General features: G+C 38.9%; 2 protein-coding genes and 1 long non-coding RNA gene across 12 annotated transcripts; 2 read left to right on the top strand and 1 right to left on the bottom strand.

The window, feature by feature from the left end:
- Positions 1–5,521: 5,521 nt before the first annotated feature.
- On the bottom strand, positions 5,522–6,013 carry LOC145793895 (uncharacterized). The gene has a single exon (XM_082876784.1). It carries the CDS (start codon positions 6,011–6,013, stop codon positions 5,522–5,524), a length of 492 nt encoding a protein of 163 aa, XP_082732910.1.
- Positions 6,014–28,538: 22,525 nt separating this feature from the next.
- Positions 28,539–32,405, top strand: LOC114310910 (E3 ubiquitin protein ligase DRIP2). Its single transcript, XM_082876783.1, has 6 exons — positions 28,539–28,632; positions 29,976–30,321; positions 30,458–30,909; positions 31,026–31,076; positions 31,815–31,890; positions 32,232–32,405. The coding sequence occupies exons 2-6, from the start codon at positions 30,067–30,069 to the stop codon at positions 32,403–32,405; spliced, it is 1,008 nt and encodes a 335-aa protein (XP_082732909.1). The 5' UTR covers positions 28,539–28,632; positions 29,976–30,066.
- Positions 32,406–50,045: 17,640 nt separating this feature from the next.
- LOC145793098 (uncharacterized) lies at positions 50,046–60,620 on the top strand. 10 transcript variants are annotated; one of them, XR_014333622.1, is made up of 6 exons: positions 50,046–50,245; positions 51,419–51,605; positions 53,912–53,973; positions 58,651–58,730; positions 58,826–58,870; positions 60,375–60,620. It is a non-coding gene; the product is annotated as an uncharacterized LOC145793098 (long non-coding RNA). The 10 variants fall into 10 exon arrangements; XR_014333618.1 differs by adding an exon at positions 58,952–59,061 and having other exon boundaries at positions 58,651–58,870; XR_014333621.1 differs by lacking the exon at positions 60,375–60,620 and adding an exon at positions 58,952–60,368.
- The last annotated feature ends 11,469 nt before the right edge of the window (positions 60,621–72,089 follow it).

Raw genomic sequence — 72,089 nt, 5'->3', positions numbered from 1 at the left:
CCCTATTTTAGGCCTTTTCTTGCATGATAATTTGGCCTTATTTGTGATTATTTCTGTGGCTTGATGTAAACTATAAAGTGTCTTTTTTTGAGCCCCTATTCAACTTTGTTGAAGGGCTCTTTGCCATTTGGGGCCAGCTGCTGTCCCTTTGTGTTTAAACACTCTTTTAGGGCTATTTTTGCATGATAGATTAGCCCTATTTGAATTCATTTTTGGGACTTGTTATAAACTGAAAATATGCATGTTTTGGGACTATCTTGCATCTGTCTTCATGCTTCATGATCAAATAATGCATGTTTTGTATAGCTATAGGCCAATGGGTGTGCCTAGTTTTGTGTTTCGGGGCCATTCCATGCATCGAGTGCCATGTTTCAATGATTCGGGATCATTTTGCATCACATTTCAGTGCTGAAACTTTCATGTCTATTTGCCATATTTCGTGCCTTGCCATGCCTTGTTAGAGTGGCATTTGTGCCTTAGGATCGGTCCTCGGTTTGCGTACATGTGTGCACGCATTTCGAGTGTCTCATTTTCATCTAATGGCTACTGATGTGAGTGTGGCTGAGGTCCACTCATGTTGGTGTAAGTCCATTGTGCATTGTGTATGCCACTTCATTTCATAGCATTGCGTATGCTAGGTTGTATGTTAGCGCATTGTGTATGCCATGTTACCTCGTGCATCGTGTATGCCATTTCAGAGCATTGTGCATGCTAGGTTGTATATTAGTTGCATTCATACATGTCATGCATATTGCATTGTGTTTGGGATAGGAGTTAGCCCGAGCACGGGAAACGAGGGACGTTTCGTACTCCGAGTGACGGAACGTGTCTCAATTCCCAGTCACCGACACTCCGGATAATCCATGATGGAGTTTAGGTCTTGTTGTGTTTATATGTGCATTTATTTCATATTAAGTCTTGCAAATCGACTCTTCGGCCATCATGCATCGAGATGCGTGATTGGTGGCACGAGGATCGAGGACTACACTCTCTGAAGAGTAGTCATGCATATATATGTGAAAATACTTTGCCATGCCCCTTTGTTGCTCTCTGTTGCAGCAAATCAGAAATTAACAGCCTTCCGGAGCTTGGCACGCATTCCAAGAACAATTGCAAACAGAGGCAAATCGAGGCATCACAAGGGATTTTCCGCACAAGGCAACCCGAGCATGCATCATTCATCATCCGGAGCAGATGTGAGGCAGTCCTTGGCTTGCATGCCAATTTATTGCTTTCCTAATTTAATTTGTTAATTAATTAGGGTTTTGTGCATATTTGGACTGTAATTATTTGGGATTGTATATTATTTATTCGGACCCTCCGAGCGAGGGCACAGCTGTAATAAGTGTGCGTGTGTGTGATGTATGTCTTCTAACCCCACGTCTTTCTCCCTTTTATTTACTTGCTTATGATGGTTAGATTAGGGCATGTTTCAATTAGCATACAGTATGATAGCATGTTTGCATTCATTCATCTGTTTTGCATGCACCGGGCTCGGCGCATCATACTAACTGCATTGTATTTCAATTTCGAGTTGAATACTTGTTAGTTGTAGCATTTCATATGCCATGTTTAGAATAGCCGAGCCTGCTATAGTTGCATTTTTGCATGTGTTGCATTAGGCATCTCTGTATAGTTAGGATTATGCATGAATTTCTAACCTAGCTTCTGTTTTGGCTTAGAGTACTCGGTAAGTTTTATGCTTTAGCATCCTTGCATGTGTGTGAGTGACTGCCATGATAGCATGCTTACCATGAGGCTAATTGCTTATGTGATATAACTGCCTGAGTGCCTGTGGGTGAAGGTTGGGTTATTTGGATTGGAACAATTCATCAAATGTGTGTTTTAAGCCCACTAGATAGTGGCAAAATCATGTTTTCTAAGCCCACCCGAGGGTGGCAAATCCACGTCTTAGCCTACTTGCGGGTAGCACCATCAAACCATTTTCAAAATAAACAAACATGAAATGTTTTGTTCAAATTCAAACGATCCAGTCTATACTTGTATGCTGTGCGCATCACATAGTAAATCTAGGCTAATAACCGGAATAAGAACGCATAATGTTTTCAAAAATAGGTATCATGGTTAGTAGAGGCCGATCTTTGATCAGGCGAGCAGGGGTGCTCACGAAGTGACCTTCCCCCAATCGTACCCAAGTTCCCGAGCTGAGGCAACTTTGGTGATGACGGACACGTGGCCTTAGGCAAACGAGTCAGGGTTTCCTAAATTTCCCCAAAATAAAATATTTAGGTGGCGACTCTGTATCTCGCAAAGCAGTCCATGTTTGGCACTTCTTTCAAAATCTGTTTTCTCAAAACGATTTGCCGGATTTGGACTCTTTGGTTCAGATTAAGAACCGTGACAATTTGAGAGTCCTGAACTGTAGTGAGCCCAAAATGAACAGAACGGGACTCATCCTCCCGGGGCGTTCGGGGACGTCTACAGTAAGCCGGGGTGGAGTTGTAAAATTTGATCTTCAATTCTTTACAAAATCCTCTGAATAGGCGCCCATCAAATTGGGTGCCATTGTCAGAGATCAGAATTTTAGCGACGCCAAACCGCATTACCACATTCTGCCAGACAAACCGTTTGACGTCTTTCTCCTTGATAGTTGCTAAGGGCTCAATTTCAACCCATTTGGTGAAGTAGTCCGTAGCCGCGATGAAGAACTTCCGGTTGCCTGGTGCCGTTGGGAGTGGTCCCACTATGTTCAGCCCCCACATCGCAAAAGGCCAAGGGCTTGTGAGGGGAAGAAGTTTTCTGGTCGGCTGGTGAATTTGGTGGGCGAACTTCTGGCACTTCTCACATTTGCGAACATATTTCTGAGTGTCCGCTTGTATGTACGGCCACCAATACCCTTGCGAGATAGCTCGGTAGGCCAAAGATCTGCCCCCGATGTGACTGCCGTATATGCCTTCATGAATTTCGTATAGGAAAGCTTCCACGCTGTTTGGGTGTACACACTTGAGATAAGGGCCGATGAAAGACTTATTGTATAAAGCGCCCGATGGAGAGAGCCAAAACCGCTCTGACTTCACCCGGACTTTATGCGCTTTCTTTTTATCGGCCGGAAGGGTCCGCTCCTTAAGGAAGAGGATAATAGGGTCCATCCAAGAAGGACCTAGCTCAGTGCAAAGTACCTCTGTCTGCTCGGTTTCCTCGATGCTAGGCTGAGGAAGAAACTCAATCAATAGAGGGCTGGGAGATGTTTTATCGACCATGGAAGCTAAACTGGCTAACTCATCCGCACGGCCGTTGTCTTCCCGGCCAATTTGTTGGATCCTGATTGCCTGGAATCGCTTGATGTGTTCTCTCACTAGAGCTTGGTACTTTGTCATTCTGTCATCGTTAACTTTGTAAACCCCAGACACTTGGTTGACAACGAGTTGGGAATCATTGTAAACCATTAACTCGGATGCGTGCACCTGAAGGGCGCTCTTGAGCCCGGCTAACAGTGCCTCGTACTCAGCCTCGTTGTTTGATGCAGGGAACCCGAGGGTGACGAAGTGTTCGATGGTTAGACCATCTGGTGAAATCAGAACTATGCCCAGCCCCCCACCGTGACGGTTCGAGGCTCTATCTACAAAGAGTTTCCACATTTCGCCGACAAAGAACTTCCAACACTCTGAGGGGTCCTGGGAGGCTTGAAGGTTGATGGGATCGCGGTCACTCGGTTGTTCGGCTTCAGGTTCAATGTTGATCGGTTCCACTTCCTCCCCCCTCGGCGATGCGGCACTGGACCCAACAGGTTGGTCTGTTATGCCCAAGTCCGTCGCCATATCGTCGGTCTGCAGTATCATGCCGGCTGGAGGTTCTACGGCGGGGCGCGCAGGTTCCGCGTTACCACATCGCCCTGCTGTGTAATTTCGGTTGAGCCTACATTTACCTCCTCTGCTGCTGTGGCAAGATCCACCGGGCATACCGGATGAATGCTAGGTGAGAATTCAGCAACGAAATCGGCCAAGGTTTGTGCTTTTATGGCAGTTCGTGGTTGGAACTTGATGTCAAATTGTCCCAATTCGACCGCCCACTTGAGGATTCGACCGGAGAAATCCGCCTGCTCGAACTAGGCTTTGAGGGGGAACTCGGTCAAAATGATGATTGTGTGAGCATGAAAATAGTGCGCCAATTTCCTTGAGGCCATCATCAACGCCAAGGCAAGTTTTTCCGGCGGCAAGTATCTCGACTCTGCCGGTAGCATGGTTTTGCTGACGTAAAAAATGGGGAAATGCTGGATGCCTTTTGACCGGACAAGCACCGCGCTAACTGCATACTGAGAGACGGCCAGATAAAGGTAGAGTTCTTCGCTGGGCTTTGGTGTCACCAATAATGGAGCAGAAGACAGATACGCCTTTAGCTCGGCCAAAGCCTTGTCGCATTCCTCGTCCCATGAAAACTTGGATTTTAAGGCTCGAAAGAAAGGGCGGCAGCGATCTGATGACCGACTTATGAATCTGTTAAGCGCGGCTGCCATACCGGCAAGATGCTGCACGTCATTCGCCGAGTTTGGCTGCTTTAACTCTTGTACGACTCTAATTTGTGTGGGGTTTGCCTCGATGCCTCGGTTTGTGACTAAGAAACCTAAGAATTTTTTGGATCCCACACCAAATGCACACTTAGACGTATTCAGTCGTAGCTTGTGCTGTTTGAGAATGGCAAACATCTCGGCTAGGTCAGACAAATGGTCTGCTTGATGTCAGCTTTTGACCACCATGTCATCGATATAAGCCTCTATCGTCCGGCCTAGCAGAGGAGCGAACATTTTGGTCACCATCCTTTGAAAAGTTGCCCTGGCGTTTTTCAAACCAAAAGGCATGACTCGGTAGCAGAAGAGTTCCCTTGGAGTAGTGAAGGAGGTGATTTCACGGTGGGGGCCATGTATGGCAATCTGATGATAACCGCGGTAGACATCCAAGAAACTGAGCCTGTTATGTCCGGCCGTTAGGTCCACCAGCTGGTCTATTTGGGACAGGGGAAAACTGTCTTTAGGGCAAGCTCGGTTGACGGTCATGTAGTCGACGCAAACTCGCCACTTCCCATTCTTCTTGGGCACTACGACCGTATTTGAAATCTACCGAGGGTAGTGTACTTCCTGAATAGCCTGTGCCTCAAGCAAGTTCCTTACCTCCTCCGCGACTATCTCGGCGTGGTGCAGCGCCGATTTTCTCGTTCTTTGAATGACCGGCTGTGCACCGGGAAAAACATTTAGGTGATGACAAATAAAGCTTGGATTGATGCCGGGCATATCGTAGGGCGACCATGCGAAGACTTTGATATTTGCCATCAAGAACTCTACTATCTCGGTCATTTCTTGGGCAGTAAGACTTGATTCGAGCAAAAAGAACTTGTTCGGACTTTTCGTGTCAATCCGCACTTCTACCAACTCTTCAACAGCTTTGTCCTCAGCCTTGGCGCCCACATCTTTAAGGACTTCCTGGTCCTCCGGTCCTTCGATCATTTGGACGAAACCTTTGGCAGCCCGGCTCCCGTTCAGTGCCACGAAGTATTGCTTTGACATGACTTAATTGCCCCAAATTTCCTCAATTTCCCTCATAGCTGAGGGAAATCTCATAACCTGGTTGTAGATCGACGCTACAGCTTGCATAGCGTGATGCCATCCCCTACTGAGGATCAGATTGTACGTAGATGACACCTGCAGTACCCAGAACTCCACCTGCTTGACCACGGTTCCGGCTTTAACCGGTAAAATTATCTTTCCCAAAGGCCATTCCGGTTGCGAGTTGAAACCTACCAGTGGCGAAGTCGCCGGGGCCAAGTCTGTATCACGGAGTTTGAGTTGCCTGAACGCATCGTAGTACATAATCTTAACCGAACTTCCCTGGTCAATTAAGATGCGCTTGACATCGAACTCTTTGACGTGAAGGGTGACAACTAGGGCGTCGTTGTGTGGCATTTGAATGCGCTTTAGGTCCCTAGTGGAGAAACTAATCACGTCTTTTTGCTCGGTCTTCCCCCTTTTGATCGTGGGCTGTACTGACGAAACTTCCCTCATGTGTTCCGTTTTTTTGATCATTCCGCGGAGCTCACATACGCGCCCCCGGCTCCACTATGCCGTGGATCACATTAACCACTCCTTGAGGGGGCGCTTTCAAGTCAGCCGGTCCATGCAGATCAGCCGGGGCGGGATGCGCGGCCTTAGCACCCCCATCGATATAAAGATCTAAGTGTCCGGCTGCGACTAACTCCTCAAAGTGTTGCTTCAGAGGCAAACAGTCCTCCGTCCGGTGTCCTCACTCGCGGTGATATGTGCAGCGGTACTACAGATTGAAGCCCTTTTGCGCGTCGCCTAACTTAGCAGGAAACCGGATGTAATCCTCGTTACGAATTTCACTAAGTATGCAATAGATTGGAATCTTAAAGACCGTGGTGATGCCCATCCGAGCTTTCAACCTTCTGTTGGCATCAGCTACGTCATCGCAGGGGTATTCATCTCGGTCATTCCAACGTCTCCTTCCTCGGTTTCGACGATTCGACCCTCGGTCAGATTCCTCGGCGCGGTCAGTTGGACGGTTAGTTTCCTGTCCGATTGCGTGCACCTTGCCAGCCGACCTCTTGTCTGTTACCACTGGAGTTGTCTTCGCGGCGGACGCCGCCGCATCATCCTCTACTCGAATGTGCTCATTGATGCGCTGCATTAGTTGGCCCCTGAATGTCGGCTGGTTCATGGGAAGCGAGTCCCGTAGCCTATGTCCGACCAAGAGACCGCTATTATATTGGGTGGTTGCCAGGTTGATCGGGCAATCTAAAATCTCGTTGAAGGTTTCCCAGTATCTAGAATTGTATGCCTTGAGTGTGTCGCTCGACTCCATTTTGACACTGAGAAGGTGGTCCACCTCCTTCGGTGTTTTGGTGTTGGTCTTGAAACGAGTCACAAATGTTTCCGCTAACTGTTGCTACCTTTCGATGCTTCCCTCCGGCAGCCTCTCAAACCATTTCAAGCCCAGCTCACCCAAACTTGACGGGAAGATAAGGCACATAAGAGCGTTATTGCGCCTATGTCCGGCTATGACCTACCGGAAGTGGCTTACATGCATGTATGGATCGGTCTTTCCGTCGTAGAGCGTAAACTTGGGCTGGTGGAAGCTCGTGGGGAGAGGAGTGGTTTCTATCTCAAGGGAGAAGGGGGTGGCGCTTAGCCGCGCCAAATCTGTGTCTAGATAGAGAGGCACGACTGGGCGGGGTGGTGGCATTATGACCTCTTCATTGGCGCGGCCCCTGTAAGATAGCCGTTGGAGCGCTGGCACCCTTTGAGTCTTCCGCCGGCGAGCTTGCTCCTTCAAGACTGCCCGCAAGTCCTCTGAGCGAGCGGAATAGGAATACCTCGACGTCGTCGCTGGACGTGAGGGTTGATAGGTACTATCTTGCGCGCTAGACTTCTCTACAGGCGCGTCGGATTCTCCAACCTTGTAGCTTTTGGTAATAGAAAAGGAGAGAGTGTGCCGCTAGCTCTGACTACCTGAACGGCGTGGTTAGGTGCGCTCACTGTGGTCTCCCACTCCAACAACACCCTTCCCTTTGACATGCCATTTGAGATCTTCCATCTCCGCCGCTATTCTTCGGATGACGGCGTCTTGGTCCCTTAACTTGTGCTCCAGACGCCTAGTGTGCGATTCTCGTCGCTGCCGATGCCGGTCTGGGCTCCGAGAGTTACCAAAACTTCTACCGCGCTTATCTCGTGCATCTTTTGAATGTCCTCCTGGCGAAGTCTCCAAGCCCGCCATGTTTGGAACGGCGGGGAGTCCGTCTCTCCGTTTGGCTGACTCCGGGGTAACACCGTCGATGGTGGACAACGGTATCTTGTCGTTGTTCGCCATGGAAGACGATCAGACGAGCTTTTAAGACAAGGTTTTGTCTATCAAACTTTCCACAGACGGCGCCAATTGTACGGGGAGCAAATATTCGGTGATGCTCGTACTCCTTTCATCTAAGCTCCTTGTTTGTCCGATCGACCTGCGAACACAAGGCGTTCAGCTACCCGGCGGTGTGTGGCCGGAAAACCCCTCCGACGGTCAAGTTAGCACACACTCAAGGATCTAGAGAGAGAGAGGAGAGAGTTTTGTGTTTAGGCTGTTCTCACCAGAAGATGTTCCATCCCCAGTATGGGGGGCGCAGTCATGATTATATACTTTCTGTGCTCAAATCTGCTCCCATTAGCCTCTTGACACATAGAGCTGCTCTCCCATCTGTCAGCACAAATCCAGCAATCACCACTTAACCAAACCGGCAAACTACATTAGTGGGAGCTCGGCAGCCCGGTGGCATCACCTTGGCCTCACACAACCGTGTTGCATAACGAGTCCGAGTACTCCACTCGTTGAGCTCCATAACGACCGTGCTCGGTTGCATTCCGGCATAACCGAGCTCAAGACAGGTCGAGTTGGTAAACCGAAGCCCTTCCTGCTGAGCTAAATGCGCGAACCGTGGAATCCCGAATGGCAGGGATTATCTCAGCTGAGTAGCTCAAGTAGCTCGGTCCCCACATGGACAAGCCCTAGTAGCTCGGTCCCAACATGGCCCTGGGCCTCAACCGAGCAGAATCATCTCCAGACAGGCCCAAGCTATCACGACCCAAACGTGCTCGACCCTCAATTTGCCCGGCCTTTACCATGGCCCATTCCAGCTCATAAATCTCTCTCTCTCTCTCATATATATATATATATATATATATTAAGTTATAATATTGTAAAATAAACACTTTTAATTAAACGACTAACCAAGAAAGAATCACATAACATCTAAACCCAAAAAGAAAAAATAATGAAAACAACCAAACGATAGATACATCTCAGTGTGTGAAGTGATTAATTATTTATAATATGATGTCAAAACAAAAAAGAATTTACTGATCAACAATTGAAAAAATAACTCAAACAGTAAATCCAAACTTTTGAGATTCCTCGAGAGTATTATTGTTGTGCTAATTTTTCCTCATGTGAGTTGTGATTATATAAAATAATATAAGAAATGAAGAATAATTATATATATATAATTATTATAAAATTTTAACGGTAAATCCATAATATAGAATAATATAGAATTGATATTGGATTGCATGGGAAAATAAGGAAAAAAAAAAAAGACAATAGGTGATGATATGAAAAATTTGTTGTGGCTATTTTAGCATCAAAAAAAATTTTAATACCTTTGAAAGAAATAAGAAGAAAAACGTGATGATATGCAAAATTTGTATTGAGTTTGTGAATTATTTTAATTTATCATGAAAAATATATAGAAAAGAAATATTTGTCAAATAGATTCCATATAAAATAGATAAAGTTAGTATAATTTAAATTAAGTTTAGATTTGTGTATACCTCTATATATAATTAAGAAAATACATACTGACATGACTCTCTTAGAAAAAAACAAACTCTTAAAGGTGCCAAGTATAGGAAAAATATTACTTTTAACAATACATATATGATTGGAAACTAGCCCAATCATGATTGATTCCAAGTTTTTAGAGTAATTCTATTTGCACTTAAATATTAACTCAGTATGCTCGTATAAAATTTTAATTCCTGTTACACACTAATATAAATTTATTAATAAAAACAATACGTATTAAATTTTAAAATAAAATATTATTATTTTTTGTCACCGCACACTCTAAATAATTTGAAATTTGAAAACACCATAGGATTTTTGAAAATAGTGCAATTTGAAAATTTTAATTTATTTATTATTTGGGTGTATCTTAAAAGGTATTTTGTAAAAAAACATAAGGTGCATTGAGAGAAAATTATAACCCTAAATAATTTAATAGAGAATATGGAGAAATTTAGTGTACTAATGATTTTTTAGATGTAAATAGAATAGAATCCCCTAATTTTTGAACTGAGAACCAAACTAATTAAACAGTAGAACCAACCCTACCCAATGTAGCTCGGGTTGGTTCAGATTAGAACCACGGTTTCACTATTTTAAAAATAAGCAAATCAAACAATAATAAATAATTAAAATACTTAAGTTTTTAATTTTTAAACATAATACAAACAAATAGCAAAATATTATTTAATACAAGTCAATAAAAATTAAATCCAACGCAAACTTAAATATAATCAATATAAATTAAATCTATCAATATAACTAATAAAAATTAAATCAATTACGAAATCCGACTCAAGCTTCTAGTAATTTTTTTGCATTAATCTAATAATTATTGTATATAAAAAACTATTAGGTGTAATCAAATTCCATTGTAATAGCAATAATAAGGTGAACCAATGTCAATATAAAAAATTTAAAAAATATAAATATATATAAATAACTTTGGTTCGCGGATTTGTTCAATTTATACAATGTCTAAATTAAAAACCAAGCCATTTTTATCAGTTTAATGATTTGAAGATCCAGAACCAAATTAATGCATTAAAAAATCAAATCAAATCAACCCAAATAGATTGATTTGGTTCGGTTATTCGGTTTATTGAGTAATTCGAACATCTCTAATTACAACTATGTCCTGGAAAGGGGCTGGACGGTTCTACCAAAAAAAAAAAAAAAAGAAAAGTTAATTACAATTAAGGCAAAACTTAACAAATTATTTTTTAATAAGTATATTTAATGAAAAAGAAATATTGTAAGTCTACATTATTGTCAGAATTCCTATTACTATATTATCGTCATTATGGGTTCGTTTGGGATGCGAGTTGATTTTTTGATTTTTTAATTATTTTAGCTTGGGGCTAAAAAGTCTCGTTTGTGATAGGTTTATTTGATTTTTTTCACTTTGTTTAGAAAAAAAAATAATTATGGTTTGGATGTGACATTTTATCTTATTAAACTAAAAAATTTATTTTATCTTTTTGTAATTATTTTAATTAAAAAATTCTATTTTAACTTAGTTCTAACGAATGTTACATACTATGGTTGTAAACTACATTCTCGACAATTCAATTAAAATATAACAAAGTGGCCCATCACAAGGGCAGTTAATGTTAGCGGGGAAAAAATTGTCATCATCAAAACGTGCTTAGAATTTGAATGATTACCATAATTTATCTGATATTAATGCCCTAGATATGGTTATATAAAATGTGCAATCCATAACTAATGCTTATAAATAATGTGCGACTATTAGACAGTATACAACCAAGTCAATTAACTAATGCTTACTAAGTACGCAGGTTTTACCACTGGGGTTGGAGAATGCATTTGCCTCCACCAGTCCGAGTCAAGTTCAATTTTTAGGGGGGCGTGAAAAAATTCTGGCTTTGCCAGGGCTCTTTTTGAGACCTCACGCGGTACTTCGGTTGAAACTTGTCCGTGACTGGGGCGGTTGATGAGCTCCGCTAGTGCCTCGGTGGTGGGTCCCCCACTTGGTGGGGATTAATTCCTGGTTGGCAACCGGCTACCCCGGGGTCAGGACCCGCAGGGACTGTGATGACACCACATAGCTCTTTTTTTTTCGATCAAAAAAATAAAATAAATAAAGAGTACGCAGGTTTTTATTTTATTATATATATATATATATATTTATTTATTTAAGGGTGCACGTGTGTATGTATTTCAGTTTTGCATATCACGTTACATGCATTTTATCAGGTAGTGCACGTCTTGAAGTATTATTACACCTATTGGATGGTTCTATACTAAAAAAAGTGTGATATATTATAATTAAGACCAAAATTAACAAATTATTTACCAATAAGTTCACTTAATAAATAAATAAAATTTAAAGTATATATATAAAAATAAATTCATTTTTAATTGATTTTTATTCAATAGTTAGCTAATAAATGAATTTTCTTTTTTGTGAATTGAAATTTTTTGAGATGAAAAAATAAAAGTTCCACTTATGGGACCCACATGTGATCTTGACCCAATTGCCACTTAGCATACTTTCATTGGATTTACTAGTTGAAATTTTTTTTCCCCACTCAAATTATACATGAAAAATCTTATTCTAGATGGAGATAGACAAGTGCTTCTCTCTCTAGGTAATTCTTAGTCGTGCTCCGACGATAGTTTGACAATCGTTCGACAAACTCCTTCACACTTTTAGAGTGTAGATCTACACTTCTAAGTCTAGATCTGAATATTTTATGGTAAGAATAGGAGTTTGTGATATTCTCTTTGATTCCTACATATAGATTTTTGACTTATCTCCAATGATTTCTCTGTTGTTATAGGTTTCTTAAGTTTCAGCCTTCTGGTACAGCGGCGGCAGAGGTGGAGTTTGAGCAACGGCAACGGCGGACAACGTCCTCAATGACGGCTGCCGTTGTGATTTTATGCTTGAGACAGACCTTCCATCTTTAGGTTGGATCTTAGACGACATTTGCAAATAGATCTTTCTAATTGATTTGTATTCAGTAGTTAGGTAATAAATGAATTTTTTTTTTGTGAATTGAAGTTTTTTAAGATGGAAAAATAAAAGTTTCGCTTATGGGACCTACATGTGATCTTGACCCAATTGCTACTTAGCCTAATTTCATTGGATTAACTAGTTGATATTTGTTTGTTCGACACAAATTGCACAAGAAAAGCCTTATTCCAGAGGGAGAGAGATACGTGCTTTTCTTTCTAGGTAATTTTCGATCGTGCTCAGGCGATAGTTTGACGACGTGTCATGACCCGAACCCGCCCCTATGGGTTAAGGACATAACCGGCCAGTAATCCTGAGATTACCTACGGCCTCAGACCGGAACAGACATAATTGTCAGAGTAACGGGGCCAAACGGAAGCAACGAATAAAACTTTGTCCATAGAGCCGTGCTTATATGCACATCAACAAACCATATGCAGTTACGTTAATAACCCACAAGTTAAAAGCACAGTTTTCACATTACAGACAGGATCATCCAAAACAAGTCAACCTATGACAACTATTTGCATAGATACATGAAGTCCCCGCCGGCAAGACAAAATGTAATTACATAGCAAAGGCGAGGATAGGTCTCAAGAGTGAGACGCAAGGCTGACTTCCTCAAAAACTCGAATTTCCTAGCAGACTTCACTGGGACTGGGTTTGGGCTTCCCTTGGCTCACCTACAGAAACATGAATGAGCGTGAGCAATAGCCCAGTGAATAATATCAAATATGACAGTTGCATAACAATATGTAGGACAGCATGCTCCAAACGGCCTTGGGCCCAGTTCGTACTTCTATTTAACGAATATATATATAACTATACAAAATTCAAATCAAGTAGTTCTAAACATTCTGGCCTTTGGTCCATTCGGGTTTCCATCCATGGCAAAACGGCCTTCGGCCCATTCACTTATGTCGAAACGGCCTTCGGCCCACTCTTTCATGTCAAAACGGCCTTCGGCCCACTCATTCATGTCAAAACGGCCTTCGGCCCACTTATTTATGTCAAAACGGCCTTCGGCCCACTTATTTATGTCAAAACGGCCTTCGGCCCACTTATTTATGTCAAAACGGCCTTCGGCCCACTCATTCATGTCAAAACGGCCTTCGGCCCACTTATTTATGTCAAAACGGCCTTCGGCCCACTTATTTATGTCAAAACGGCCTTCGGCCCACTCATTTATGTCAAAACGGCCTTCGGCCCACTTATTTATGTCAAAACGGCCTTCGGCCCACTTATTTATGTCAAAACGGCCTTCGGCCCACTCATTCATGTCAAAACGGCCTTCGGCCCACTTATTTATGTCAAACGACCTTCGGCTCCTTTGGCCTACTCGTTCTTGTTAAAACGACTTTTGGTCCATTTATTTACATCAAAACGACCTGCGGTCCATTCATTTATATTAAAACGACCTTCGGTCCATTCATTTACATCAAAACGACCTTTGGTCCACAATCCCAATTAACAACTCATGAAGTTTATAAGGGAATAAACAATTGGACATTGACAAGCTTTCAAATATTGATATTACTCACAGTGATCGGCTTGTGGATTTGCCCTGGAGCTTGACCCTACACGTTTCATGAATACAAAAGGGTCATTAACAGTTCAATCCGTTCTTTAATTCACATATTCCTCTTTAGGCTTTATCTTTATCTCATCAATTCATTTACGATGCTTAACACATGCCTAAGAGTGCTTGCAAGTGAAAGAGAACGGAAAACAGAACACAAAATGCAAAAACAGGATTTCAGAAAATAGGGTCCCCGCTCGAGCGTGGACTTCCCCGCTCGAGCGGACCATTAGGTCTGCAAAAGTACTGGTTGCCTTCAATTCCAGCTCGAGCGTGAACTCGGCCGCTCGAGCGTACTGCCTGTCTACATAGCTCCCCGCTCGAGCGTAAACTCCCCCGCTCGAGCGGGAACCATGTCTGCAGAAAATGCTGGAAGCTCGATTTCTCCGCTCGAGCGTCACTTCACCCGCTCGAGCGGACGTCGAAAATCTGGGAATCCCAGGTTGAGTTCTTGAGCTCCATTCCGACTTTTAACCAACAAATCATGCATGTTGTAGCTCAAATATCACATGTAAGTATACTAATAAGGTATAAACACCAAAACACATTATTATGGAGCTCAATTTCAAGGGTTAAACACTTGCATGTTTCAAATTGACACCAACTCAATTCTATCACACATATTCATGCATACAAAGCTCCCATCTTCAATTATTCAAACATGCATGCCCATTTTGACTTCATTTTCCTTTCAAATAATGCAATTAGTGCTCATTCCCATAAGACTCAACAAAGACATGCTTGCATGTGGGATTACACTACCAATCTTTCACAATTTCACAAATTACATGCTAGATTTTGTGATTCCATAGGAGTTCTTTACATGCATGCACATATCAAACCTCAATTTCAATAAAGCCAACTCAAATCATGCTCTTGATCACAAATTAATCATCAATTCCCGAAATCACAACTCAAATTCATGAGTTAGGGGTTGGTTACTCACCTAGGAGCTTTAATCTTCCAAATTCTAGTCAATTCTTGAGTTAAATCTTCAAATTCCCAAGCTAGAGCCAAAAATTGCTCAAGTCTCTTCCTTTCTCTCTCTATAGCCGGCCTCTCTCTCACTCTCAAGTGTCTAACTCAGATTTTGAGTTTTGAGAGAGCTAAAGGAGAGTGCAATGCAAATATACAACAAGCCCCACTAACAAATATTTTAATATAAAATAATGGGGTACTCAATTTATCAATTTAATCAGTTTAAATTGACCAGAATCAATTTTCAATTAAATTTCACCGTAGGCTCTAAAAATTATGCCAATCACAACGGCGTAATCAATTTCGGGTTCTGTGGCCGATAAGGCCTTCAATTTAATTTCCGAAGCAGGTAGTCAAACAGATATTCTTACGGTGAACAGATAGAAATTCAAAACCACATATTTTCACTTAATGGCACACAAAATCGTATCAAACACATAATCATATACGTATTAAGGCCCAATTAGCATAATGCAGAACAGGGGTATTACAGTCTCCCCCCCTTTAGGAAGTTTGGTCCTCCAAACTTAATTTACCTTTAATCAGGCATAATTCGGACACTTTTCATTCAATGGTTCCAATCCTTTTTGATAGCCACTTACTTAGCCCCAAAGTCAAACAAAATTCAGTTCCCAACCAGTCAGAGACTTATCTTTTCTTCCATACAAAGCTTGTATGGTACCATATTGAAACTAGAGCGTAAGCTTTTGTTGTAAGTAAAGTCTGCCAACAATGGACAGGTTTTTCTGACTTCTCAAAGATCTAAAGTACACATTCGGAGCATTTCTCTCAGAGTCTAAATAGTTCCTTCTGACTATACATCAATTTATGGAGGAAAAACAACGCCGAATCATAATTCAGCTCCGTAACAAATTCATAATTTGTCCAGATCATATACAGAAATCATAAGTCATGATTGAGTTTACGTGATACATTCATTAGCATTAACAGAACAGAACAGAACGGAACAGAACAGAACATATACACGTGAGGTTACGAATAACCAGTTCCATAAGGGAACCTCCGGGTCCGGGTAATATAACAGAACAGAAGCTGAGCCCCCATTGCCTCTTGAAGGCTTTTCAGAATTCAAACACATTTAGAATTTCTGTCTAAACAATAGATACTGGGACTCCATGTAAACGAGCGATCTTATCGATGTAAACAGTGGCTAGTCTACAAGCATCATACAAAATTTTATAGGGAGAAATGGGCAACTTCAATAATTTTACCTACAATAGCCCAAATGGGACTTATACCTTGGGTGCTCAAGGTAGCCCCACAACGAAATTCATAGCCACATATTCCCATTTCCATTCCAAAATGGAGAGAGGTTGAAGTAGTCCCGCCACTATCTGAAATTCAACTTCAACCTGTTGGCATCGAAAAATATCTAGACATTTTCACCAACTGCCCTCTTCAAGGTAGGTCACCAACATATTTATTTCAAATGTCAGCTAACTTGTCACAGAGGTTCGGTCTATTCCCTTGTCACAAAAGTTCAATTCCTTCTTCAATAATTCCACAATTCACAATCCGATTCGGCATTTTGTCCAATGACTCATCACAGTTATCCAAGGTCAATCAAAAGTCTTCGGAAATTCAAAGTGGATCTAGACACCGATTCCCTAACCAACAAGGTAGTATCGAGGCAATTACCCATACAACGCATATAGTCCGTATATCCCTATAGTACCAATTGTAAAATACAACAACACTGAGGCAATCGATTTCTAATAGAACACACATATTCTCAGTTCATTCAACAGTTTATAGTTTGCAATTCACAATTCAGTTCAGTATTCAATTCTCTGTTCCATCAAGTCTTCCTACTTTATTTGATAGTCGTTAAAAGCATAAGGCAATTCGTCTACGTAAATCCCCATGATGTCAAAGGCATTATCAAAGGAGTCAATCGCATGTCAAACACAATTCACACCTTCTCAAGGTTCCAATCACAGAATATAATGACACTGGGTAGTTATATACAAAGCATACTGAATTCACGCACTTCTCGGACAATCAGGTTTTCAAAGCTTCTTGGATGTCCATAACATCTGCATAATACCAAAGGATGACATTCCAGACAAACAAAGGAATAATCGTCCCGGAATCAAGCACACCCGTTCACGACCGTCGGTGGCCGACTCGAGATCGATTAGTCAAATCCACCCGTACGAAACCGTCGGTGGCAAAAGGTATCTCGATCAAAGGTGCTACATAGGCTTAACGTCCCCTAGCACGAAAGGACACTCTAAGGATGTCATCAAAGCAACACAACACCATTCACTATAACCTGATTTTCCTAGAATCTGGTGACACTGAAGCAATCTCTCCCCCTTACAAAACATGTTCTGATCAGTCAAAGACAAATGTTCAGTACTGCTCGAAATCAAATCAGTCTACCGTCATCAGTCCCCATAGCATCAAACCAACCAGGATGGGACAATACACAAGCATCGTTCCTTAAGACACCCAATCACGGGATTTGTACAATTCAGTTCATCTATGACACATATGTCCTCAATAGTTGAAGGTTGGTTCTCAATGGTGTTCATAGGTAAATCAATCTATTGATAACCCACAAAAGGTCTTTCAAATAAGTCAAGCACTCCAAACGGATTCAAGTTTTGGGTCCATCAGTTTTCCTGCCAATAATAATCTGGTCATTTATTTATAGACAATTCTTAACCCCCTTTTTCAAAATCAACTTAGATAGAGGTTCTTATCAATCAATCCAAGCAAAGGTCTTATCAGATTAAATCAAACAAAGGTCCCGTCAAATTATATCCAATGAGGGTTCTATCGGGTCAATTCAGACAAAGGTTCTATTGGATCACGTCAGATAGAAGTTTTCTCAAATAGGGTACATTTGATTCTGTAAAGCTCACTTCGTTTGTTTAGGCACATGGCTGATAGTTTCACAACTGCCCTAAATTTATCAGTTCTCAAGGTCGTATCAGAATCATTCATCACAACTGTTCATATCAAAGTGTTTCAAATTACGTACAATACGGTATTGTCCACATAAGTTCAGGTATAGTTACATAAGCATGCAAGTGTTCATATCAGGAGGCACGTATCATAATCAGTATAGCAGTTCCCAAATAAGCCTCATATGCAAGAACATAGTGCACAGTAATACATTATACAAAGTTCCTCGGGTACACATAGTATGGGATTGTTACGCAAAAGTTCCAAATTAGTCACATTACCCAGTCAACTTTCTACCAATCAAAATATATGGTCTCACAATTATAAAGTTCATCATTTAGGGCGCTCAGCTTGGTCACACGATTACAGAATCATAATTCCAGTGGTTTAGTCATTGAAGACGGTAACATAATAAATCACCCTGAGCATAGATGTAGATATATATGTGCATGTGCATAATCAATCAATATCCCAAAACGTATTTCACAAATTTCCCAACGGGCATATACCTTCAATGAATACAGTCTCGATTATGTGGGCCTAACCAATCTAGATACACATGCAGCAGATATGAAATATATGCCGATCCGAATCAAACAATATCCCAAGCGAAGATGTACAACGTACTAATTCAGAATCAATCAACACATAAGCATTCATTTGTACACAGTATAGATACCTGGGATAATGGTTACAACATTCTGAGTGCTTTCTGGGATGAGTGTGATTACTCCATCCTGAGTAGCAATTCCTACCACTGGTACGGATTTAGCCAAGGCAGAGGATTCATGCACATTTCGTTCAATCCGGGGACAGTTCCTTTCCGTATGGTCCATTTTACCATATCTATAACGAGCCCCAGAAGTCTGATAACAAACTCCTTGGTGTTTCTCACACTGGTGGTGGCAAAGGTTCTTGCCGTAGCGGCAACTGACGCTGTTGTCTCAAGATCTCTGCCAATTCTTGTACTACTCTTTCCGGACTATCAAGTCGGGCTGTGGAAGGACCTTCCAACACGTATGCCCTTAATTTAACCATCCTCTACACAATTCTCACTAAACCTTGCCAAATACTGGGATGCCCAATACAAAAATAAACACAGATACACAAAGTCATATTCGTAGATAGGCACGCCTTTATATTCTCATTTCACATATCGTACGCAATTAATCACATACGTAACAGATAATTGCATACTAATCAAATATCACATGCTGAACATTTACTAAGTAATTATATACTCAAATCATGTTCATATTCCACATAGACACCCATTGGCAGAATCGGATGCACATAAACAACTCTTCGTGATTCATATATTCATGTATGTGCATTATATTAAAACAAACTTGTTGTACACATAAGTGTAACAATTCATATCTCATATTCCAATCATGTGTGATACTTCCTTTAGCGTAACATAACATGTTGGTCAAGCATATTAACATACCTCATACATAGGCCACGGTATTGTTTCCCCCGGGCGAGGGCCTGTGCCACGGTATTATTTCCCCCGGGTTAGGGCCTCATGACCATAAGCCACAGTATTATGTCCCCTGGGCGAGGGCCTCTGCTAAGGATACCACAATTACGTTCCAGAAAAATTTGGACAATCATTCATACAAAACATAGCATTCTAGGGTACTTGTCATACATATCATCAACAATTATTTAAAGTTAAACATAACTTTACGGAGTTCTTACTCACCATCTGATTAAACTTGCATTATACTTTATACAAAAGATTCACAAGTATGCATATACAAAGGAGTACATATATTTAGATAATTGCAATGCAAGTAGTTCACAAACTTATATCACATAATTACTCAAATCGAAACACTTAAGCATATTCTCGATGCTTTCGAATTCATACTTATCTCATGAATGCATCCTAGATCTTTTCTAGACGCTTATTGCTCTTTTGGACAAGTGTGTGAGTTATTAACTCGTGCTCTGATACCACTCTGTCGTGACCCGAACCCGCCCCTATGGGTTAAGGACATAACCGGCCAGTAATCCTGAGATTACCTACGGCCTCAGACCGGAACAGACATAATTGTCAGAGTAACGGGGCCAAACGGAAGCAACGAATAAAACTTTGTCCATAGAGCCGTGCTTATATGCACATCAACAAACCATATGCAGTTACGTTAATAACCCACAAGTTAAAAGCACAGTTTTCACATTACAGACAGGATCATCCAAAACAAGTCAACCTATGACAACTATTTGCATAGATACATGAAGTCCCCGCCGGCAAGACAAAATGTAATTACATAGCAAAGGCGAGGATAGGTCTCAAGAGTGAGACGCAAGGCTGACTTCCTCAAAAACTCGAATTTCCTAGCAGACTTCACTGGGACTGGGTTTGGGCTTCCCTTGGCTCACCTACAGAAACATGAATGAGCGTGAGCAATAGCCCAGTGAATAATATCAAATATGACAGTTGCATAACAATATGTAGGACAGCATGCTCCAAACGGCCTTGGGCCCAGTTCGTACTTCTATTTAACGAATATATATATAACTATACAAAATTCAAATCAAGTAGTTCTAAACATTCTGGCCTTTGGCCCATTCGGGTTTCCATCCATGGCAAAACGGCCTTCGGCCCATTCACTTATGTCGAAACGGCCTTCGGCCCACTCTTTCATGTCAAAACGGCCTTCGGCCCACTCATTCATGTCAAAACGGCCTTCGGCCCACTTATTTATGTCAAAACGGCCTTCGGCCCACTTATTTATGTCAAAACGGCCTTCGGCCCACTTATTTATGTCAAAACGGCCTTCGGCCCACTCATTTATGTCAAAACGGCCTTCGGCCCACTCATTTATGTCAAAACGGCCTTCGGCCCACTTATTTATGTCAAAACGGCCTTCGGCCCACTCATTCATGTCAAAACGGCCTTCGGCCCACTTATTTATGTCAAACGACCTTCGGCTCCTTTGGCCTACTCGTTCTTGTTAAAACGACTTTTGGTCCATTTATTTACATCAAAACGACCTGCGGTCCATTCATTTATATTAAAACGACCTTCGGTCCATTCATTTACATCAAAACGACCTTTGGTCCACAATCCCAATTAACAACTCATGAAGTTTATAAGGGAATAAACAATTGGACATTGACAAGCTTTCAAATATTGATATTACTCACAGTGATCGGCTTGTGGATTTGCCCTGGAGCTTGACCCTACACGTTTCATGAATACAAAAGGGTCATTAACAGTTCAATCCGTTCTTTAATTCACATATTCCTCTTTAGGCTTTATCTTTATCTCATCAATTCATTTACGATGCTTAACACATGCCTAAGAGTGCTTGCAAGTGAAAGAGAACGGAAAACAGAACACAAAATGCAAAAACAGGATTTCAGAAAATAGGGTCCCCGCTCGAGCGTGGACTTCCCCGCTCGAGCGGACCATTAGGTCTGCAAAAGTACTGGTTGCCTTCAATTCCAGCTCGAGCGTGAACTCGGCCGCTCGAGCGTACTGCCTGTCTACATAGCTCCCCGCTCGAGCGTAAACTCCCCCGCTCGAGCGGGAACCATGTCTGCAGAAAATGCTGGAAGCTCGATTTCTCCGCTCGAGCGTCACTTCACCCGCTCGAGCGGACGTCGAAAATCTGGGAATCCCAGGTTGAGTTCTTGAGCTCCATTCCGACTTTTAACCAACAAATCATGCATGTTGTAGCTCAAATATCACATGTAAGTATACTAATAAGGTATAAACACCAAAACACATTATTATGGAGCTCAATTTCAAGGGTTAAACACTTGCATGTTTCAAATTGACACCAACTCAATTCTATCACACATATTCATGCATACAAAGCTCCCATCTTCAATTATTCAAACATGCATGCCCATTTTGACTTCATTTTCCTTTCAAATAATGCAATTAGTGCTCATTCCCATAAGACTCAACAAAGACATGCTTGCATGTGGGATTACACTACCAATCTTTCACAATTTCACAAATTACATGCTAGATTTTGTGATTCCATAGGAGTTCTTTACATGCATGCACATATCAAACCTCAATTTCAATAAAGCCAACTCAAATCATGCTCTTGATCACAAATTAATCATCAATTCCCGAAATCACAACTCAAATTCATGAGTTAGGGGTTGGTTACTCACCTAGGAGCTTTAATCTTCCAAATTCTAGTCAATTCTTGAGTTAAATCTTCAAATTCCCAAGCTAGAGCCAAAAATTGCTCAAGTCTCTTCCTTTCTCTCTCTATAGCCGGCCTCTCTCTCACTCTCAAGTGTCTAACTCAGATTTTGAGTTTTGAGAGAGCTAAAGGAGAGTGCAATGCAAATATACAACAAGCCCCACTAACAAATATTTTAATATAAAATAATGGGGTACTCAATTTATCAATTTAATCAGTTTAAATTGACCAGAATCAATTTTCAATTAAATTTCACCGTAGGCTCTAAAAATTATGCCAATCACAACGGCGTAATCAATTTCGGGTTCTGTGGCCGATAAGGCCTTCAATTTAATTTCCGAAGCAGGTAGTCAAACAGATATTCTTACGGTGAACAGATAGAAATTCAAAACCACATATTTTCACTTAATGGCACACAAAATCGTATCAAACACATAATCATATACGTATTAAGGCCCAATTAGCATAATGCAGAACAGGGGTATTACACGACGGTTCGACAATCGCCTTCACACTCGTAGAGTGTAGATCTACACTTCTAAAGTGTAGATCTGAATTTTTTATGATAGAAATAGAAGTTTCGTGATATTCCCTTCAATTCCTATATAGAGTTTTCGCTTATCTCCAATGGTTTCTTTGCTGTTGTGGGTTTCTTGAGTTTCAACCTTCTGGTATACGGTGATGGTGGACAATGTCCTCAGTGACAATTGTGGTAGTGGTTTTATGCTTGAGACAGACTTTCCATCCTTAGGTTAGATCCTAGATGACAGTGTGAATAGATCTTTTTAATTAATTTTTATTCAATAGTTAGCTAATAAATGAATTTTTTTTGTGAGTTAAAATTTTTTGAGATGGAAAAATAAAAGTTGCACTTATAGGACCCACATGTGATTTTGACCCACTTGCTACTTAGCCTAATTTCATTGGATTAATTAGTTAAGATTTTATTCCCCATAAATTGCACATGAAAAGCCTGATTCTAGAGGAAGAGCAGGTGCTTTTCTCTTTAGGTAATTTCCAATTGTTCTCCGGCGATAGTCTGACGACGGTTTGGCGACCTCCTTTACACTCTTAAAGTGTAGATCTATACTTCTAAAGTGTAAATTTGAATTCTTTATGGTAGGAATATGAGTTTTGTGATATTTCCTTCGATTCCTATATAGATTTCCGATGCAGCGGTGGCAGTGGTGGAGTTTGAGCAACGGTAATGAAAGACGACATCCTCAGTGACGGCTGTGATAGTGGTTTTATGCTTGAGATAGACCTTCCATCCTTAGATTGGATCCCAGACGACATTTGCGAATAGATCTGTGGTATTCCCAAACTGTAATTATTTTTTTAGACTTTTTGTAGTTTGCATTAGTTTTTTTTTTTTTTTTCTTGTACTCTGTTTTTTCTTTTAATATATTTTTTGTTTTTCTGATTAAAAAAAAAGAAAACCTTATTCCATGTTTGCCCTCCACCACAATAAGCCAAGGTGTGGACAGTTAGTCTTGGGCCTTAGCCTCACCGTTTACGATGAAAACCCCAAGGAAAATCACTCGTTAAGCATGAGAAATAACACGTGTTACCCAGAAAATTATTAGATGCCTTAGTGGCACCACGTGTCTGTATTGTGAAGTAATCGCCAATTGCCAAACCATCTTTACCAATTACAATATTTTTGTAACACCCACCTGACTATGCCTCAGGGCCACAAAATATTTTCTCCATGTCACCAAGGTGCACATGTTATCACCGAATATATTTGAATCCCACCTTTATTGCTAATATATATATATATATATATATATTTATATATATATTTAATTGTTCAAATATCAATTATTGAACCAAGTTTTTGCTTAATAATTGATATTCGAATATTTGATTTTTATTAAATAGTTAGATAATAAACAAAAAAGTTGTTTGAATGGAAAATGTCTGGGATGTACAAATAGAAGCTTGCTTATAGACTGACATGTGATCTGCACGCGATTGTCACTTGGCATAATCTCATTAGATTGACTTGCTGAGATTTTCATTTTTTTTTTTTTTGTTTATCACACATTGTAATTTGTACTTGAAGGACCTCATCCCTGTGTGCCATCCACTACAATATGCGAGGGTGCGTACAGTTATGCTTGGGCCTTAACCTCACTTTTTGAAATGAAAACTTTAACGCTGTGTTTGGTTGGGGGATTTGAGAGAAATTTAGAAAGAAAAAGGGAAAATGTGTGTGAAACTAGGTAAAATATATGTATGTTTTATTCATATTTCACTTATCTTTTTCATTTCCCTTTTCAAATTTCTTCTCAAATTCTCCAACCAAACACATCATAAAAAAACCCATTTGCAATCGAGAAATAAGATGCATCACTTAAAAAATTATGTCTAAAGGACATTATGGCCTTGTTTGGTTTGTTTCTTAGAAAAATTTTTGAAAAAAATTATCTACAAACAAATTCTCAAGAGTAATCAAACCAAACAAATTTTCGTATTTTTTATCTCTAAAACTACTCTTCAAACACAAACCAAACACACCATATGTGTCTTTGTTCCCAACCATCTCTAAATATAAAATTGTGAGTTTCACTATCTTCATCAATTATTACATTCTTGGAACACCACCTAACTATGCTTTAGAACAACTAAATATTTTTTCGATGTCATCTAGGTCCGCAAGTTAACACTGAATGCACTGGTATATTTTAATCCCACCCTTTTTCCTAATATATATGTATAATTGTTCAAATATCAGTTATTGAAGTGTTTTTTTGTTCAGTAATTAATATTCGAACATTAATTTTTATTAAATAGTTAGATAATAAACAAAAAAAATTGTCTAAATTAAAATTTCTTGTTACGTACAAATAAAAATTCAGCTTATGGACTCACACCGGATCTGCACCTAATTGCCACTAGGCATAATCTCATTGGATTGACTAGCCGAGATTCCTCATTTCTTTTTCGCAAAAATTGCACATGAAGGACCTAATCTCCTTGCGCCGTCCACTAAAATACGCCACAGTGCGCATAGCTATCATTGGGCCTTAACTTCGCGTTCACCACCCTGTAGGAAACCCGTTTGTGGTCGAGAAATAACACGTTTCACCTGAAAAATTATTAGAAGCCTCAGGGCATCACGTATATGTGTTCTTAACCAATCACCGATTGCCAAAACAAACTTATTTTTTATGTCCTAATACAGAATAAGCCTCACATTTCTTCTAACCACAACACTCTTGAGATACCACCACCTATCTATGCCTTAAGATCAGCCAAACAGTTTTTCGGTGTCAGCCAGATGCATAGGTTAAACACAGAATGCACTGGGTGTATTTTAATTACGCCCCCTTCAGCATAGAAGGTAGATTCCCTCAATGCTTAGACTACGAACCCATCACAACTTTCGTTTTAATAATTTGGATTGTTTATTTTGTTTATTATTTATATATATATATATATATTATTTAAAAAAATTGTATCAATTCGATAATTGTGATCTATTTTATTTATTACATTTGTCACAAAAAAAAAATGAATGATCTATTTTTAAAACTATTGTCTATTTTTTTTTTTCCAATAATAAACGCGATAAATTAAATAGATTACGATTATAACATCGATTTAATTTTTTGTAAGATAATATGCATGAAATGACTGATAAAATGAACAATTCAAATCATTAAAACAAGAGTCGTGATGAATCTTACTAACCCGAACAACTATGAAATAGGGATACTTCTAGAAGAACAATCTATCCATATTGTATCCAAATCACATACCGATATTTCGAAGATACTTGCAGATACATTTTGGATACTTACAAAAAGTATTGATTATATACTTTTTAATTAATTTTTCATTAATTTTAAAGTACCAAATACTTAATTTTAAAATATCGGATTGCATATTACCTTTATGAAATTACAACTGTAACATTTCTTACATAGCATTATAATATAATATAATATAATTGCGACAATAAATATAATTTTTTTTTTCAATACTTTACTTATTTTTTTAATGAAAAAAACATGGTGAATTAAAATAATATAATTTGTTAAATTGATTTATTCTTATAACTACATAGAAAGTAAATACAAAGTAAAATTAAATTAAATATTATTGTCCTATTATTGTAATATAAAAATATTAGACTTAATATTAAAATGAAATATTTATAAAACTTATTAAAAATTAAAAGAAATAAATTAGCTACCAAATCAAATTAATATTTAATTCTAAAAAATTAATATTTTGTAGTATAGATTTTTGAACATTTTTGAGCTCATGTAAATGACTAATAATTTTTTCAAAAATATTTTTTTTACAAAGGTATCTTAATTATACCAGTACTTTATTTATTTTTATTAAATTTTCTTGTATCGTAATCATATCTCGCATTTTTTTTAGATTTTCTTATATTGTAACTCATATTTATATCTATGCTTTCTAGTCGAACCGTACCCTCCAATTCAGATGATGGACCGGAGGGAATCCACCAACTTAATAAATATGTATGTATGTATATATTTACTCGAACTGGGTCATAGCATATAGTTCATGGTGGTGAGACGACAGATCATCACTGTCTGTCATCATCCATAAACCTCCATTGTCCAAATCCAATGAAACCGACGTGGGTTCTCTCCGAATAGTCCAAACCATCTCCGAATCTCACCTTAAAACCCGCTTTCTCTCTCTGGATTGATGTATGTAGAGAGAAAAACAAAGATTTATTTATAGAGAGAGAGAGAGAGAGAGAGAGAGAGAGAGAGAGAGGGGTAAGGGGATTAGAGGTTATTTTTCTTTATCTTTTTTGGTTCTGTGGTATCTGGGTTAATGGTTTTCTTAGTCTTTTTTCTTGCTTTCTGGTGAAGAATCACGGAAAATCTCATGAATTTTCTTGGCTACTGTAATTAGGTCTATATATAGAATGCAATCTAGTGTGCGTACGTATATAAGAAGCTGTCACTGTCGTCAGATTATTCGTGTGTGAGTGAGAAGAATTTTTTAACAGAATTGAGGCGGCGGCGTGGTGTTGATGATGACGAGTAGCAGTCAGGCTGTCGCAGTTCGCAGCAAAGGCATCGCAACATGCATGACATGTCCCATCTGCAATAAGCTATTCAAAAATGCTACCACCATCACTGAATGTCTTCACACATGTGAGTCCTCTCTATCCCTCTTTTTCTCTCAATCTCCTTTTGTGTATCTTGTTTCTCTTACTTGTTCTGATTTTCGCATCGATTCGATTCTCACTTTCGCATTTTCTGATCTGATTTATCTCAGTTCAAGTCATCATCTCCGATATGGGTATCGCTTAATTTCTCCTTTTGTGATCTGGTTCTTGTCGGCTTCGCATCTTTTCGATCTGGGTCTGCTTCATTTTACGTTAATTTTTACTTTCTGGTTCACAGTTAGCTAGATACAAGAAAATTTAATTTTTCCTTTTATGATTTTTTTTTTTGGATTTGGGTAGACTTATTTTACGTTTTTTTTGACTTATGGTTCTTAGCTAGCTAGATATTTACAGCAATGCTCAATTTTTCGTTTTGTGATCTGGTTCTTCTTGTCTACTTTGCAGTTTTTTTGATTTGGGTACATACAAGAATGAATAGAATAAATTAATGCTAGATTACTGTTTTCTCTTGTTATTTGGGTTGTAAGCAACGCTAGAGTTGAACTTTTCTGATAGTAACTATACGTACTACGTTAATCAAGAGAGAATTTTGATAATTTTGATGGGTTGTTGTGTCAAATCAATATGAGTTAGAGCATAACGGTAAATATTATTATAAAGTATATATTTTATTTTGCCTGTCAATTATTTCATGTTTCTACTCCAACCATACTCTTTATTTTAACTATTCATCTAAATACTATAAATTTTATAATAAAATGACACATCAGCAACAAAGATGGAGGGAAATTATCCTAATGATTAAATACATTTTGCCTAGTCTTGAAAGCTAACTACATGTAGCTAGTGAATGTAAGTTGAGCTAAAATGCCTAATCATATACTTAGTGCATTGAAGTTGAAAAAAATGAGTTATACTAGGCATTTTAACTAACAAGCATAATATACCTAGTGGGTTGGAACTGCTCTTACTGGACATGATTGATAATTAGTTGGTTTGCATATCTATGCCATAAGCATGAGTTCCTTTTTGGGTGTTTTATATATCTATATATATATATATATATATATTAAAGTATTGACCTGAATAGTTTTTAAATATTTTTACTACATGAAAGGGCACCAAAATGTTAGAATTCTGTTTGGACGTGGGATGTCTACTCTAAGTTGTGGGTTTTGTGACAACTTCATTGTAATCATTTGGGGTTTTCTAGAAGTTGCTGCATAGTTGCGTGGTGAAGAGCTTCTAGCTAGGTCAATTTTCAATTTGCACAAAAGACGTATGACATGCAAATATCTTTTGAGAATGCAAGTTAAAATAACATGTGTAGCTATACTTGAGCATGTGTTTCATAGTCATAAAAGATGTAAATATCTAATATATATTTTTTGTAATTTTGAAATAGTTTGCAGGAAGTGCATATATGGCAAGATTACAGAAGTGGGGTTGGGAAACTGTCCTGAATGCAAAGTATATCTCGGTTGCGCTCCATTGAAAAAACTCAGGTATGATGGTCTTGTACTCTTGTTACACTCCTATTTAGAACTTGATACATCGATCAGTTGTTTTTGCATGTACTGAACTTTGTGAAGTGTAGATACAGTTTGCTTAAAAATGTACACAGCAAACCCTGAAATATGATGCAGATAATTCATAACTATTATCAAGGAAGTGCCTGTCATGTTCAGATTTAAAAGAACATGGACTTGAGAAGTATGTGGACAGTATGGGTGATGAGTTGTCAAGTAGACTATCCTTATGTGTTGTGTAAAATTAGGTTGTCAATCAACTATGTTGTAAGTGCTGAAAATGATGTCACTATGCAAAGATGCATCTGTTTATTGCACAACTGTATTTCTATTTTCATATATCCAACTCTTTGTTTGACAATGACGTGGTGATTTGGATAAAAATGATTTTTTTTTTGGATAACCGGGTGTCCATGATTTGGATAAACCATATGATAGTTAATACTGTACAGTTCTTGTTTAATGGAGAGATACTGTGGCTGGTTTTGCAAAATGTGTTTCTGTTAAAATACAGTGTTGGATCATTGTAATTTTGCATTTTTCATGATTGACTGTCATACATATCAGCTATTAATGTCCTAAGATCTGACATGATAGGAAAGCCAAGGTTTTTAACTGTTTGTATAAATTCTTCAACCAAAGTAGATAAAGCATAGAAACTACACGAATTTAGTTCCAGTAAAATGTGTGTTTAAGGACTTCTGAACCTTGGTAAGGGAATATAATAATATGCTTTCTACCATTAGGATCAATTCTTCTGAGGTATGGATAGTATTTCTAAAGCTTGTGGACAGCAAATTTTTTTTTTCTTTTATTTTTGGGCCCATTGAATTTTTGATTGTATTGTGTTTCAAAATGTTAACATTATATCAGTTATTTGCTTGTATCAGCTACTGTAATTGGGCTGTATGACCTAATGGTGGTCTGCTTACATGAACTTAATGATAATTTTCTTCAACTATATATATGAAGTTTTTCTGTGTTATCTCTGTTTGAGAACCACAATGTATCTTGATTATTTTCAGATTTCTAGTTTTACCAGTAACTAGTATGATAGTTGGATATAATTTTCGCTTAAGCAAAAGACAAGTGTTGAAATCACAGATAGAATAAACAACATGATTGAACTACTCAAGCTATAACTCTCCCTCTCTTGTGTGTGCCTTTGTTTCTATAACTGTTCTGCCATTTGAATTTGTGTTCTACTCCAAATTACCAAATTTAAAGGAAAAACAAGAAATACAAACTAACTTTATGCGTTTGGTTGGAATAGAGGTCCATGTTAATCAAAATTTCCTTTGTTTTCCGTTAACCTGCAGGGCCGACCATAGTGTGCAACATATTAAGGCTGCAATCTTTGATTCCTTAAAAAGAAGAGAGCCTAATCCTTTGCTTACTACAATAGAGTCAATGGAACCTGAAGTTATGCCCACTATTCCATTGCTTTCCAGAAGTAAGGAAAGATATCTCTCTTCCTTGGTTAGCCAACCTAAGGCGTCAAATAGGGCTGCAACGAGTAGAAGAAAGAAATCCTTGCCAAGAAAGTTCGTTGCTTCACGAGGATCCACTTTATCCGTTGAGGAGCTAATGAAGAACAGGGAAGCCATTCCCGAGAACTCAAGCCCTCTTGTGACTCTAACCAAGATTGCAGAAAATAAAAAGCCGGTAACAAGTTTACAGATTGCTCATTTGCACTTGTAACGATTAATTTGTTTCAAAAAGTTAAGGAAAAGCTTTAAATTGAGAATGGTTATGCTTTTACTAGGTTAACAATTTATTCTTATTGTTGTGATGGCTTCAGAATTTCTTTGCTGGCGAGTCATCTAAGCAAAATGTGCCTTGTGAATGTGCAAAGGCCCCTGTTGAGCCATTGGAAGGTACGACTGCTCTTTGGAAACCTTTGAATTGTCTTGTAGAAACTGCAGGTATAACAAAGCCTGGCAAGTCTATTGTGCAAGAATCTGTGGCAAATTCAGCACTGCCCGTTGTCCATGAAGATGAAGAAAATGCGAACAAAATTACCAAATTGAAGGAACGAGCTAATAAATCTAAAGTCAACAATGATGAGGGTCGATCAATGCCCGTGCCATCAGGTTCAGAAAAACCTAAAAAGAATCGTAGGGGTCGACCAAAACGAGCTATGGCCACTGAAGGGACAAATATTGCACCACAAGCTATGGTTAATGCTGCAAGCACTATGTGCTATAGAAAAGTTCATCCAATTTGGTTGTCCTTGATTCCTTCTGATGCTCAGTTAGGTTCTACTAGTTTTTTTTGAATTTACAAATCACAAGTATAATTAACGTTAACTATGTCGTATCGTTTATCTTATGTATGTTAATTGTATGTTTCGTGATTAATGATTTTAGGGAAGGAGATGCACCGTTGCCACAGTTACGCTCCTGCTACTTGATGATAAAGTAAGTCCCCTTAGCACCACCACTTTGCTTATATATCTCTATTTATTTATTTTTTAATGAAGAAAATCTCATACTCTTACTATGATTTTTTGCACCATGTTTCTGTTTCTAATCAGAACGTCGTTGCTACAATATTGTACTTGAGATATGCATAGAATTCTTACATGTTTGACTTAATATGCTTCAGTTAGGTCATGATATCTGTGTGTAGAGATACTACATTGCTATTTGGTCCAGTTGAAACTCTGCCCTGATCTAGAGAACACCTGTCTGTGTTGTAATCTATTAACTTATTTTTCTTCCTCAGAGCTACAATTGTGAACACGTTCACTAAGCATTATTTTCGTCCTCTTGGAGTAATGATGGTGTCTTAATTATTTAACAACGTACAAATAGCATCCAAAACACATGGAATGTTCACATTAAGTGCAAATAGATCATTCGATTGTATTTGTGTGGCATTTGAAAGAAGTCCCTTTTACAGATAGCATTAAGAAAAACTTATGCATCCCATATTGGGTGCTTTATTCCATGTAAGTTTTCTCTCTGACTTCTTTGATCTAACGTTCCGTCGAACTTTTCCCTATACTTGAAATGAGATTTTTGTTACAAAACAAATTGTCGAAGAACTAATCCATGACCCTGTCTCGACTTATGTTTACCAGAAGAATTGTTTTAGTTAGCGGCAAGCAAAATTCTTGTTATTATTGACATGTTTTCCTTTTGTTCCCACCATAGGGATGCAAATGTACCAGTTTCATCCATCCAAAAGTTCGTTTTAGATAGGCTGGATCTTAACTGCCATCAAGCTGAGGTACCTTACATAATCTTAATCACTTCCCTATGAAAATAAGTTTGTATATGCTGATGTCTATGCAAGTTTATTTGGGTGAGTATGTCTTTTCCAGTCTATAGTTGATTCATTAGCTTCTTCTATTTTCCATAGTAGAATTTTCATTTTCTACGTTTGACATTGGCTTAGTATCAAAGTACACTATTTAGAGTATTGTGCAAGACTAGTCTCATGTGTTGTCAAACACCAATTAAAGAAATCAATTCATATTGATTAACAACAACAAGAATAGTAGTATAGTTGATAATCGAAGCATTATTGGCAAATTTGCTGATTACTATAGTTTTTTTTTTCCCCCCCAGGTGGAGATCTCATTGAAGGGTCAGCCATTGCACCCCAGCTTGCGACTGCATAACTTAATAGATCTGTGGTTGCAGACAATAGCAAAATCAGAAGAAATAAAGGCAACAGTGGGCAGCTCAGCGAAAGATTGTGTGATGGTTCTCTGTTATGGTTGGAAACCTCAGCCCTGTTAAACATGTTTCTACTTCCTCTGCATCAGTGATCTTGAGCCTAGGCCACCTGCTCGAAAAAATCAATTTTCCTAGAGTTCCCAGATCTTGCTTTAGCGGATGTTTCGTGCACTGGCCATACTTTGTCTTTTTACATTCATATAGAAAAGTTTTAAGTTGTACAATCTTTTAATTGCATCACCATATGCATCCAAATGCTTTGCGTTGCATGTAGTTTTACCTGTACTTTTAATGAGTTAAGGCTTTGTTTTTATTATATACAAACATGCATGCATGTAACAAAATAAAGTAGGGTGGCCAGACATACAGATACTTGTTTTATATATTACATAAATACTTGTTTTATATATTACATAAATTTTGAAACTGTAGAATTTTTTTAGCTATTTTGGTTTGTTTTGTTTTGTTATGTTTTTAAATTTTATTTTGGTCTCGTTTGCGTAATTCTTATGTACTGTGTTAGAATCTTGGATTTATGAAGACAAAATGATATGAAAAGAAAATAAAGTAAAATAAGTTTTTTTTTTTTCTTTATTAGTTGGGTTAGGAAGATGCTAAGAAAACAAATAGATGGATTTAATGTTTTGTTTAATTACCCATAAATATTAAATATCTACAAGTAAGTAAATATGAATTAGTGATTTTCATTTGTCTTATATTTTTGTTAAGAAAATCCAAGATCCAAACGTAGCATTAGAAAGAAAAAAAAAAAAAAAAAAACTTTTGTATAGCATGGTGCTGAGGTAGACAAATTAGATCAAATGTTTAAATAGCCAAAAAATAGATAAAATTCTTCTCGTGATTAGATAATGCCCAAACGTTAGAACAAAGCTAAAAAAGGCCACCACTTGTTTTTGTAGGAAGAGGATCATGATCTCGCACGACTTATTGATGCAGATACATGGCATTGATTTGTGTAATTTTTTTGAAAAATAATTTTTTCCTCCACAATCCCTACAGAGATGACATGGTAAAACATAATACAAGTTCTATACTAATTGAAATGTGAGTCAATTTTAAAAATTTTGCTTGCCACCTCATTTGTAAAGATTGTGAGAGAAGAAATTGTGTAAATGTAGCATTGTTGAATTTTTTTTATGGGACCATGTCTCACAGACAGAAAAATTATCTGAAAAGATGTAATAGTAACATTTTTAAAATTATGAATTATAATGATGAATGTTTAGTTTGAAATGAAAACAGCACAATAGGCTACATCGTTATTATTATTATTATTTGAGGAAAGCATCACATTTTTTATATGTTGACAGTCATGTCAGTGTGATAGCGGGGTGGCTGAATTCTGCAGACAAGCCATATAAGAATGTTTATAGCAGTGTTTTTAAAGGCTTCAAGCGCATTAAGGTGTTGAAGGTCTTTTTGGGGCTTAAGTGTAAGGCGAGAAGTGAGCTTTATTGAATCTCTCAGGGCTTAGGCATAAGGCGAGATGTGAGTTCTATTGAAGCAAGGTACACAATCTTAGTAAAAAATAGATAAATTAACATAGACTAATCATTTATAGTACTAACACAATTTTTTTAAAAATAAAAAATAATCAAGACAAATTATAGAATAATTCTTAAAGCCAATCATTTTCTATAGCACATAGATAGACTAATCATTTTTTACACAACAAATTTAATAAATGAAAAATAATTTCAATGTAATGTAATGTGTGATTAATTAATTATTTGTATTTTTTTTTTCCTAACAGAGAAAGGCAAAAAAAAAAAAAAAAAAAAAAAAAAAAAAAAAAAAAAACAGACCAACAGCACAACAAAGAAGGAAAAAAAAAAAATACTAACAAAGACTAATATAAGTCTTATTTGTATTTTTTTTTTCTCCTAATAGAGACTCAACTCAAAGAGAGAGCAAATAAGAAGAAGGGGAGAGAGAGAGAGAGAGAGTTGAAGTTGAAGTTGAAGTCGAAGAAAAAAAAAAACAGAGCAAGTCAACAGCGAAGAAGAAGAAAAAGAGAGAGAGAGAGAGAGAGTCGAAATTGAAGAAGAAGCAACCAGCAACCAGCAGCCAGCGAAGTAGAAAAAAGGAAAAAGAAAAATAAAAAAAGCAAAGAGTGAAGAAGAAGAAGAAGCACTGACCTGATGAGTCGAAGTCGAGAGAGGAGCCTAGAGGAAGTGACGACATTTGAGGCTTTTTTTTTGTTTGGTCAATTTGAGAAAAGTTTTAATGCGACTTTTTTGGTTTTGATCTCTAAGAAATGGGGGGGCTTAGGATGTTCGGGACTTTAGGCCTATTAGCTTGCTGGGAAGTGTTTATAAATTGTTGGCTAAAGTTTTAGCAAATAGACTTAGATGAGTTTTTCCAGTTATGGTGTCTGAGTCTCAAAGCGCGTTTGTAGGGGGTAGGCAGATTTTGGATACAATATTGGTTGCCAATGAGTGTGTGGATTCCCGGATTTGACAAAAGCTATTGTGGGAGTGGGGTGCAAACCACTCTTGGTGATTCACAATGAGAGGATTAACACTGAACCAAACTGAAATTTAAATTCACTCAAATAATTCTGAAAAAAAATACAGAGCATGAACTACAATTTTCTCTATTTTATTTTCTTTCTTCCACACTCTGAATTCTTAAAACATATAGCTATATATAGATAAAACTAACAATGTGAACGCATTAAATGCAACTACGTCTAGCAATGTGAATGCATTAAATGTAACTGCGGCTAGCAGTGTGAACGCATTGAATGCTAGCAACCAACCATCTTGATTCCAGCCATACTCCTGCTCTTAGGCCGGTGGAAATTATTATAGGTGAAACAAGATTACTTCACAACATCCCCCCTTAATCTTGATTCTTAATGCGGCTTTATACCGAGCATTATCTTCATTCTGTTGAACATATCATTTTTCAATGGCTTCGTGAAAATATCTGCAAGCTGATCTTGAGATTTGCAAGGAAATAATTCCACCTCTTTATTTTTCACATGCTCTCAGATGAAATGATAGTGGGTGTCAATATGCTTACTTTTTTCATGATAAACTGGGTTATTTGCCAATGCAATTGCTGAGTGATTATCAACATAGATCTCAGTGGGTTTTTCTTGTGGAAATCCCAAATGCTTCAGCATATTCCGTAACCATATTGCATGGCACACAACTGAGTTGGCTGCAACATATTTAGCTTCGTAAGTCGATAATGTCACAATGGCTTGCTTCTTGAACGACCATGTGAAGGCTGTATCTCCCACAAAGAAAGTAAATCCCGTAGTTCTTTTCCGTTCATCCAATTTACATGCCCAGTCGCTATCTGAGTAGCCAACAAGTTTGAAATTATTAGTTGGTTTATAGAATAAACCATCATCGACTGTACCTTTGATGTAGCGAAGAATCCTCTTTGCTGCATAAAGGTGTAACTGATCCGGTGTTTCCATATATCTGTTAATCAGTCCTACTCCATAGAGAATGCCTGGCCTGGTGCAAGTAAGATAGCGAAGACTTCCAACTAGGCTCTTGAAATAAGTTGGATCCACATCATCTGCCTTTGTACCTTTTTGACTCCATTCCACTATCTACAGGAGTGTTCACTGGATTGCAATTTTCTATTCCATATCTCTTGAGAATTTCCTTGGCATAACCACTTTGGGAAATAAAAATTCCATCTTTTCTTTGTGCCACTTCAATGCCGAGAAAATGAGCCATTAATCCAATATCTGTCATTTCAAATTCTTGGACCATGCTTCTTTTAAAGTCTTTGAACATGGCTGGATAGTTTCCGATGAAAATTAAATCATCAACATAAAGACAAGCAAGCAACATGCTTCCATCAGCTTCTTTCTTCAAATATAGTGCGTGCTCATATGTGCATTTTTCAAAACCATTGTCATGAAAATACTGATCAATTCTAGTATTCCATGTATACAGAGCTTGCTTCATTCCATAAAGTGCTTTCTTCAATTTGTGCACTTTGTTTTCATGCCCATTCTGAACATACCCCGAAGGTTGTTTAATATAGATTTCTTCTTCAAGGAAACCATTAAGAAATGCAGATTTCACATCAAGTTGATAGATCTGCCACTTGTGCTAGGCAGCCAAAGAAATCATTAGCCTGATAGTCTCCAACTGGGGAACTAGAGCAAACACCTCTCCATAATCAATTCCACCTCTCTGCTTGTAACCTTTTGCTACTAACCTTGCCTTATAGTGTTGCACTTCACCTTGTGCATTTTTCTTTGTCTTGTATACCCATTTCACTCCAATGGATTTGTGTCCCTCCGATAGACTGGTAAGCTTCCATGTGTCATTTTTCTCAATGGCATAAATTTCTTCATCCATTGCTTTCTTCAATTTATCTTCTTGGGTGACTTCTAAGAAAGTAAGTGGATCACTATCTGCAAGTGGGCAGAACAAATTCAGATCTGCTTCTTCGGTAGCTTCATATATTGTGACAACCCTCACCTCTGATTAGTGTTAAACTGTGATTGAGCATGATAAGTAATTGATTAGGATGAAATCCTAAATTGTTGTGTGAGTGTGTTGCTTTAATTGCATTTCTATTTGTTTGTCATTTAATGATCTGTTCATGTTTTAATTCTGAATTGCGAATTGAAAGCCTTATCGGCGACCGAATTAGAAATTGATTAGTTTAATATGCTAATTAGGATTTATGTGATTTTATGGTAGGTTTAATTAAAATTTGATTTGGAATGATTAAATTAGAATAAATAATGTTAAATTACATTAGTTTGATTATTTACATGTTTTGCCATTTGAGTGGGCCACTTTCTAAAACATTGTTTGGGGTAATTTATACACTATTTTACATCCATCTTCTTGCCAAAAATCGTGAGAGAGAGAGAGAGATAGGAGAAACTTGATTTCATTTGAGAGTTGCTTGGAGATTTAGGAGGAATTGAAGAAGATTTGCAAGATTGAGCTAGCATACTTGGAATTCAAGACCTAAGGTAGGAAATTCACCCTCTTGAACATGAATTTAAGTTGTTTCTTGCATAGTTCATGGAAATATTGGAGATTAGAGTCAAGTTATAGCCTAAAGAGTTGAATTGAGTAGCAATGTGTGCATGCATGTCCATATCATTGAGTTTTGAAATCATTTACATGAGAATTTCCATATGCATGTCCATATTTTGGTTGTAGTCCATGAATTCACCATGTTTTTGAGTTCAATCTTGCATTTGACCATGTTTTGGAGCATTGGAATTCTTAAGAACTCATGCATGTTATGTTCTTGCATTGTTCTTCAAGTTTCTTTGAAATTGGTGTTCAATTGGCTTACCTTTGGGCTTGATTTTACAAAAAAGACCTTCAAAACATGTTGTAGTATAAGTTTTCAAGTGTTTTCTAGAAAATTGGCCCAAAAGGTTGAGTTTTGATAAGTTTAATTCTTGGTTTGAGCTTTGGAGGCAAATCTGGAAAATCCAGATTTTGGCTTCCTTGCTCGAGTGAAGGATTCCACGCTCGAGCGAGCACCTTTGTTTTCTGAATTCTGCTCGAGCGACGGAATACTGGCTCGAGCGTAGATTGCAAGCTCTCAGGTTTTTGTGGACGCAGACGCACGCTCGAGCGACGAGACTTGCGCTCGAGCGAAGAACTATGTCTCACGCTTGAGCGAGCATCGAGCGGAGAATTTCAGCAACTAGTACTTTTTACATTTTTACAGACCGCTCGAGCGAAGGAGTTTACACTTGAGCGACCCCTCTGTTTTGGTAATCTCGCTCGAGCGAACAAAGCCACGCTTGAGCGAGACCCCTATTTTCAACAAATTTTGAAAAGTGTTTTAAAGTACATCTTTGCATCCTCTTTCCATCCGAGACATTCTAGGCTATGATTAAGGCATATTAACGAGGATATTGATGTAGAACCACACCAAGTCAAGTTAAGGGGCTAAGTTATTAATCCCAAGTGTGTAACTTAGTGTGCGTTCGTTCTGCAACTGTGTAGGGTTGGCACTCGAGGACGTTGACTAGCCTGTCTATAGCCCAGTACTCTGTGAGTAACGATACTGTAAAGATATGTTCAATTATGATTATTTTCTGAATGATTTACTGTACTGCTTTCTGAAGTAACATAGTTTACTGAACGAATGTTTGTCCTATTTTATGAAGTGTACTCGTGGCATCCATAGCAACTTACTGTTACTGTTACTGCTACTGTTACAGAGATCTTTGTCAGTTCCAATGTTTGGGACTACTACTATTTACTGTTCTGATGGCCATCAACTGACTGTTCGGTCTGTTAAGACCTACTGTACTATTTTGCTATTGGATGTATCACATATGACTACTATGGTTTCTAAATAACTGTATGGCATGAAATATGAGCCACTGATTGAATAATTGATCTACAGATGCAATTGACTGTTTTAATTACTGAAAGGACATTCATTTTTAACCCCTTTACGCATTTGTTATTCACTGGGCTTTAGCTCACTGTTTATATTTATATGTAGGTGTTCAGGCATCGGACCGAAGCTAAGAGCGTCGAGTTAAGCTCCTGTTTTGTCAAGCCAACCACTGTGCCTCACTTCGAGGTTCCGAGTTCGTTCAAGCTAAGGCTGTTTTGGGGTGTTGTAGATTTCCCCTTTTGTCTCTATTTTGTATCGACTGAATAAGTCTTGACTGTACAGTTATGGTGAAAGGATTTAGTCCCTAACCTGGATGTTTGTGTATATGATATATGTATATATGTTTTGGTTATGAATGTGGCTTTATTTATAAAAGTCTTTTTGCATTCAATTTGTCATAGCTCATTGGACATCTTTTATTTACTGTTTGGCTTTCGCCAGCCCCTTACTCTGTATTACTGTGATTACTGTTAAGCACGCCTTTGGTAATCACGGATTATTGGCCGGTTGCGATGCTAAACCCATAGGGGAGGGTTTGGGTCGTGACATATATCTCCTATAAATTTCTCATTGGTCTTGGTTGTTTGAAAAAACTATCATCTGATGATGCTGCTGATGATGATGATACATCACTTCTGTGAGAAACTAGCGATCTAGGTGCCGGTATTCTATGTAGAGGAGTTTGTGGCTCATCTTGAACTTCTCTTGTAATTTCAACCGGAGCTTTTGATGTTTCATCTTTAAGAATGAGTTTTGTATCTTTAACAACTTCATCTTGATTCGAGTTCCAAGCTTTTTCTTCTTCAAATATCACATCTCTACTCATGATCACCTTTCTGGTAATGGGATTATACAACTTGTATCCCATTGTTCTGTCTCCATATCCGACAAGGACACATTTTTCTCCCTTATCATCGAGCTTGGTTCTTTTTGCTTCTGGAATCTTGGTGTACGCAACACACCCAAATATTTTGAGATGGTTGACACTTGGCTTATGTGAACTCTAAGCTTCTTCTGGAGTCATAGAGTGAAGGCTCCTAGTTGGATATCTGTTCAACAGATACACAGCACATGATACGGCTTCAGTCCAAAATTGTTTGGGTAGTCCTTTTCCTTTCCTTTCAACATGCTCCTTGCCATATCTAAGATTGTGCGATTTTTCCTTTCAGCAATATCATTTAGCTGTGGCGTACATGATAGTGTTGTTTGATGCTTGATTCCATGCTCTTTGCAATAATTCTCGAAAGCATTTGATGTATATTCTCTACCTTGATCTAACTGTAATGTCTTGATGTAGTAGTCGCTTTGCTTCTCTACAAAAGCTTTGAATTCTTTGAAGATACTGAATACCTCCGACTTTCTTTTAAGAAAATACACCCATGTCTTCCGGCTATAATCATCAATAAAGGTGAGAAAATATCTATTCTGTTCATTTGATATTGGCTTCAATGGACCACACACATCAGTGTGCACTAGCTCTAGCGGCTTTGTTGCTTTCCACTTCACTTCTTTGGCAAAGCTAGTTCTGTGATGCTTGCCAAGAATGTAGCTTTCACTGACCTCATTAGTATGAGCAATATGAGGGAGCCCTTTCACCATATTCTTGCTTGATAACAACTTCAAGCTTCCAAAGTTGAGATGTCCAAACCTCAAATGCCATAGCCAGTTTTTGTCTTTGATGATGGCATTTAAACACTTCGCAGCATCATGTTGGATGTTTAATGCAAACATCTGATTCTTGGACATTCTCACCCGAGTGATCAAATTACCATGATTGTCTTTGATGATAAGATGACAATCTTTCATGCTGATGTCGTATCCTTTCTCTAGGAGTTGTCCCATACTCAAAATGTTGTTCTTCATGGCAAGAACATAATAAACATTGGAGATATAATCATGATCTCCATTCTTGAGCTTGATTAGACTATTGCCTCTTCCTTTCACTGGAGTCTTTGAAGAACCACCAAATGAGACTCGTGCTTGTATAGTCTCGTCAAGCTCAACGAACAACTCTCTTTTACCACACATGTGATTACTGGCTCCCGAATCTAGATACCAAACATTGTTGTAGTTTTTAGTGTCTCCATGGTGGACAAACAGGACTGTAGGTTTAACTTTGTTTGTTTCCTGCTCAGCAAAATTTGCTTACTCTCCGGCTTCTGTTGTTGCTCTACTTCGACATTCATTGCTGTAATGCTCGAACTTGTGGCACTGAACATTGCTTTTGTCAACTCCTGTTCGGTTGCTGTAACCACCTCCTCTACCTCTTGCTCTTTCTCTTGGAGCAAAGTGTGGTTGACTTCTTTCTCCTCTGGCTGGACCTCTTCCGCCTCTTCCTCGAAAACCAAAACTTCGGTTATTGTAATCACGACCTCTTCCTCGGCTTCTTTGTGATGTTCCCCACTTACTCATTTTTGTCATCTCTGAATGACAGCTTTGATTGAAGAGCTTGCTCTAGGGAACTTGAGAGAGTCTTCTTGTTGATCCTTTGTTCATTAATCTCAAGTGTACCCATCAACTCATCGGTGGTCATGGCACTGAGATCCTTGGACTCTTCTATTGCTAGAACCACGTGCTCGAACTTGGGATTGAGTGATCGGAGCATCTTCTCTATCACTTGAAGAGATTCTATCTTCTCTTCATATCTTCTCATCTGATTAACAATGGTCAATGTTCTGCTGAGGTACTCAGAAATTGACTCATTCTCATTCATGTGCAACATCTCGAATTCGCCACGTAACACCTGGAGTCAAACTCTGATCGTCTTCTCAATTCCACGGTGTGAATTGCGAAGAATACTCCATGCCTCTTTAGAAGTTGCTGCTGCTGAAATCTTCTCAAAACTTGACTCACCAATGCCTTGATAGAGAAGACACAAGGCCTTTTTATCTCTCTTCCTTGAATCTTTTAATGCCGTCTTCTGAGCTTCATTTAAATTTCCTTCATCTTCGAGAGTAGTTGGCTCGTCATATCCTCGATTCACTAACTTCCACAAATCTTGTGAGGCTAGTAGGACTTGCATTTAAATACTCCAATTTTCATAGTTCTCCTTGTTGAGTTTTGGAAACTGGGGCTGAAAGAAGTTGTTTGTGTTGGCCATTGGTTGTCTTTAAGAAACTGTAAATTTTCAGGATGGAATTTACAAATTCTAACTGTACAGATGTGCTCGGAATATTCCAAATAGTTGGAAAGGATTATTAGATCACCAAAAACGGACTTTAAACAGCTTAGATCAAGCCAAAACAAGTTGAACGGTTTAGATCGATGAAATCTGGTGCGACTGAGAAGCACCGAATAATTTCTCTGGTATGGCTGGCTTCAGCGACTCAGCGGCTGACGGCACGGCTTGGTCAGCGGCTGTGGTCAACGCGACTTAGACAGCGGTGCGGTTCTAGTCAATAGCCTGAGCTCGGCTTGGTTAACGCGACTTGGTCAACGGCTCAGCTGACGTCAGTGGATGACGTTAGGTTGTTTGGTGAGTGCACATGTGGCGCGTGCTTGCGCGTGGGATCATGCGTCTTCTTCCTCCGGCAGTGCATGCGGTACGTGAGAGCGTGGGCGCTCGTTAGAATGGCGTCAGTGGTGAGTGTGGCGCATGCGGAGTCATCCGAGATCCGTTTTCGATGCGGTTTTTACGGTTGTGCTCGTCTCGTCGAGAGCTTCAAGCTGATGTGATCAAAAGTGGATTTCGACCACTTTGATTTATGGGCAATTTTTGAAAAACACTCTGTTTTTTCGAAAACGCACAAAACCGGCTCTGATACCATTGTTAGTGGGAGTGGGGTGCAGACCACTGTTAATGATTCATAATGAGAGGATTAATACTGAACCAAACTGAAATTTAAATTCACTTAAATAATTCTAAAAAAAAATACAGAGCATGAACTACAATTTTCTCTCTTTTATTATCTTTCTCCCACACTCAGAATTCTCAAAACACATTGCTATATATAGATAAAACCAACAATGTGAACGCATTAAATGCAATTGCGGCTAGCAATGTGAACGCATTAAATGCAACTACGGCTAGTAGTGTGAACGCATTGAATGCTAGTAGCCAACCATCTTGATTTCAACCATACTCCTACTCTTAGGCCGGTGGAAATTATTATAGGTGAAGCAAGATTACTTCACAACAAAAGTGCCTAGGTTTGATCTGCAAATTGGATATTGAGAAGGCATATGACAACATTAATTGGGATTTCCTCATGTATGTGTTGGATCTTATGGGATTTGGTAAGACTTGGTGCCAATGGATCAAGTTTTGTGTATTGACTGTGCGGATGTCTGTTCTGATTAATGGGACTCCAGCGGGGTTTTTTCCGACGCAATGTGGCCTTCGGCAAGGGGACCGTTTGTCACCTCTGTTATTTCTTTTAGTGATGGAGGCGTTGTGTAGGTTGTCGGGTAGAGTTGTGCGTGGGGGTCTATTGAAGGGCTTTGTGGTGGAATCGTTGTCTGGGGCTTCTGTTGGTGTATCTCATCTATTATATCCAGATGATGCTCTGATTTTCTATGGGGCTAAAGTGGAGCAGGTGGGACATTTGAGATGTGTTTTGTTATGTTTTGAGGCAGTTTCAGGCCTCCGGGTTAGCTTGAGGAAGTCAGAGCTCATTGCAGTTGGGAAGGTGGACAAGCTACCAGTTTTAGCTGGAATCTTGGGTTGCAGGGTGTCCGTTTTGCCAGTATCTTGTTTGGGTTTGTCGTTAGAAGCTTCAGTTAAGGCAAAAGGGGTATGGAATGGAGAGGTGGAATGAGTCCAGCGTCGTCTGGAGGGATAGAAGATGCAGTATTTGTCGAAAGGCGGGCTGTTGACACTGATTAAGAGTGTGTTTACAGCATTCCAACCTACTTCATGTCAGTTCATGTTATTCCAGTGTCAGTGGCGCACTGGTTGGAGAAACTTCAAAGGGATTTTCTATGGGGTAGTGGGGGTGATGAATTTAGGTATCATCTGGTTGATTGGAGGTGAATTTGTCAATCTAAGCAAGCAAGGGGTTTAGGGGTGAGGCGGTTGGTGACTTTTAATAGAGCCTTGTTAGGGAAATGGTCATGGCAGTTTCCTTCAGAGGAGGATAGGTTTTAGCGAAGGGTGGTGGCTTCTAAGTAGGGGTGGGAAAGAGGAATTGGAACTTTGGGGCCGTGATTACCACGCATGGTTGTGGGCTTTGGAAAGGGATTTACAACAAAAGTAACCTATGGTGACGAAAAGTAGTGAAGAAAATAAATTTCATCACTAAATAAGAACAATCCATGACGAATTATAAAATTTTGTCACGTATAATAAAAAAAATAAAAATAATAGGTGACAAAATTTATTTTCGTCAACAAATACTTCTTTTTAGGTGAGGAAAAATTAAGTTTTGCCACTGAAGGTTTTCCTGCTATTTTTTTTTTTTTTTTTGGTTGGCACCAAAATTTGAGACTTTTGGTGAGAAAAAAATTTGTCACCAATTATAAAATTATTAGCGAGGAATATATTTTCATCACCAATAATTTTGTATATATATTTTTTGAGAAACTTGATTTTAAATATTTTAAGACCATCTGGTGAGAAATATATTTTTATCACTAATAATTTTTAATATTTTGAGACTTCTTAGTGAGAAAATTATTTTGTCACCAATTTTGGAGGAAAATTTTTGACATATTGGACGGTAATGGAAAAAATAGACTACTAACTTTTTTCACCCTTTTATTTTTGTTTATCAATTTTTCCCTCTCCCCTCTCTCTCTCAAAACAAAACACAAGTTAATTAACTCTCTACACCTATGGTGATGAAAAGTAAGGAAGAAAATATTTCGTCACTAAATAAGAATAATCCGTGTTGAATTATAAAATTTTGTCACATATAATAAAAAGTAAAAATAATAGGCAACGGAATTTATTTTCATCAATAAATACTTATTTTTAGACGTGGAAAAATTAAATTTCGTCACCAAAGATTTTTCGTCTACTTTTTTTTAGGTGGTGTCAAAATTTTGAGACTTTTAGTGAGAAAAAAATTTGTCACAGATTAATAAATTATTAGTGGGGAATATATTTTCGTCACCAATAATTTTAAATATTAAAAAAAAATTAATTTTAAATATTTTAAAACTATTTAATGTGAAATATAATTTTATCATCAATAATTTTAATATTTTAAAATTTTTAATCACAAAATTATTTTACCACCAACCAATCTTGAAGGGGGAACTTTGAGATTTGGCAGTAATGAAAAAAAGGAACCCTACTAATTCTCCCCGGCGTTTTTTTTTTTTTTTGTGATGGTGCTCCAGTTTTCCTCCCATCCCTCTCTTGCAAAACACACAAAGGTATGGCCTCTCTCTCTTTCTCTCTCTCTCTCTCTCTCTCTCTCTTGTAGTTGTTTAATGGTGGGGTAAGGGTTTTCGGTAACGTGGTGGCGCTATGGTGGGGATGGAATGGTGTAACGGAGCTGCGGTGTGAGAAGAAGAGGGCTAGCAGTGCTATAGTAGGGAGGGAAAGGGCAAGCATTTCAGATTTGTGGTGGAGAAAAAGAGTAGTTTTGTGATTGTGGATAAGAGGGAAGGAGGCAATTGATCTATGGTAGTAGAGGGTTGGAGGGGCTGTGGCAAGGGGCAGAAGGGAAAGTGTAAACAGCCGGGATAGGGGTTCCTAAGGGGAATGAAGAAGTTGGGGAGCCATAAGAGGGTTGGGAGAGGGAGACGGTGTAGAAGCCCTTGTGTTTGATAAAATGCCTGTGTGAAACATTGCCATATTGTTGGGTATTTTAGAGTTGAAGGGTCATTTCATTATCTCATGTGGAGAATCCTTAGTTCACCAGGTTTGAGTTGTTATGCTTGAAAAAATTCCCATCACAAATCCAAGACTTGCATTTTAATTCTCCTTCATTACATTGTAAAATTATTATTTTTTTAAATGTATTCTATGGCTTAATATTTATTTCTTCTGTATTGTCACAAATTGCTACTATTTGCAAATTTTGAAAGTAATGAGGTTTGATTGCTGGACAATCTTCGTGCTTAGTCTTACTGGTAAATGCCAAGACTGGGTTTTTAGCCACATTTCATAAAGGATTTCCTTCTTGTAATGTTTGATGAGTAATTTTCAGGGCTTGCCTAAATAATATGTTTGTAGTCTGTACTCTGTACTTTGTAACACATAGTAATGTTGCTAGTCTTAAATTTATGAATTTGTTGATATCTTACTGTCACAAGTTAAGATTCTAGGAAATGGGCTTTACCCTATATTGTTTTGCCTGAAACTGCTTTTATGAATTGGTTTGTGTGGGCAAGTGATGTGTACAAAATACCTTCAAGAAAGAAAAGAATTGGTCCAAGCATTGCACAAGGATATAAAACTCTCTGATCTTCCCAAGATAACTTAGGTTTTTGTATCTCTTATTTTGTCTGTCACCATATTATTTAGCTCCTGCTTTGTTTCTTAGTTACTAGTTTGATTGGCTCACTAATGGCGTAATTTTTCCATGATGTAGCCCATGTTAATAATCTGGGGAGATCAAGATTAGATATTTCCACTAGAATTGGCGCACAGATTAAAAAGGTCAATACAAAGAATTTTATAATTTTAGTAACATTTTTTAGACGTACGGTTTTGTATTTTGGCCCTCTCTGGTTTCCAAGAGGTTGGAGGAAAAGAAAATGACAACTTGTAACCTTTTTTATTTGCAAGATTTCTCGAGTTTTAATATCATTTGTCTTCTTGGCAACCAAGTGGGGCTTTTGCATTTTCTAATGTTTTGAATGGCTTTAAAGTCTGAGGCTTGATTCATTTTCATTGAATCATGTTTCGTTTATTTTTTCAAGCATCTGGGTGAGAACACACAACTAGTGATCATAAAGAATTCAGGTCATGCAATCAATGTAGAGAAGTCGCAAGAGATGTTCAAACATTTGAAGTCATTCCTTGTCGATCCTCTTCCTTCTAAACTTGAAAGCAAAGGCAACAACGGCAAGACAGACTAAAGGATTCAGGAAAAAAAGGGAATTCGAATAAGGAGCTATTCTGATCATCCTTATGTGGGTTATACAGAGTGTTTCGGACAACACAACTGACTTAGGGGTTTGAAAGTTTTCGTTACAGATTTTTAAAAAGATATGTATTTTATATAGTAAACAGTGCATATAAAATGAGTCCCATTGGACCTGTGCAAGCATGGTAAATTACTGACTTGAATTTAGGTTTGATGACTGTTGCAGAGGCTCTTTAACTATTAGTTGGATAATGAACTATTTGTCTTAATATCATTGCAAAACCCGGCTCCAGCCATTGCAGGCACCAAGAGAATCTAAAACAGTAGAGAGTTCGGGAAATAAGAGGATTGGTGACTTTTGATATTTTATTTTTATTTAATGGTATAAATGGCAGCATATTCATTTTTCCCTACTGTATATGCAGCCTAAAGAATGCCTCCACTTTTCCTTCTCAAGGGGATAATATTAGTGGATCATGTAGTTCTAGCAGTTCTAGCAAAAACCGTGTTAAGCAAAAACCGCCATATTGAACAATCAATAGAAAAGAGATGAGTGTTGATGGGCTGCATGAAGATTTAAATTGTGTTAAGCAAAAATCGTATATTGAAACCCATGATTCTAATGGTTGCCCTGATGAGGAAGTTGCGAATGAGTGTTGGTCATATCACAAGGCTCAGAATGACTCCATAATTGTGGATGTGCTATTGCGGTAATTTTTAATGATTTGAAATGGACAATCTAATTATCTGAAATGTTATGCTGACTTACATTTGTTAGATTCATGCTAAAATTAGTTGTAACAGCTGTTTATGGAGACAAGACGGGCCTTAAGTTCTAAGTGGGAAGATATAAAATGGCAAAAGACATCTCAACATTGGGCCCATAATTGCTTTCTTTTGGATATGATATTCTCCAATTGTGATCTCTAGGATTGAATGCATCAGTTTGAATATCGCTCAGGTAATCATGCAATGCAATTTTATTAATCCTAATTCATTTAGGATCATTTGTAATATCTGTTACATAGTTCAACATTCACCCTATGTAATTTGAGTAATGAATTGAGTTATTGGTAAAAGAAAAAAATTACCAAGAATGTCGTAGTGAAGCATAACCCAAAACTTTGCCAAACTATTGTAAGCATTGATGATGTGGATTATGTGTGATTTTTATCTTATTAATTGACATCTTTCCCTATATAAATACAATGGAGAAATAGGTAGATGGTAAAGCAGAGAATTACCAAGAACATCGCAATGAAACTGAACTTTTCATTTTGAATTTTACTGACGATAATTTTGGATCTTGAATGTTACTGGATTTTATTCATTAGTGCCCGTGTTAGGCACAAATGACAACTAAACAAAGGGATCCATAGTGCCAGAGTTCAAGACTCATTCTGTATAGCCTCTAGTCTATATCTGCTCTGGTTATGGAAGATAGGAAGAGTAGCATTCCTTTGTTCCAGATGGTAGTAATTTCATTAGTTCTACTAGAAAAGATGAATTCAGAGTGTTTTATTAAGCAATGAATCACCTTGGTTAAAATTTATGTTGGTGTACCTAAAAACTAATTGTTGGAATCTATTTAGACTGCCTTATTGTCTTTTTTGGAGTCGCTTGAGGAGCATTTGGAGATGACATCAAGCATCATGGAGTTTCTTAAGAAGCAAGGTTTCAAAGGACAATTTAGAGGAGGAGGTATCCCATGAACTCGTAGATCGCCATTTTGGTAAGTTTCGCTTATTTTATGTTTTTATTTTTCTAATGTTGATTAGTATATACTAGTTAAAGCACAGTAGTTTCACTAATTATTAACTAAGATTTAACAAGTTTGAAGATGTATTTAATAAAAATAGATTCATTAGTTACTTCTTACTTAGCATGACCCTTGTTAAAATACACACTAACCAAAGTAGAGACAAAGCCATGTGTATGCTTTTTTGTGTATTTTTACTAGGCAGTGTTAGAGTTGCTCTAAGTTAGTGATGCGATTAATAGGAGCTTGCCATGTACAAAGGAAATTCTGGTTGTTAAGCTAGACTTATTGTGTACACAATTTGTATTGACATGGATAAAGAGGTCTATACAATGTAATTGATAATATGTTAATGTTTTTCTTGTTTATTTTCTTTGCAGATTGGTTTTTGATGACGTTTGGAAGCATACTTACAAATCAAGATCAAGTGTTGAATTTTTTTTCCTAAACTGATACTTTAGTTCTAGTTGCAAATCAAGATCGAGTGTTGATTTTTTTTTGTGGACTCCATGTTAGTTCATTTTGGGATTTACTTTGATGGTTTTTTTGTTATACTTAATGGATTATTATTAAATTTGTTTGATGGATATATTTTGATTTATGATATAAATTGTTTAGTGAATTTTTGTGTGGAGTGGTGTATAATAGCTAGTGGATTTCTTAGTACATTTAAAAGGCTATTGGGATATGAGTAGGGCTATTTGTGAAATAATAATTTAAATTGAAATATGAAATATGAGACAAGTTTAGTGACGAATTTTTTTCGTCATTTGTACTTGTTATTATGATAAAGTAATTATTCGTCGTTAATAAATATTTTTTGTGACAAAATTTATTGCAGCTTATATATGAAAGTTTTCATTAATTTTGTTGTTTGGTGACTAAAAATTTCATCACGTATATATTTTTGTCACGAAATATATTTCGTCACCCATGTATGACTTTTGGAGACAAAAAATGTCATCATCTTTACATCTTGTTGTGACGAAATTATTTCTTCATCAATGATCAACAAGTGTGACAAATTTATTCGTCAACTAAAGTTATAAACATGGTACTGAATAACTATTTGGTGACGAAAATGAGGATTTTTGGTGACAAAATGTTATTTTATTAGTGACAAAAAATTTCGTCACTAAAGTAATATCATTGGTGACAAAATTATTTTTTGTTACATTGGTTTTTAGTGACAAACCTTCAATGACGAAACTGGTGAGGAAAATATTTCCTCACAAATATCTATAGTGACGAAATTAGCTCTTTGGAGACAAAAGAAATTCGTGATTCAAGACCCAACTTGTTGTAGTCCCCCTTTAGCTTGTTCTCCCTCTTCAGCGCTGCCACCGACGTCACCCGTTCTCCTTCTTCAATGTCGCCACAGGTAGGACTAGGTAGCGAATGTGCCGACCAGGCAGACCCGTTCGACCCGACATGTTTTGGGTAGATGCGTGACACATGACAAGCAAATATGGGTCCAAAATTTTTAATTTCGCAGGTTTGGATCGGGTGACAGATTGTCCGCCAATTTCAATCTCGTACCTGACCCAAACCCCCCCTCTTTTTTTTTTCCTCTACCTATTTCCCCCATTTTCCCCTCTGTCTCACCCTCATTTTTTCATTTCACGTTTTTCTTGCCCTAGCTTCTTCCTTCGACGACTCTCTCTCTATGTCTCTCTCTCTCTCTCTCTCACCTCTCTGTCTCTCTCACTTAAACGGCAGTGAGCAACGATCAGAGATCGGCGAAAGTGGCGGTGAGTAGCAATCGAAGCCTCGATTGGAAGGTATTCTTCTCTTATCTTCTTCTCTTTTCCTTATCTTCTTCTCTTCTGAACTTGTGTTACGTGTTCTCAACCTAATCACAAATTCCTTTTTGATAGAGTGGGTACGCAATTGATAAAACTATTTGTAAGCTAATTGATAAAAATAGCATTTGAAAGCAATTGATAAACCTATTTTTAAAATCGGGTTTTGCAGATTTTAGTTCTAGTTCTTCTGTCATTGATTTGGGGTTTTGAAAATTAAGCTAATCTTCTTTTTTCTATTTTGTTGTTTGATGATGATGGTGATGATTTCTGGGTTTTTCATTTGTTAATTTGTTAGTATAAGAACTGTGATTTTGAATTTTCTAGGTTATTTGTGTGAATTGCTGGTTGTTCAAGTAAAGTTTTTTTTGTCAAATGCAATATACTTGCTTTTTTGGGATTAATAAGAGTTAACACTCTGTTTTTTTTTTTTTTTGTGTGTGTGTGTTTTGTTTCCAACCTGATAATTAAAAAGTTAATGACTTGATGTCAATGAGAACATAGAAATTTGTTACTAAGAAACTGTGAATATATCATTGTCAACAACTTGTAATTTAACTTCAGATTTGTTGTCAACTTGTGATTTAACTTCAGATTACAATGTGAATGTTAGAAACACAAAACTCAAAATAATTTCAAATATAAATAATTTCATAAATTTTGTGCCTGAATTAAAACAGTGAAGATCTACTTGAAAATTAAGTCATAAAATGGCCCAAAATAGTTTAAATTAGAAAAGATTAACTAGCTCCTCAAATCCAAGAATTAGAATCTTTTAAGTGATTATACAATAGGATTTCGCATACCCACTGGTTGTTTGGTGAAATGTTTCAAACTAATAATAATGAACAGAATACAAAATGCAGGAACAATTGTTTAATGAAATCTATTTGATGAAAAGAATACATATGCAAGTGTTTTTATTTTGGTTAGAATTAACTTATGTGTGAGGTGGGAATAAGAATTATCCATGCAAGTGAAGAATTATTTTGACTGGGAATAAGAATTATTTATTTTACATATTTATGTGTGAGTTTTTGGTTAGAACTTTTCTGGTTCTGTAATGGAGTTGAAAACAGGAGACTAAACTTCCTAATGCCTCGTAACTCGTAATGCCTTGATATTTTTATTTTTCTGCAATTTTGTTGCTAGGATATTTGATCATGCACTGGAAGACTCAAATTCAAAATCGGGCCTTGTCCACTCTTTATCTATATGTATATCTTTGTTGGATCCAAAAAGATCAATTCATTCTCTCATTCCTTCCGAAGTCAACACATGTACGAGTCACGTACACCTGTTAATCCTGAGACTGTTGGTGCAATGCTGCCCAAGCTTGGTAAGTGTGTCATAAAATTTGTGTATGTTTGCTTGTGATGTCAAGGTTTCTTTCTACCTTGTGTTAAATTTGTTTCTCTACCCACTTCAAATACTTAGAATATGAGTTTATGGCTATAACTTGTGCACAGATTGGATGTTTATGTACTTGTCTTAAATGGGAAACTTTTTTCCCTTTCTTTGTTCTGAAACTGATATTTCAAAGTTTCTTTTCTTTGGTTTGAGGTTACTTTTCTCTATTCTATGTAATATCATGAGCTCATATGTTATGATAGACCATTTGCATTCTATTGATGTGAATTGGTGGTGGAAACTGTTGAACATTGTTTTAAATTTTGTTTTTATTAATTTTGAAGTTAATTCGTGAATTGAAACACATGATATCTACACTCGTTACCGACATTGGTGGTAAGTTCCTTGTACATTGATGGCTTTTGGGTACTGGCTTCCCACTTTTTTTTTTTTTATGATGAGGAAGAGATTATTATATAGTATGAAACGGAAAGATATAAGACAATCAAGAAGAATAATAAGAAAATCGATGCGCTACCATGTCCCTTCTCATTTGTTGAGTTCATACATATTTATATATGTACTTAAACATGTAAAGGTATATATTGAAACACCTCAACTTAGAAACTTGATTAGTTGATCTAAGTTATTGAGATAATGCCTTTGGATGACAACTTAATACCGTGACTTTTGGCCAAGAAAATAGTGGTATATTGAACATTGAGAGGGAGGGGGGCACTTGCCCCCTGGTCCTCACGTGGCTCCCCCCTGTTGATGACTAACCAAGCTATCAAAGGCCAGGAGTTGTGTAACAAACCTGAAAGACAAACTAAATTGAGATAAGTTTTACTTAAGATCCTTTTATTCAATTTATGTTCTTCAAAAAGACAAAATGAACAAAATTTCTAAAGAACAAGTTGACCAAAAACCAGCAAGGTTGCAATTCCTTGTTTCACATTCATTCTAGCTCCATTGAGAATTAGAATAGGAGCTAGCTAAATGTTTTCACATATTTTATAAGCTATTGTAGGCTGAGATTGATTGATAGCTGGAAAGCTTAATAGTATTACAAACTCTCTTAAATAGGAAGTTAATGAAAGAAATCTACTTGATCAAAAATTAAAGTAGGATAAGATAGGAAAGTAAAGAATTGTCATAAAATTAAATTTCTTAATTATGATAAACTAGTAACATAGACTTAAGATCTATTGTGACTCTGGGTAAACACAAACACACACACACACACACACACACACACAAACATCACATTTAGGACATGCTATTGGCATTTATCTTAGCTTCTTGTACTCCACATATTTGAGTTCTAGAGAAGCCAAAAAGCACATGAGAAGTGGATCATAGGATGCTAACATGGAGTGCCAATGGGGCAATCACATGCACAAGGACACTTGCAAATTAGTCTTAAACTTATTAGCTGTGATATGAATTAAACTCAACATTCAACTTAAGTAAAGTGGTGCTCCATTCTGTTTTACAGAAGATAGCGGATCATAAATTTAGAGTTTAGAATCTTACTACAATAACTCTAAGAGCAAGTGGTTTTATTTTAGATATCAGTTTTCTTCCTTCTTCCTTCCTTTTACATTGAAAAGTCAGTGTGAAAATTGTTATAATTCTTTCCACTTTAATCTAAAGAGGACATGCCCTCAAGCCAGCTTTGACCGTAAGTAACTCCTTTTGCTCAATTTGCTGAGTAAAGTAGTGGATTCAATCCTCAGACTAGTTATGGTGATAACTATAGTTATCTGGTATTACTGTTATTATTACTGTTCTGCTTTTTTTTTTTTTTGGTGATGAGAGATAATATAGTTTGATTCCTCCCTCCCCCCCCCCCCCGATATAGAAAGTAAGGGCTAGATGACAATATAGTTGACTTTATTGGCCATGCATTGGCACTCCATATAGATGATAGTTACTTGGACCAGCCTGCCATGGATTTTGTGAAGAGAGTTAAGGTGAAACATTTGGTTCCTACTTAAGTTATTTGTTTTATTTTTCCCAGTGTCTCCACTTTGAAGATCTTGGAATGATTTCTACCCTTTATACACCAATGTTGTGTTTGATCCGTTCAATGCTCTACTGTTTTCTGTGTTTCATTTCATATGGTAGTAAATGTTGTCTCAACTACAGACAACTGTCATTTCATATGGTGGTTTAAAGGAACATGGGTCCTATGTTACATTTCCATTCTATCAATGGCCATAATCTTAGTTAAAGCACAAGATAACAGATTTTTCTTTTTAATCTCAATCCTAGTTAATTTAATTTGACAAGGTAATACGAGTTTGGAGCAGCTCCTCTCTCCTTGTTTTCCCTCTTTCAAATTGATGTGAACAGTGAGTGAGGTTTTCCTTTTTGCATATTCTGTTTACAGCAGTCAGTGTAATTGTAGACACCCTATTTTTGACCGACCTTAAGACTTAGACGTCACCAGTTGAGCGCTTGGTGATGTTGCATATCGCGCTCGTTCAAAAGTCTCAGAGTCGCGGCCGTGAGCCCCGCCTCCGGACTTCCGAACCCTCTTCTGTGCCTTGCCTCGGTTTGCGAACCAGACTCGGTTTTCTCTATTTCTTTTCCTGAGGGGAGGGAGAGGTCCTGTAGACCATCTCTTAGTGGCCGTGGGCTACATTTTGTGGTCGTAGGCCATTTTGCCCATTTCGGAGCCCGGTCCCCGATTTTCAGAGCCGTCAGGCCGTGTGCCTTGGTTCGGGACCGCTTAACCATCTCCATTTGCTCTGATTTTTGGCATACATCTTATTCACTCCCTTTTGAGGGACACTGGGGTCTGAGAAACCCACTTCGTGGCCGAACGCCACTTTCGGTGCTTAACAGGCAATTTTCGGGGCCCCGAACTGCGTGTTTTGGCTCCCGAGCATTCGTTTTGCATGGGTTTTCGTTCATTTTTGGCAGGTGCCTCTGTTTTATCACCAGGAAGGTCACTGGAGGGTGGGAGGCCAGCAATTATCTTGACAACCAGTTATATTCCATTTTCGCCCTCCGACACCCGTTTTTCGCACTTCCGAGCCAATGTTGAACACCTTGGGGCCACTTTCTTCAACCCCAAACCACATATTTGTGTTTTACACACATGGGAGGACCCTAAAAGTTCATGGCCGGCCACTAATGTTGCTTGACCTTTTTGAACCCCTCCTTCTGAGCCAATGTTGAACAACCTGGGCCCTTTTTCTTGAACTTTGAACCACATATTTGTGTTGTACACACATAGGAGGACCCTAAAAGTTTATGGCCGGCCACTAATTCCATTTGACCCTTTTGAACCCCTCCTAAAAATGGCTTGATCTCTCTCCTGTTTTAGAGTTTCCAAATTCGAACCACAGGGTTGTGAAGAGGAGGCCTGGGAGGCCACCAATATGTGGTGGCCGGCCACTAAAGCCACTTGGCCCTTTTGACCCCTAGCCGGCCGGCCACTTCCAAGCCCAATAAGGGGCCGGCCATTTTCCTTGTGCCTGGCACTTTACAGCTGTGTAGCTGTTTCCCCCAGAAAATATCCCAATCCGGGGGATATTTTGTGGGGGAAAACTTACCTACTTTTCCTTGACCTTTTGTCTCCCCTTGCTCCCTTCTTTTTGTTCATATAACCAGCAGGTGGCATTGGGGATAGGGGTTAGAAAAAATCACCTTCAAGGTTGCATACAAAAATCTCTCTCTATCCCTCTCTTTCAAGCAAGAAACTCCAAGCCCTACACCACCATTTCTTCTACAACACCAAGCTCCACCACCACCACTCCATTTCCAGCAGCAAGTAGGTGTTCTCCAAGGCCTAAGGGAACCACAAACTCAAGCCAAGAGGCAACCAAAATCAAGTCTTCAAGGGTAAGTAGTGTTCTTCCTTTTTTGAGCTTATTTTGGTATCATTTCTTAGCCATACATGCTTATTAATTTGAGCTCCGACCAAAACTGAAAAGGTCATTTTTTTGAGCTCATTTTGTTGTTTCATTAAGGGCTCTACCCGGTTTGAGCCCTCCATATTGCACTTGCTTCAATATCCTCCTTGAATGCCATTTTCTTGCATGCTTTGGCAGCCCATTATGCTTCCATTTTTGGACGATTTACAGGCCTATAGATGGCCTTATTTTGACCTTCTTAACATGTTTCATTAAGGGTCTTTGGCCATTTGTGGAATATTTTGCATACTTCATGTTATAGCCTCCTTTGAGCCTCATTTTGCATTGCATTTCTAGCATGTTTGTATATTGTTTTGGAGTTTTTACAGTTCTGCAAATATGCTTATTTTTGGTCCCTCTTCGATGTTGTAGAAGGGAATTTTTCAGTTTGGGCTTTGTATATACCACTTGCCTCTTTGGCCACCTTTTGGTCCATTTTCTTGCGTAAGAACTTAGCCTTATCTATGTTTATTTTTGAGGTTTTTACAGTTCTGTGAAAGTTCTTATTTTTGGTCCCTCTTCAATGTTGTTGAAGGGTCCTAACCCATTTGGAGTTTGCAGCTGTGAGTTGCTTCATAATCTCATGTTTAGGGCCATTTTCGCATGCTAATTTTGCCCTATCTTTGCTTGCTGTTTGGCCATGTTTTGTACTAGAAAAATGCTAATTTTGGGACTGCCTTGCTTCTTTCTTTTCATTGCATATCCATATTGTGCATGTTTGGTATAGCTATAGGCCATTTCGGGTCCCAAAATTCATGTTTCGGGACTATTCCTCGCATCGGGTGTGTTTTCGCCTCATTTCGGGGCTGTTTTCCCCCATATTTCAGTGCCTAAACTCCATTAGCATGTTTGCATGCCATTTATGCCATATTGCATTGCGTATGCCATTGCCTCGGTTTGCGTGCCCGTGTGCACGCATTTCGAGGCACTTCTTTTCATCCACCGGCCTCTTATGTGAGTGTGGCTGAGGCTCTCTCATGTTAGTATAAGTCCATGTTGCATTCTATATGCCATTTCCATGCCATTGCATTGCGTATGTCATTGCCTCAATTTGCGTGCCCGTGTGCACGCATTTCGAGGCACCTCATTTTCATCCACCGGCCTCTTATGTGAGCGTGGCTGAGGCTCTCTCATGTTAGTGTAAGCCCATATCATATTTCCATGTCATTTGCATTGTGTATGTCATTTTCTCGATTTGCGTGCCCGTGTGCACGCATTTCGAGGCATCTCTTTTTTACAGCATTGTGCATACTAGGTTGTATCTTAGATCGCATTCTGTCATTTTCTCAGTTTGCGTGCCCGTGTGCACGCGTTTCGAGGCATCTTATTTTCATAGCATTGTGTATGTTAGGATTGTATCTTAGTTGCATTTCATGCATGTCGTGCATATTGCATCATGTTCGGGATAGGAGTTAGCCCGGGCACGGGAAACGAGGTGCATTTCGTACTCCGAGTGACGGAATGTATCTCAATTCCCCAGTCACCGACACTCCGGATCATCCATGATGGAGTTAGGTTTTAGCTGTGTTTTCATGTGCATTCATCCTATATTGAATTGTGCATTTCGACTCCTCGGCCATCATGCCTCGGTATGCGTGATTGGTGGCACGAGGATCGAGGCATGCATATATCTGTGAAAATACATTGCCATGCCCCTCTCCTGCTCTCTGTTGCAGCAAAATAAAGAATCGGCAACTTTTTGGAGCTTGGCACGCACTTCAAGAAAATGTGTAAACAGAGGCTAATTGGGGCATCCTGGTGGATTTCCGTGCAAGGCGGCCCAGACATGCATCATTCATCAGGAGCAAGGCAGTCCCTGGCTTGCACGCCAGTTTTACAGCTTTCTTAGTTAATGTGTAAATTAATTAGGAATTTGTACATTATTTGGACTGTATTATTTGGACTGTAATATTCTTTTATTCGGGACTGTACATTTATTCGGACCCTCTGCGCGAGGGGACGACTGTAATAAGTGTGCGTGTGTGTGTTGTATGTCTTCCAACCCCACGTCTTTCTCCTTTTTATTTATCCTCTTATGGTGGTTAGATTAGGGCATATTTCAATTAGCATACAGTATGATAGCATGTTTGCATTTCATTCATCTGCTTTGCATGCACCGGGCTCGGCGCATCATACTAACTGCATTTGTATTTCAATTCCAAGTTGAATACATGTTAGCTGTAGCATTCCATATGCCATGTTTAGAATAGCCGAGCCTGCTATAGTTGCATTTTGCATGTGTTGCATTAGGCACCTTTGTATACTTAGGATCATGCATGATTTCTAATGTAGTTTCTATTTTGGCTTGGAGTACTCGGTAAGCTTTATGCTTTAGCATCCTTGCATGCGTGTGAGTGACTGCCATGAATAGCATGCTTACCATGAGCCTATATGCTTATATGATGTAACTGCCTGAATGCCTGTGGGTGAAGGTTGGGTTACTTGGATTGGATTAAATCATCAACTGTTTGTTTTAAGCCCACTAGATAGTGGCAAAACCATCTTTTCCTAAGCCCACCTGAGGGTGGCAAAATCTGCATTTTAAGCCTACTTGCGAGTAGCAAACCATCTTTCAAAAAACGAACATGAAATGTTTTGTTCCAATTCAGGCGATCCAGTCTATACTTGTATGCTGTGCGCATCACATAGTAACCTAGGCTAATAACCGAAATAAGAACACACAATGTTTTCAAAAATAGATATCATGGTTAGTAGAGGCCGATCTTTGATCGGGCGAGCGGGGGTGCTCACGAAGTGACCTTCCCCAATCGTACCCAAGTTCCCGAGCCGTGGCAACTTTGGTGATGACGGACACGTGGCCTTTGGCACCGAGTCAGGGTTTCCTAAATTTCCCATTAAAAAACATTTAGGTGGCGACTCTGTATCTGGCAAAGCAGTCCATGTTTGGCACTTCTTTCAAAATCTGTTTTCTTAAAACGATTTGCCGGATTTGGACTCTTTGGTTCAGACTTAGAACCGTGACAAATTTGAGAGTCCTGAGCTGTAGTGACCCCAAAATGAACGGAACGGGAGCTCGTTCATCCCGGGGCGTTCGGGGACGTCTACAGTAATGACCAACTAATTTACTTCCGCTTTGTTTTTGAAAAGCTATATGCAGAATCTTTAGCTCTCTTCCAGGGAGGACCTCCTTATATTATCCACTGTATGGACTTGGAGAACTACCTCAGGTGTGTTGTCATTGGAATTGCAAGAACCTTTTAGGGGCTATATAATTTATTCTCAACTTTCTCTAACATTATTTACATATATTTGCTCGTTTGAGTGTCGTCTATGGTGGAATTACATGCTCAACAAGCCAGAATGCAAGGTAAATTTTTATGATTCTCTGATATCCTTGAAACCATATGAATAGCCTTGTTGAGCCTAAGTGTTTTTTACTGGGTTGAAGGGCTAAAGGCAGCACCAAGTGAGTGATTCTTTAAACCGGGAAGGGAAAAAATGGATCGTTTAGCTAATGCCAAAGATTAAATAAATTCTTTAATTTCCTGATGAGCAATCGTAAGTTGAAACTGATAGTTTTCATTATCTTTAAATGATTCCCAACAAGTAGCAAAAGAGGAAGAGGATGTTATGCATGGAATGAAAACAAGATGGGTAAAAGGACTAGTGCTATATAGACCAGCCAAAAACACAAAATAACCTGCTATTTCTGTAAACAAGTGTGGTTGATTTGAGGACCTACGATGAATGTGTGGCAGCACCACAAATGATTGATTGAGAAATAAATGCATTATGCTTTTTTTTTTTTTTTTTTCTTCTTTTCTTCCAATTAAAGCTGTCAAAACTTTTATATTGGTGTTTACTTCTATTTATTCATTTTTTGATCATCCATATTTGCCTCAAATCATGCTTGTCGACACTTCAGCTTGTCCCACTGAGCATATACTGTCTTCTATGTTGTTTGAATCAGCCTGGCTCTTTGCATGTCAAAGAAATCTGTTGATTTCAGCTGAAAATTGTGCATCCAATATAAATAAGGAGAGTTGTTGTAGTCCACAGCAGTCAACCTGAAAACCCGAACAATCATTGGGTAGGGTATACTAGGAGGCATCATAAAAATATAGGCATTGATCATTGCTTGCACCTTTCAGTTAGTAGCATTTTTTCCCCCCATTCTCTGATTTTTTTTTTTATAATTTTTATATAACAAAATTTCATGTGTTAATGACTCAACTGACCAACCCTCATTGGATTATTGAATGCATATACTTATTGCACATTGTTTTGTTGTCACGGGGAACATTAGATCACAATATATGTTGAATGTTAACTGTTGACTTGCAGACTCTGATTAAAGAAAACCCAACTTGATTTTCCTTGAATTCTTCAGAAAACACAGTTCAAGGTCAACAATAGACTGTTGGATGAGACTCTGTTTTTTTTTTTATATATATATTTTAGCAACACATGTAGGTGGTTCATAGAGCTATTATTTGCCTTTGGTGTTCCATATAGTTGGGTTACAGTGCATTAAGTAGGCAGGGTGAGCAATGAGCATATAAATTGTTTGGGTTAATTACAATTTACCCCGTGTAGTTTTATCCAAAAACACTATACCCCTATTAGGTTTAAAAGTATACACATAATCTCCTTGGTTCTTGTTGGTATTAGTGCTAGTGATACATGGTATTTCTGCAATCTTTTGGCATCCTCTGTTATCTGTGTTGCTTATCATCAAGGATCACCTCAACTCTTTGAAGTTTTGAATTGTTATAAAATAAAATAAAATAAAATAAAATAAAATAATTTATATATGAGTTTAGATGTAATTGATAATATGTTAATGTTTTCCTTGTATATTTTCTTTGCAGATTGGTTTTTGATGACGTTTGGAAGCATACTTGCAAATGAAGATCAACTGTTGAATTTTTTTTCTTGGATTGATACTTAGTTCTAGTTGCAAATCAAGATTGAGTGTTATTTATTTTTATGTTTTTTGTACTCCGCGTTAGTTCATTTTGGAATTTGCTATGATGTTTTTTTATTATACTTAATGGATTATTATTAAATTTGTTTGATGGATATATTTTCATTTATAATATAAATTGTTTAGTGAATTTTGTGTGTGGAGTGGTGTATAACTAGTGAATTTCTTAGTACATTTAAAAGGCTATTGAGATATGAACAGGGATATTTGTGAAATAATAATTTAAATTGAAATATAAAATATGGAACAAGTTCAGTGACGAATTTTTTTCGTCACTTGTACTTGTTATTATGACAAACTGATTATTTATCGCTAATAAATATTTTTTGTGACAAAATTTATTGTAGTTTATATATGAAATATTTGGTTGATTTTGTTGTTTGGTGACTAAAATTTTTGTCACGCATATATATTTTTGTCACGAAATATATTTCGTCACCTATGTATGACTTTTGGAGACGAAAAATATCATCATCTTTACATCTTATTGTGATGAAATTATTTCCTCATCAATGATCAACATGTGTGACAAATTTATTCGTCAACTAAAATTATAAATATGGTACTGAATAACTATTTGGTGACGAAAATGAGGATTTTTGCTGACAAAATGTTGTTTTATTGGTGACAAAAAATTTCGTTACTAAAGTAATATCATTGGTAACGAAATTATTTTTTATCACAGTGATTTTTAGTGACAAACATTCAATGACAAAACTGGTGAGAAAAATATTTCCTTACAAATATCTATAGTGACGAAATTAATTTTTTGACGATAAAAAAAATTCGTCATTCAAAACCCAACTTGTTGCAGTGTCTGCGCAAGTAATATCCTGATTAGTGTCTATTAAAAGTAGCTAGATTCTGGCAATCTTCATCGAAACGGTCAAACTCCCTATTCAGTTGTTTATTGCACATAGAAATTGTCAAACTCCCTATTTATTATTTGTCTATTGCACATAGAAAAATTGCTAAAACCCATGCTCACAAATTTTGCAGCTGCGTGAGTATATTGATGATACAGAGGATTACATTAATATTCAGGTAAACTGGGACATAAAATTTGAATTAATTGATTGAGTTAAATTGGTTGGGATTTGCCTATGTTAGTCTAAATACACTTCATGTCCCCTTTTTGTAACTTGACAATCATCGAAACCAGTTGATTCAGGTATTTTATTATGCGTGCTTTTTATGATATTGATAGTCTTGATTATTTTCTTGTTTGTCTGTTTTAAGTAACTGAACTTTGCGGAGTTTATGTCTTGACGATAGAAATTTTCATATTTTTATGTATGGTTGCAGCTAGAGCTTTTTCTAAGTTCAGGAACTGTTTCTTTATCCATCTATTCTTTGGTGGCTGGAATATTTGGCATGAATATTCCATATACATGGAATGATCATTACGGCTACATGTTCAAATGGGTATGCCTGGAATTTCACTTGTTAAATTTGGCAATATATTTGTTAACTGCTAGTTTTAATTTTGACTTAAATGCTCATTTCCTTGATGGCACCAGGTGGTCATCTGTGCAGGGGCATTTTGTGCCATCATTTTTGTACGTATCATTTCCTATTCTCGTTACAAGGGTCTTGTTGGATCTTGAAATTCATAAGTTGTGTCCTGTTAGACTCAGCTTTTTTGGTAAGTATCTATAGTGTTCGCAACTCATTGAGTTAGTGATTCATTTGATCTTTAGACTGCCCATGTAGCTATGTGAATTGAGTCTCTATTTTTTTCTCTTCCTCTTGCTATAGAATTCCAGATTGCCGAGCTCCAGCAGCATGTTGTTCAAGATTTGCAGAAACTACACAAAATTTTAACAACTTGATTAGCCCAATTGGGGTGCAAAACACAGAATTGTAATCATCTTACAAAGTTACATTTTGTTCTTCCGGTGTCTAATTAAAGTTACTATTGTTCTTCATGGGGATATATTTTCTGAGTACCAACACGTGGGCAAGGTGACGCCGACTTGTCAGTCGGGGTGCCACGTGTCCTGGTCGTGACGCCGAGGTGATTTCGGCTAGGCCGAAGTTATCTCCGAAGATATCGGAATCCGGGATAAGCGGATAAGGGACAAGAGTCCTAGAATGAGGAAGGACTTTAGCTTGGATAAGAATAAAGCTCTTAAGGAGTTTATCTTTATCTATTGAAGAGTCCAAGATAAGCACTAAGTAGAAGTCCATTGAAGTTAAGCTTCTATTAGGACTAGGATTGAGTTGGCTATAAAAGAGAGGCACCCCCAATGGGTCTAAGGTACGCAATTTATATTCTGAACAGTGAGTTAAGCACTTGATCTATCTTTGAGAGATAACTGACTTGATCATCGGAGTGCCCCCGGGTGGACGAACCACCGTCGGAATCACTTCTTTCTGTTGCAGGTCACTCAGGTGCCATTTATTCTGCCAGTGCTCTCCACTTGAATACTGAGTTGGTAGTGTGGTCAGAAATTCACTCACACAATTTGGCGCCGTCTGTGGAAAGAAAAGGAGAATAGATGGCCAACGACGGACAGAAAGAGAAGATTGGGGATGACACTCCAATTGGGAGTGAGAGACCTATTGACCATGATGTCGAAGGAGACAACTATAACGAAGAAACTCGTGACCAGAATCACGGAGGGAAGGATGTCGGCCAGGAAGGCGACGTACAAAAGAAAACAGACCAAAGCGGGTACTATAACGAGGATAACCTCCAGGTATGGAAAGACAAATGCCTATGGAGGGACGAAGAGATGAAGGGGATGGCGAACAAATTGAAAGACCTACAATCGGTCGTCAATTTCATGATGCAAAACAACGTCATGCAGCCACCGTTCCCACTGTAGGACATGCCGATTTCAGCGGCCAATGCCCAGAAGGGAGGACAGAAAACAATCCCTGTAGCCCCCCAGCACGCCAGGAGCGAAAAACACTCTCACCGGTCGTCAAGGGAGGTCAGGCGAGGAGAGTCGAGAAGGGAAGAATCTCGAAGGACACATCGTACCAAGGAGGCAGACCCCAGAGAATATCGGCATGTTCAAAGGCAGGAGTTGTGCTCCGACGCAACTAATGGAGAAAGGTTGAAAAGGGCTCATAGCGAAGCTGAGAGGAGTGTACCTAAAAGGCTGAAGTCAGGAGATAGCCGAGCTCTTGGGCGGACCAAAGAGGACTTGAGAGATTACCTCAAGAGGAAGTAACAAAATGCCAAGGTAACTTCTCCTGTTAAGCCGAGAACACTATTCTCGGTGAAACTGGACAGATTTGAGGCCCCAAAAAGATTCAGTATGTCGAGGTTCTAAATATACGACGGTAAGTCGGACCCCAACTTTCACGTCGGTTTATACTTAAACTCGATGGCATTGTACACTGGGAACGAGCCGTTGCTTTGCAAGGTGTTCCCCTCATCCTTCAGGGAAATTGTATCGGATTGGTTTCATAAATTGCCAAAAAGAAGTGTGAAGACCTGGGAAGGCCTGGCCGAGATGTTTGTGGCCAGGTTCGTGACAAACAAACTACAACCACTAAGGGTAGACACCCTGATGGCTCTGAGAATCAGTGAGGATGAAGGCTTTAGGGCCTACGCAAAAAGGTATTATGAAGTGTTCAACCGAATATTCGAGTGCAACCAGGAGGTGGTGGTTGTGTCTTTCAAAAACGGCCTAAAAGATAATTGTGCACTACGAAAGTCATTGGCAAAGACATTGCCAAAAAGCATGGAGGAGCTCATGGCCAGAATTGAGAAATATGTCAGAGCCGAGGAAAACACGCCAGGGAATAAGGCGACAAAGCAAGAGAAAGGAAACGGCTCGCCGAAACGAGGCCGAGATAACAACGGATCTAACAAACAAGAGATAGGACTGAGAACCGCACAGGCAGTCACAACTATATTCTGAATCCCAATTCACAAAGTCCTGGATAAAATCCAAACCCAACCCTATTTCAGAGCACCGGCAAGGGTACCAGGAGAGTTTATGGGAAGAAGCCTTGGGAAGCATTATGCTTACCATAATAAAGATGAGCATCTGACTCAAGGTTGCAGGGCCCTAAAGTCACACCTAGAAGACCTGGTAAGGCAAGGCCATTTGAGGGACCTTGTAGATGAGGCCAGGACAAGGGAAGAGCAAGCAAGACTTCCTTAGGCACTAGCAGCTCCACCTCCCCCAGCACAGCAACCGCAGGTAGGCGGACCTCGGGCGATTAATGTAATTCACTCGAAGGTCAACGAAAATAAAATACGGGGGGAGACCCAGAAGGTAAAGCATTTACAGCATGTGTACCAGGTCCGGCAGAAAAGATCTCGGGCCGAAGAGTGCCAGGGACCAGTAGTATCCTTTACTGAAGCCTACTTAGAGATGGTACAACATCTACACAACGATGCCTTGGAAGTATCCCTCCAGGTTGGGGAGTGCCAAGTGAAGCGCATCCTAATTGACCAAGGCAGCTCTTGTGACATCATGTATGTCAGATGTTACAAGGAGCTTGGCCTTCACCCAGACGATATGGAGCAATCCAATGGCCCAATGGTCGGGTTCAATGGAATGCCGACGTGGTCACTGGGAGCAGCAAGCTTGGAAGTGCAGGCTGGCACCAAGAAGATAAAGACAGAATTCACCATAATCGACACATTCTCCCCTTACAATGTTTTCCTGGGGAGGCCATGGTTGCACGCAACGGGGGCTGTTCCCTCAACATTGCATCAGCTATTGCGCTTCCCAACAGAGCATAGGACATAGGAGGTTAGAGGGGATCAGCTGCAGGCAAAGAACTGTTCCATGGCAGCAATGAAATCTACCTGTAGCATACGAGAACCAGAAAGGGCAGAGATCGAAGACGAGGACGTGGAAGTCCTAGAGGACGTCGGCAAGGAGCCAGCCGAGAAGAGTGAAGAAGCCCTAGAGAAAATCCTCGTCCAGCAGGGGGATGAAGAACGCTTCTTCCTTCTCGGCTCGGGCTTAGTTGAAGAAGAGGAAAAAGAACTGGAGGCGTTCTTGAGAGAAAACATTGAAGTGTTTGCCTGGACACCTTATGAAATGCCAGGCATTGACCCCGAGGTCACTTGCCATAAACTGAACGTAGACAGGTCGGCCAAACTTGTAATCCAACGGACAAGAAGACCGACGTTGCTGCATGTTGAGGTACTGGAAGAGGAAGTAGACAGACTTCTGGAGGCCAGAGCCATTCGAGAGGTAAATTACCCGACATGGCTATCGAATACAATGGTAGTGAAGAAAAAGAATGGTAAATGGAGGGTCTGCGTGGACTTTACAAGGTAAATGGAGGGTCTGCCTAAACAAGGCTTGTCCCAAAGACAGCTTTCCTTTACCCAAGATTGACCAACTGGTAGATGCCACTTTAGGGCATGAAATGATGAGCTTCCTGGATGCCTACAAGGGATACCATCAAATAGCCATGTACCCCCCAGATGAGGAGAAGACTGCGTTTATCACCCCAAAAGGGCTGTATTGCTACAGAGTGATGCCTTTTGGGTTGAAAAACGCAGGAGCAACCTACCAGAGATTGGTAACCAAGATGTTCAAACACCTGATTGGCGAAACGGTAGAGGTATACATTGATGACATGGTCGTGAAGACCAAGGAGCCTGAGAATCATCTAGAAGACTTGAGGGCAGTTTTTGACATCCTCAGAATATATCGGCTCTGACTCAATGCATCGAAGTGTGAATTTGGAGTTGGATCGGGTAAGTTCTTAGGATACTTGGTAACCACAAGGGGCATTAAGGCCAGCACAGATCAGATCAAAGCCATCCTAGAACTGAAAAGCCCAACATCGGCGAAGCAAGTACAGATGTTGATTGGAAGGGCTGTGTAGACGCGCCCGCGAGGGGCCCCGCTACAGTTCGGACTCGATTTAGTGTCATGGTTCTTAATCTTGAACCAAAGAGTCCAAATCTGGTAAATCGTTTTGAGAAAACAGATTTTAGGAAAGAAGTGCCAAACATGGACTGCTTTGCCAGATACAGAGTCGCCACCTAAATATTTTTTTTATGGGGGAATTTAGGAAACCCTGACTCGGTGCCGAAGGCCACATGTCCGTCATCACCGGAGTTGTCTCGGTTCGGGAGCTAGGGTACGATTGGGGAAGGTCAGCTATGAGCACCCCCTCTTGCCCGATCCGAAGATCAGCCTCTATTAACCGTGATATCCGTTTTGAATACATTTTGTGTTCTTATTCCATTTATTAGCCTAGAATTACTATGTTATGCGCGCAGCAAACAAGTATAGACTAGATTGCCTAATTTGGAAACAAGCATTGCATATCCGTTTGTTTTAAAAAGAAAGCGCTTTGGAATTTGCTACTCGCAAGTAGGCTAAAACACGGATTTCAACGAGTTTTTCCAACCCAAACAATCCAACCTTCACCCACGGGCATTCAAACAGTTTATCTCATATAAGCACTTAGCCACATGGTAAGCACATTATCATGGCAACATTCACACGCATGCAACATGCTAAAGCGAAAATACTTACATCGTACTCCGTGCCAAAACAACAAACTAGTTAGCAAACGTGCATGTCCTAGTTCATGTCAAGTTGACTAATGCAACACATGCAAGATGCAATTAGAGTAGGCTCGGCTAACCTAAACATGGCATGTGAAATGCAACCAATTGATGCACGTATTCAATTTGGAATTTGAAATACAAATGCAGTTAGCATGATGTACCGAGCCCGGTGCATGCAGGACAAATGTATGAATGCACGCATGCATTGCATAAGGTATGCTAATTTTAAATATGCCCTAGTCTACCATCATAAGCAGGTAAATAAAAGGGAAGAAAGACGTGGGATTGGAAGACATACACCCCACTCACACACACTTATTACAGATTTGCCCTCGCTCGGAGGGTACAAATAAATATTACAGTCCGAATAACAAATAAATTAATTGTTACAGAATTTCTACTTGATCAATAGAAAAATGCAAAATGAAGGAGAGAGATGGCCACAGCCTCCGCCTCGAGATACGCGAATGATGCATGCTCGAACTCGCCTTGCCCGGAAAGTCCGTACCATACCAAGGCTGTCTCTGTTTACACTGCCCTATCTTTCTGAAAAATTCCAAAGTGTTGGGACAGGTTTATTGCATACTGCAGAGTACCACCAGCTGGAGGAAATTCCCACCGGCAGTGCATAATTACCATCGGCTGAATCTGGATTTATCGGCCATTCACCAAAGGCCGGTCGGCACTGAATTCTACCGGTCGGCAGAAACCTTGAAGCACACTTCAAGAACAACCAAGGCAGCCCCTTTCTTTTGATCAAAAACAGCCCAAAAACTCAAGAATCAACCCTCAAAGTCCTCAATCTCGGAGCAAGGTGTAATAGTGTGTGTATTGGTGCAAAAGTAAGGTAAAATCACACTTTTAGGCCAAGAAACACACACAAAGGGGGAGAGAGAGAGAGAAATATAGAGATAGGGTGTATCTATATGTGTAAGCTCTGGTTTTGCCTTCAAAGTCTCTAACCTAGAGCAAGGAGAAGGCCTCTCCTCTTATAGAACTCCCTCTTGCAAAGCAGAGTTGGTGCCAGCTATCACAGCTGGCACAAAATATCTACATAAAGTAGATGAACAGTGGTCGGCTGCCCAAAAATGTCATTTTGACAAAATTTAGTGCCGACCGGCAACAAACAGTACCGACCGGCAACAAAAAGTGCCGATGGCATCAAAAACCAGCCGGTGACCTCTAGCCACTGCCGGTGGTGTGTGGGGATGCCTCACAAGGCATTCCCTGCCCCTCCAAGGCAAAACACAAGTGTTTGGTGCAAAACCAGACACAAAACGGTCAAGTTCGGAGATCCTGAGGCAGGGCGCGTAGCCGAGACCCCCGGGAACTCTAAACGAACACAAACATGGATAATCACCGAGCGTTCAAACGGTGACGTCCAAGTCTTGAGGACGGTCAAAAATGGGGTGTCTACAGGCTGCAGCCCTGAACAAGTTCATAAGCAGAAGTTCTGACAAATGCAAACCCTTCTTCAGCTTAGTAAAGAAGGCCACAGACTTCTTATGGACAGAAAAGTGCGAAGTCGCCTTGGCCGACTTAAAGAAGTATTTGACCACGACTCCAGTTCTCTCAAATCCAGAATCTGGAGAGGAGTTGTTCCTGTACTTAGCAGTTTCAGAGCATGCGGTGAGTGCAGTGGTAATCCGAGAAGAAAAAAGGGAGCAAAGGGCTGTTTACTATGTAAGTAAAACCCTGACTGATGCAGAAACCAGTCCCTGTTGCAGCAGGGAGATCTGACAGGAAGAATAGCCAGATGGATAGTGGCCTTGGGCCAGTATGGCTTGGAATACAGACCCAGAACAGCCATCAAAGGCCAAGTCTTGGCTGACTTCGTGGCCGAGTTCACACCAGGAGCCATCATACATCGGGCTCCGGTAAGCCGAGGTGAACGATGTCCAAGCGAACAAAGAGGAGCCTAGCTGAAGGCAACGGAACAAAGGAATGAAGAAAAACTCAAGCCCTGTAGCATTTACATCGGCGACTCTTTTCAACTGTTTGTTAATGGGAGTTCAAACTGACAAGGAGCGGGGCAGGGGTAGTACTGGTATCTCCAGATGGGCAGATACTAGAACAATCCATTCGGTTGGGGTTCAAGGCCTCAAACAATGAAGCAGAGTATGAAGCACTGATTGCAGGACTGAAACTGGCAGTAGCAGTAGAAGCAGATGAAGTAATAGTCTTCTGTGACTCTCAGCTTATAGTCAACCAGACAACAGACAAGTTCGCAGCCCGAGACGAAAGGATGTTGGCCTATGTGAAGGAGGTCGGTAGATTGATGGCCCTGTTTCAGAAATTCCAACTATAGCAGATTAGTCGAGATGATAACAGTCACGCCGATGCCCTGGCCAACGTGGCTAGTGCAATACAACCTGGAAAGGCAAAGACGATAATGGTCGACTACCTGTCAGGCCCGAGCATCGAACCACTGATCACAGAGCGAGAAGCAATGTGTGTGGACATAGGACCAAGCTGGATGGACACAATAATAGCATTCCTGACAGAATGAAAACTGCCAGATGATCACAAAGAGGCACACAAGATCAGATTAAAATCGGCAAGATTCAGTCTGACAGTAGAGGGACACCTCTATAGAAGATCCTTCACTGGACCCCTTTTGAGGTGTGTACATCCTTCACAAATTCAAGATTTTTTATATGAAATACATGAAGGAATATGTGGAAGCCACGCTGGGGGCAGATCACTTGCTCATAGGACCATTACCTAGGGGTATTGGTGGCTCTATATGCAGAAAGATGCAGAAGCCTATGTCAAGAAGTGTGAAAAGTGCCAAAGGTTTGTACCTCTGATACACCAACCAGCAGCAGACCTAAACCCAGTATCCAATCCTTGGCCGTTTGCCCAATGGGGCATGAATCTCGTTGGAAAACTGCCCCAAGCAACTGGGCAAAGGAAGTACCTGCTGGTAGCAACAGATTACTTCACCAAGTGGATAGAAGCTGAACCCCTTGCCAAGATTCGAGATGTGGATGTGAAAAGCTTCATATGGAAGAACATCATCACCAGGTTTGGGATCCCAAAAGCACTAGTTGCAGACAATGGAACACAGTTTGATAGTAAGCTAAGCAAGAGTTTCTGTGCAAAATTCAAAATAAAGAATTATTTTTCCATCCCAAGTTTTCCTCAAAGCAATGGACAAGTAGAAGCATCCAACAAAGTCATCTTGGATGGGATAAAGAAGAGGCTACAAGCAGCAAAGGGAAAGTGGGTGGATGAGTTGTCCAGTGTACTCTGGGCATATCGGACTACACCGAGAAGATCAACGGAAGAATCCCCATTTGCCATGGTTTATGGCACAAAAGCAGTCATTCCGTTAGAGGTCAGCATCCCAGGAATCAGAACCCAGGCAGTGGAGAATGGAACTAATGATGTACTCTTAGCTCGAGATCTAGATCTACTAGAAGAGAGAAGGGAGAGAGCTGTAATTCAGCTGGCGGCATATCAGCAGCAGCTTGCTAGAGCTTATAATGAGAAGGTCAACCCAAGGGAGTTTCAAATCGGTGACCTCGTCTTGAGAAAAGTCGTCGGTAACAAGAAGGTTCCCAGAGAAGGCAAGCTTGGCCCAAATTGGGAGGGATCCTATAGAATCACCTTGGTATTGGGCAATGGGGCATATCGGCTTGAAGATAGTGAAGACAAAGAGTTGTCAAGGCCCTGGATTACTTGCAATCCGAAATTTTTTTACCATTAGACTTCCTTGTTCTTTGTTATTAGCCGAAGTAATAAATAAAAGTTTTAGCTTAATTTTTCACACTTGTGACTAATAAGATAGTTGATGATGTTTCTGGAAAACATGCATAATGAGAACCTAAGTGGAACTTAAGTTCACATTAGGGGACAGAAAGTTGGAAAATGGTCCCTAGCAAGGTATAATGTACAAGTTAAGATCATGTTTAACACTAGTTAAAATTTGTAAAAAATTTACAAGCTGAAGTTAAACCGAGATCATGTTTAACACTTGTTGAAATTTGAGAAAAATTTACAAGTTGAAGTTAAACCGAGATCATATTTAACACTTGTTGAACACTTGTTGAAATTTGTGAAAAAATTTACAAGTTGAAGTTAAACCGAGATCATGTTTAACACTTGTTGAAAAGTTGATAAAAATTTACAAGTTGAAGTTAAACCGAGATCATGTTTAACACTTGTTGAAATTTGTGAAAAAATTTACAAGTTGAAGTTAAACCGAGATCATGTTTAACACTTGTTGAAATTCGAGAAAAATTTACAAGTTGAAGTTAAACCGAGATCATGTTTAACACTTGTTGAAATTTGTGAAAAAATTTACAAGTTGAAGTTAAACCGAGATCATGTTGAACACTTGTTGAAATTTGAGAAAAATTTACAAGTTGAAGTTAAACCGAGATTATTTGAACACTTATTGAAATTTGAGAAAAATTTACAAGTTGAAGTTAAACCGAGATTATGTTTAACACTTGTTGAAAATTTGAGAAACATTTACGAGTTAAAGTTAAACTGAGGTTATGTTTAACCCTTGTTGAAATTTTTGAAAAATTTATAAGCTAAAGTTAAACTGAACACTTGTTGAAATTTGTGAAAATATTTACAAGTTAAGGCCAAGGTTGTATTAAAATAAGTACTTATGTACTTGCCGATGTAAACTGTTGGTGGGTATAACCGATGTATTTAACCCCGAGAAGATTACACAGTTAAGGTGTACATTGAAAATATGCAAAATATTCTAAGTATAAAAGTCATACAAGCATTCAAAGGAAGAAGTTGTGTTTACATTCAAAAGATGGAATGTCAGCCACATAAAGAGCTTACATTGTTTCAAAGAAAAAAAAAAGTGCAAAGTACAAAAAAAATGAGACAAACATCAAACTAAGATTCTTCGGCACCGCTGGTTGGTTGGGTCTGGGGTTCAAAAGAGTGCTGAGAAGACATCTCGGCAGCCTTCTCAGCCGCAAGCTCAACATCTATTTCTTGAAGGGTTTGGTCAAGGCTCTTGTTGGCAATAGGAGGGTCCGACGTTGTCTTCTCAGGAACAGTGTCTTTGGAGACCTCACCCTTTTCATCCTGAGTCAAGTCTAGCACTTGCTCATTTGG

Source organism: Camellia sinensis, chromosome 6 (genome assembly GCF_055761805.1).
Source record: "Camellia sinensis isolate YWXY chromosome 6, ASM5576180v1, whole genome shotgun sequence".
Lineage (NCBI taxonomy): Eukaryota > Viridiplantae > Streptophyta > Magnoliopsida > Ericales > Theaceae > Camellia > Camellia sinensis.
The sequence above is the reverse complement of the archived record's forward strand: the minus strand, read 5'-3'. Positions and strand labels throughout refer to the sequence as shown.

Coding starts and splice junctions, on each gene's coding strand:
- LOC114310910 (XM_082876783.1), top strand. CDS start 30,067: ATGGAACCTGAAGTTATGCCCACTATTCCATTGCTTTCCAGAAGTAAG. Junction 30,322..30,457: donor TTGCAGAAAATAAAAAGCCG/GTAACAAGTTTA, acceptor TGATGGCTTCAG/AATTTCTTTGCTGGCGAGTC. Junction 31,891..32,231: donor TTAACTGCCATCAAGCTGAG/GTACCTTACATA, acceptor TTTCCCCCCCAG/GTGGAGATCTCATTGAAGGG.
- LOC145793895 (XM_082876784.1), bottom strand. CDS start 6,013: ATGAGGGAAGTTTCGTCAGTACAGCCCACGATCAAAAGGGGGAAGACC.